Below are 72,089 nucleotides of genomic sequence, written 5' to 3'. Positions count from 1 at the left end.
GCGTTTCGTTGATATGCATGTTTAATGGTAATTTTAAGGCTGAATGTGCAGTTCGTCCGCCTTCTAATAAAGTTGCTGCTATTCCAGATGAAGCCAACGCTAGGGCTACCTCATTTCGGATCTTTGCTAATAGCAATGAAATTAGGAACGTTTTCACAGTACCCCCAGGGGAATCAAGAAAGTAAATCCCCCCAGACCCACTGTTTACAGCTTGTGTTAAACGATCGTACGCAATCCTTTGTTCTTCGTTCAATTGCGGAAAAGTTGTGCGAACTGCTTCGGTCATAGCTTGAGTATCGTACTGGAGTTCTCTTTGCAACTCATGGTTTAATGCATCTTGCATAGCACGATTGGGTGCTGTCAGGCCCAAACACGACAATACTTTATTTGCCATCAACAAACACATATCTTCTATTATGATCAATGTGTCATTGTAAATCTCTGCCGTAATTTCCAATGTAGGATTCAAAGTTTCACAACGCACGCGATGCAACACATCCTCAGACATGTCATCCCAATATTTCATCCACAAATCATTCGGATTTGAGGGGAAACATGTCGATATTATAATCGCAAACAGTGTGCAAATTTGATGCGGCGATGAAGATATCATCCCAATGCGAATCGTTTTCAAGCAACCGTAATAATTGACACGCCTCACGGTAAGTCGCACACAGATGTCCATCAACTGTTCGCAATTGTTGAAAAGATGTCGGACCAGGAATATTCACCAATAACAATCTAAGATAATAACATTCATCGTTATTAGGATGTACTGTATATATACGGCCTATAGCATCTGTGGCAAATACATTTTCATATCCTTCAAGTGGTGTTCCTTGTTTACGACGCTGAAAAGACTTTGATGATGCGTTCCATGTGTAGTAGCGCGGCATATCAGCATACAGCAAAGTGCGAACGAATTGATCGGTAGCACAAATTGAGAAGAAACCTGTCAGTGTGGTCACAGGTGGACGTGCCGCTCTATCCACAGCGTTGTTTGGGTGCAAATACACTCGTTGTCCATTTTCTAAATGAACTGCCAAATGTAATACAGTGGGATGTCTTTCATGAATTGCAAACGAAAATATGCGCCAAATAGCCTCATTGCTGCTTACATAGCGACCCATCTGATAGTGAGACACTTCATCATTTGTGTTTGTTACTGCGAACATGGCCATGTCGCTACCTTTGTTAACATATTTACATATGTACTTTATGGATTTCACAGAGTTAAAAAATTCCACGTTGATGTGAGCTTCAAAACTTTTGGACAATATGGGCGAGAACGGCACAATCCAACGATTGTCTACATGAAAATCTTGTCCTTTTAACTTGACATCTACAGATCGTCCACCGTCCTCAACTGATCGCCGACGATACAATGGGTAACCATCGATTCCCGAGATGGTTTCAGCAAGTAAGTTCCTCGGGTACCGTTTGGAGCACTTGCCGTCGATCATACAAGGTGAGCTGTTGTTGAAAACTCCGCAAGGTCAATGTATCATGTGTTTAGTTACTATCGTATGCAATTTTGGGTCAACCGTTTCATCAGGAATTTCGGCTGAAATAATGGAATCAATTTCTTCTGGCCTTATTTTGTCAACCAACCAGACTAATATATGAGCATGTGGCAAACCACGCTTTTGCCACTCAACAGAGTACATCCAACAACGTACTTAGCCATACACACGATGCTTTGTAATGAAATTCATTAAAGATTTTAATTTTTGCTTGTAAACTCTGGCTGTGATGTCATGCCTATCAGGTGGTGTTTGGTTGTGTAGCAGTTCTTTTTTTATTTCAATCCATTGTGGGTTACAGATGAATGTAATAAATAGGTCTGGACGGCCATACTTTCAAACATAAGACATCGCATCTTAAGCGTACTCGTGCATGTGGCGCGGGCTTCCGTTGTAAGTGGCCGGTAAAATTGTTATTCTTCCTACATTATTTACATTGCCGTCAGCATTGATTGCATCGCGAAGATGAATGTACTCTTCAGATCGAAGCTGCTGTTGGTTAAGACGGATGTATGTCAATCTTTCAGTCTCAATTTTGACGTACATGTCCACTGCATACTGATGAAAGAGCCGTTGACACATCAAAATGTGATTTACTTCACCTTCACGGATCATGAGTCTGTATGCATAATAATTCATGGCACCGACTTTTTTGTGTGTATAAAAAAATACATTTATATATTGAACATATAAAATATTTTATTTTGTATAATCTAATTACCTGTTGTTGGATTAACCATTTTGATATTAAAATGGTACCCATCTTCTTCCTGCCAGAAAATTAATGGGTATTATAAAGCATCATAAGCTCTATGCGTTTCATATGCACGTTTCAATTCATTGTTCCGGCGATGAAATACAATATCTCTCCAACAAAGACAATAGCCACTTCATCTATTGTCGGTGAATTAAACCTCCTTGCATGCTCTCCAGCAGGTGTTTTGTCGGCTCTTATTACAATATTATGGCTGTCTGATGGCATCCGATCCAGTGCCATTTTGAACATCTTCACTAATTCATTATTCTCGTGAAGAAATGTTTGCAGTTGTTGGACAATGATTCGCTTGACGGTTGGATTATGACCACAACGTGTATCAACTTCCACATCTTGATTGCCCATAAAATAAATTTGCAAAAATTTATGATCTGCATCTGGCACTGGCAGCATTGCCCCCAGTAGGTGATGAATTTGTCCTTGTATCTGTAATTGTTTAAGAACTGGTTAAATTAATTGTGATACAAATACAAATTAGAATTTCACTAAAACAATTATGGTATACTATGGCTGTCTGATGGCATCCGATCCAGTGCCATTTTGAACATCTTCACTAATTCATTATTCTCGTGAAGAAATGTTTGCAGTTGTTGGACAATGATTCGCTTGACGGTTGGATTATGACCACAACGTGTATCAACTTCCACATCTTGATTGCCCATAAAATAAATTTGCAAAAATTTATGATCTGCATCTGGCACTGGCAGCATTGCCCCCAGTAGGTGATGAATTTGTCCTTGTATCTGTAATTGTTTAAGAACTGGTTAAATTAATTGTGATACAAATACAAATTAGAATTTCACTAAAACAATTATGGTATACTACCTTGAAAGTAGGCATGAACCCGTCTTGTACTATATGCGTTGCACCAAACGATGTCATTTGGAATCAATTAGGATGTTAGCCAAGAAGTGCTTAGACTCACTTTCCATCCCATTAACTAATGAGTGTAACGGTTAAGGTGGTGGAACCAATTGAGGCAATTGTACATTGCCACCAGCACAACATAATCCTGCAGGTTCACTACTGTACTTTAATGCTTTACAATGTTGACAAATGATTGACATTTCTCCAATCGTCACAGATTTGTCGGCACTATAATCAAATTCCGGATCGTAGGAAAATGCTCCTCGTTCGAGGCTTAGAGGAGCATTGCGTCTGCGGAATCCATTAAATTCGTTATCCCGTGCTCGCTGCTGTTGTGATCGCTCCATTCTCCCCCTATCCACTTGATAGTTATTTACTCTTGAACGTAATTCTCCCATACTTGTACGACTGTTATCATTATCAGCATCTCGCTGGTCATTAGTGCGGTTGGAGCGTAAAGTAGCTCGTTGCACGTTTACACGACTTCAACGACCTATGTCAGGTCGTTTTCTTTTCCTCGGCATTGTAAGCAGCGAGAAGAAAATCACTTTTAGCAGTATTTCAATATTTCTCCAATTAAATGTTTCTTTTTTTTTAACATGAGATGACAAAACCAAAAATGTTAAAGTAGAAGCGCAGCAAAAAGTCTCTAAATGTATGTACAAAACAATGTAACGTTCGGATACACGTGCTTTTTACATGAGATGACAAAACAATGGAACGTTCGGATACACTTATTACTTTCTTATTTCTCCAATTAAATGTTTCTTTTTTAACATGAGATGACAAAACCAAGGATGTTAAAGTAGGAGCGCAGCAAAAAGTCTCTAAATTTATGTAAGCAAAACAATGTAACGTTCGGATACACGTGCTTTTTACATGAGATGACAAAACAATGGAACGTTTGGATACACTTATTACAGGGCATCTCGACAGGATAGAATTTATAGAATACTAACTGTTATTGCCATTGCCAAATCTGTATGTGGGCATTTGCTATCATGATATAATCATTTGCGCAAAAGCGCAGGGTAGCTAGGTTCGAGATGATGTAGCGTATGCTATGAGCTCTTGAAAAATTTATTTTATCAATTGCGAAATGCCGTCGGGTAGGTAGCTGATGTAGGGCACGTTTTGAGCTCTTGAACTCCTTAAATCTTTTATGTGGAACATAAAAAAAGGATAAATATCCTTTTGTTTACAAATGTATTTTTGGAAAAAATAAGATAATAACAAAGGATAAAGATCCTTTTTTTACAAATGAATTTCTGGGAAAAATAAGAATTTATATTTTTGGACTACTATATAATAATTGTGGCATAACTTTTATATACCAATTAAAATAATAAATTTAAAATGAGAAATGATATTTTGATTTATGCTTGCATAAATTTATTAAATTTAAGACTTCCCAACCCAATTTGCACAATATTTCTATAAATTAACAATATTATATGTACTAAATATTAAATGTTATTTTGAAAATGTACTTTATTTTTATAATATAACACAACCGTCTTAACTCGCTCTTCTAATTTTCATATTACCAAAATTAAAATGCCGTCGGCATATGTGGTAATGGTATTTGTTGCCTCTTCGAAATTTTCTTATAAATGAAAACTGCGCTGTTAAACTGCTGAAGAGACAGCTTCTAGCTTACCATATATGTCAAACTATGTAGTATTCTATATCTAGTAAGCAATGAGCAATGTGGAGTCTGCACAGGCAGAGATGCCCCGTTATTATAAGTATTTTTGAGAGTTGGTAACACTGTAAGGTTGGCACCATCAAACATGTCAACACATTAACTATCTATATAAATAAAAATGAATCGCCAAAATGTATGTACGCTCATAACTCAATAACGCCTGGACCAATTTGGCGTTGGTCGTTGATCGTTGAAGTTCAAAGATGGTTTTTACTTCTTTTTCCCATACAAACGTTACATACATACATATGTATGTACATATGTATATAAAAACAAGTAAGGAAGCGCTAAGTTCGGGCGTCACCGAACATTTTATACTCTCGCATTATAGAGTGATAATCGAGATTTCATTATACGTCATTTACATATTTTTCAAATACCGTATTTTTGTAAAGTTTTATTTTGCTATCATCATTGGTTCCTAATGTACTATATATTACACAGAGAAGGCATCAGATGGAATTCAAAATAGCGTTATATTGGAAGAAGGCGTGGTTGTGAACCGATTTCACCTATATTTCGTACATGTCATCAGGGTGTTAAGACAATATTATATACCGAATTTCATTGAAATCGGTCTAGTAGTTCCTGAGATATGGTTTTTGGTCCATAAGTGGGCGAGGCCACGCCCATTTTCAATTTTTAAAAAAGCCTGGGTGCAGCTTTCTTCTGCCACTTCTCCCGTAAAATTTAGTGTTCCTGACGTTTTTTGTTAGTCGGTTAACGCACTTTTAGTGATTTTGAACATAACCTTTGTATGGGAGGTGGGCGTGGTTATTATCCGATTTCTTCCATTTTTGAACTGTATATGGAAATGCCTGAAGGAAACGACTCTATAGAGTTTGGTTGACATAGCTGTAGTAGTTTCCGAGATACGTACAAAAAACTTAGTAGGGGGCGGGGCCACGCCCACTTTTCCAAAAAAATTACGTCCAAATATGCCCCTCCCTAATGCGATCCCTTGTGCAAAATTTCACTTTATTATCTTTATTTATGGCTTAGTTAAGACACTTTATAGGTTTTCGGTTTCCGCCATTTTGTGGGCGTGGCAGTGGGCCGATTTTGCCCATCTTCGAACTTAACCTTCTTATGGAGCCAGGGAATACGTTTACCAAGTTTCATCATGATATCTCAATTTTTACTCAAGTTACAGCTTGCACGGGCGGACGGACAGACGGACGGACGGACAGACGGACGGACAGACGGACGGATGGACAGACAGACATCCGGATTTCGACTCTGCTCGTCACCATGATCACTTTGGTATATATAACCCTATATCTGACTCTTTTAGTTTTAGGACTTACAAACAACAGTTATGTGAACAAAACTATAATACTCTCCTTAGCAACATTGTTGCGAGAGTATAATGAATGTTTGTCTGTTAGTAACACTAAGAGAACGGTTGATGAAATTTTTAAAGGTTATTTGTTGTGGATCGGGAAAGGTTTAGAAACAAATACTTTATACTTTTCATGAGGAGAAGTCGGAAAATTGGACAATTCCAAAAATAGACATTTCTCATACACATTTTTTTCAATTTTTGTTTGTTTTGTTTTTTAATATTTTGATTTGTAAATTATTTGAATCGTTCAATTGTGGTCGCTTGCTTTTTTATTCCGGCGATCGTAATGATATCACAGCACGACTTTTTAAACAATAGCTGCGATGTTTGACGGTCTTTATCTTGAAGCAACCTATGGTATATATTGTGCTGTTAGATGCTGAATGTATTCTGTTGCGTGTTGCCGCACGCACACATTCTTCTTTGAATGCGGATGGTGATTACAACAGATCAAATTGATGAAATCATTTCAGCGGAACTTCCTGATTCAGAGATAGATCCAAAATTATTTTCAACAAGTGGTGAAAACCAATATGGTTCATGGACTTTGGGAACCTTACAATCCCACTTTAGTTTGTATGTCTGACAATAAATCCACGAAACACTACTCATGTGCTTTTCTTTCGGAAACGGAAATGGGAAATGATGGATACTCACTGTATCGGCGTCGCTCACCAAACGATAATGGCAGAACATTTAGCATTTAGAGTCGTGAATATCGACGTTAACAACACATCGAAGTTGAAAACATATGGATCGTACCATATTCGCCACTTTTGTCTAATTCACATTCAAAACTCATGTCAATGTTGAATATTGTAGATTGGTGAAAACGATCAAATACGTTTGCAAGCACGTCACCAAAGAAACAACATAGCGGTTATTAGCATTGAACAATATGAGATCAGCAGTATCAAATGGGTTGATATGTGAACCGCAATAAAGCGCTTTGTAGGATGTTTACTTTTGCAATTCATGAAAGTTTTCCGACTGTTGTGCGTCTCGCCGTTCAACTTCATTTAAGTCATTGCGTATTGTGAATGGTACAGTGTGGGCAACTTTTTGAGAAACATGCCAGCAGTTGCGTCTTCTGGAACATGCTAATCACTGGAAACAGACGAAGGACAATGCAATAATTACTTCGCATGCCACTGAAGTTCGCATAGTTTTCGCGAAAATCATTTCGACATATCAGCCTTCAAATTCGCGTTAATTATGGGATACGAAAAAATGACATTGACGATAACATTTTACATTGTATTCGCTAAGAATTGGAAATGGGCAAATTTCGGTTGATACTTCCAGTGGTTTGATATCGATTTCACATCCCTTTTGTCAATTCACTTCAACGGAAAATGAACTCATCACGAATGTTTATCCGCACATTGGCAAAATTATCGTAACTGCAATTGCTTGAGTGCACGCGCAAGTTTAGTTGCCAAAAATACCGATGTTAATGACTTAAACTGGAAGATTCAAAGTCAAATTTCGGGAGGTTTGCGCTCATATAAATCGTTCGATCGTCTTGACAAGAAAGACGAAACCGTAAATTATCCAGTGGAATTTCCAAATTTTTTGGAGAGCCTTGGTGGCATACCATCATTGCATCGTTTGCGTCTCAAAGTTGGATCTGTCGTTATTATGTTTCACAATCTTCATGCGCCGAAACTGTGTAATGGAACCCGACTGATAATGACGCAGGAATACAAAGGACAGCCATTTCATTTCAAACGTATTCAATTTACAGGGAAAATTGGCCAGATATATGTGGTGTGTTGACGAGTTGGAAACCCATCTTCTTTGTATGTTTACGCACCAGAACAGAAATCAAAAAAAAAACATGTTTATTAAGCTGCGCTACACTAAAAAAATGTAGAAAAAACGAAAATAAATCATTTTCGACACAATATAATTTCATTTTTTTTCATTTCAAAGCTTATAAATTCACGCAGGACAACGACTGCGGGGTCAGCTAGTATTTATAATTTTGAAATTTGAAATTGAAATTTAAAGACACGATGTTATGAGCAAAGTTGATATTATGTTGTCGATTCAAAAGTCTTGTTTTAATGCGTTCTTCAATTCGAGTGGAACTGAGAGTACAAATACCGTCAAATGTTTGACAGCAAGTAAGTGGTCAACTTTTATATGGGAAATTAATAATGGAATTGTCGTTTAACTCTATCTTACTCGTAATTTTTCCTTATTTGCTCACCGTTTAGACCTACCCTGGACTACGACAAACATTTTAAAACCAAAGTCAACTCAATCGGCCCAGCCGTTCTCGAGTTTTAATCAGACTAACGAACAACAATTCATTTTTATTTATATAGAAGATATAGATAAAGTACATTTTCAAAATAACATTTAATATTTAGTATAATATTGTTAATTTATAGAAATATTATGCAAATTGGGTTGGGAAGTCTTAAATTTAATAAACTTATACAAGCATAAAGCAAAATATCATTTCTCATTTTAAATTTATTATTTTAATTGGTATATAAAAGTTATGCCACAATTATTATATAGTAGTCCAAAAATATAAATTCTTATTTTTCCCAGAAATACATTTGTAAAAAAAGGATTTTTATCCTTTGTTATTATCTTATTTTTTCCAAAAATACATTTGTAAACAAAAGGATATTTATCCTTTTTTTATGTTCCACACAAAATATTTAAGGAGTTCAAGAGCTCAAAACGTGCCCTACATCAGCTACCTACCCGACGGCATTTCGCAAATGATAAAATTATTTTTTCAAGGGCTCAAAGCATACGCTACATCATCTCGAACCTATCTACCCTACGCTTTTGCGGAAATGATTATATCATGATAGCAAATGCCCACATACAGATTTGGCAATGGCAATAACAGTTAGTATTCTATAAATTCTATCCTGTCGAGATGCCCTGTAATAAGTGTATCCAAACGTTCCATTGTTTTGTCATCTCATGTAAAAAGTGTTGAACATAACCACTGTAAATCTATAATGTAAGAAGGAATAGGCAAAAGTCTCCAATGATGAAAACTGGAGAGAATAAACATATATGTGTATATATGCATATGTGTGTGTAATTGCTTGGTATGCCGCGATCGGCATCTGTCGTAAGTTTTAAGTCTTTCGTAGGAGGCAAGCGTGTGCAGACGTGAACAGTGAATAAATAAATGTCTATTTGAATCTAAATCTGATGTTCCAAGTATTTTATTTACATAGTTGTCTGTGGGTTTGCTGAAGTTACATGGTCTATTTTTGTATATAAAACAACAGGTTATGGGCCCAGACACATATGGCGGTTATTTAATTTGTTCTTTGGTAATATTAATAAAATAAGTGCAAGTGTGGACTAGTGAAGTGGCTGTGCAAAGAGTTGCAGTAAATAGATAAATATTGTGATTTATAATTTGCATTCTTGCAGACACACATAAAAACATAAACGTTTGAATTTCACAATATTGCGCATTGCGTATTGCATTTTACACACAGCTGGCATTTCTTGGAACGTAGCTTGAACTGTACTTGGTTTGCTTGTTTGTGTGTATACACAGTGATATACATCCAGACGTTTTGTGGTTTTGCTACGCCGTTATTCTTTGCTGATCGAAATGGAAAACCCAAAACGAAACATAAAACCATTCGACGGAGATAAGTATTCAACTTGGAAATTTCGTGTTAAGTCTTTGTTAGAAGAAAGTGAATTATTAGAGGTAGTTGAGAAGGTGCAGAAAAAATAACTGTTCAGTGGCAAAAGAAGGAGCGCAGTGCGAAAAATATAATTATAGAATATCGTAATGATTCTTTTCTAATTTTTGCAAACTCCGAAAATAGCGCTAAACAAATATTTGCAAATTTAGATGCTATATATGAGCGCAGAAGCTTAGCTTCACAATTATCAATCAGGAAGCAACTGCTGGCATTGAGGTTAAAAGGCGACACAAATTTATTAAATCATTTTAATGTATTTGACGAGCTAGTGACAAACTTAATTGCGGCAGGTGCTAAAATGGATGAGATGGACCAGGTATCCCATTTACTTTTAACTCTTCCATCCAGTATTGATGGAGTAATAACAGCGATCGAAACCTTATCAGAGAGTAATTTAACGTTAGCATTCGTTAAAACCCGTCTCCTCGATCACGAAATTAAATTAAAAACAGTCAGTAAGGACACGAGTGGTAAGGTATTGCAGGCTGTTAGTTTAAAAGAAAATAATGAGATTAAAATAAAGCCAAAAATTTAAAAATAAGAAACAGCCGTTTAAAAAGAATTTTAAGCAAGATTCTAAATGTTTTCATTATGGCAAGGCAGGCCACTATAAAAAGGATTGTTTTATTTTTAAGAAAAGTTTAGATAATCAAAATAAAGAAAAGCAGAAACAGGCTCAGTTAGCAAATACTCAACCAAATCAAGGATTTACTTTATGATGAGGAGTATGAGTAGTTTGCCAGAAGAGAGCGACATTTTGTTTATAATTGATTCAGGCGCTTCTGATCACCTCATCAAAGATGCTGCATTGTTTGCTGATTACCATGACTTGACAGCACCTGTGGAGATTGCTACGGCGAAAAATGGTATATGCATTAAAGCTACAGCGAAAGGCATGGTTCATCTGAAATGCTGTGGTAATGAAATTGCTTTGAAAGATGTGCTATACAGCAAGGAGGTGCCGCACAATCTCTTATCAGTGAAGAAAATGCAAAAAGCTGTATATGATATATATGTGAGTATAACGTTTCGGTTATTAAATTTCAATTAAATCATAAAATATATCTATCAACAATTAAAAACAAGGCTGAGTATTGTTTATGGCATAGAAAGTTGGGGCATATTAGTCTTGGCAAATTTATGGAAGTTAAACGTAATGATTTATTTAGTTATAATCATTTAATAAAGAAAATAGAGTTAAATACTGAACTATGTGAGGCTTGTATTAATAGAAAGCAATCGAGACTTAAGTTTGAAAATATTAAAGATAAAGAAAATATAAAACGACCTTTATTTGTAGTGCATTCGGTTGTTTGTGGTCCGATAACACCTTCTTCAATTGATAATAAGAATTATTATGTAATTTTTCTAGATCAGTATACACATTATTGTGTGACTTATTTATTAACATACAAGTCCGATGTATTTTCTATGTTTAAAGACTTTGTTGCAAAAGGTGAAGCTCACTTTAATGTGAAAGTAGTAAACCTATATATTGACAATGGTGGGGAATATCTTTCTAATGAAATGCGAGAGTTCTGTATAGAAAAAGGCATTAGTTATCATTTAACGATTCCCCACACTCCACAATTAAATGGTGTAGCTGAGCGAATGATCAGAACGATAACTGAAAAGGCTCGGGCAATGATTAATGGAGCTAATATGAGTAAACAATTTTGGGGTGAAGCTGTTTTAACAGCGACATTCTTCATAAATAGAAGTCCAAGTAGATCATTGCATAGCGTAACGAAAACACCATATGAGATGTGGCATGACAAAAAGCCAATTTTGAAATAACTTAAGATATTTGGTTCAACAGTATATGTTCACAATAAAGTGAGAAAGCGAAAATTTGATGAGAAGTCAATTAAGTGTATACTTGTTGGATATGAACTAAATGGTCTCAAATTGTGGAATGTGGAATAAAGAAAGTTTATGACAGCTAGAGATGTTGTGGTGGATGAAACGAATGTTTTAAATTCTAGGACTGCAGATAGCTGTCCTGAACAGCTTGAGGACTCTGTCATGGAACTTGAAAGTAATGATCAAGTTGAAGGCTCTGTGTTGGAAAATGCGGATAAAGAGCAAACAGTTGAAACTTTGTGTGAGAATACAAAGAATGAGGAGTCAGTTATTCCATTGGGAATGGAAGGAAATATTGATGAATCTGATATTTTAAATACAGATGAGCAGCCTAGTGAAAATTCCATAAATCTAGACAATGCCGATGCAGTTATAAATACTGGAGATAACTCGCAACATTCTGACGTAATCAGAAGAAGTGAAAGATTAAAAGATAAACCTAAATTGTCATATAGATTATTAGAAAAATGCCTAATGAATGCTCACACATGTTTCAATAGTATTAAAACTAGTTATGAAAAAGTAAAACATCGAAGTGATCGAGTTTATTGGGAAAAAGCAATTCAAGATGAATTGCAATCACATTCTGAAAATAATACTTGGTCATTAGTAACAAAACTCGATAACAAAAATATTGTTGATTGCAAGTAGGTGTTTACAATAAAACAAGATGAATGTGGTAATTTAGTTAGGTACAAAGCTAGACTTGTAGCACGAGGCTTTACCCAAGAATACTTAACAGATTATGATGAAACATTTGCACCTGTTGCACGAATATCTAGTTTTCGCTTAATGCTAGCGCTTTCAAACCAATATGGTTTAAAAATGCATCATATGGATGTAAAATCAGCATTTTTAAATGGAATTTTAAAAGAAGAAATTTATATGAGAGTTCCTGAAGGGTTAGTACATAATGATAATACAGTCTGTAAATTAAATAAAGCTATTTATGGTCTTAAACAAGCAGCTAGGTGCTGGTTTCAAATGTTTGAGGATTCTTTAAAAGAAGTAGGGTTTGTAAATACAGGAGTCGATCGTTGTATTTACATAAAAGACAAAAAAGATATTTCTAAAAATATCTATGTATTATTATATGTTGATGATGTTATAATAGTTACTGAAAATATTGTCACAATGTCTACATTTAAATCATATTTAATGAGTAAATTCAAAATGATTGACTTGTTAGATATTCGATATTGTATAGGAATAAAAATAGAGAGAACAGAAGATCAAATGTATATGAGTCAATCAGCTTATATAAATAATGTGTTAAGTAAATTTAATATGCAAGATTGTAAACCTGTCAGTACAAGATTGTAAACCTGTCAGTACACCACTTCCCAGCAAAATAAACTATGAAAATTTAGCATCAGATGAATTGATGGATGCACCATGTCGAAACGTGATTGGTTGCTTAATGTACATAATGTTATGTACACGTCCAGACTTAAGTGCATCAATAAGCATACTGAGTCGCTATACAAACAATAATAATAAGGAACTATGGCAATGCCTAAAAAGAGTTCTGAGGTACCTAAAGTGTACGGTTGATTTAAAATTAACCTTTAAGAGAAATCTTAATTACGAAAATATTATTATTGGATATGCAGATTCTGATTGGGCAGGAAGTGAAACAGATAAAAAAAGTACAACTGGCTTTCTATTTAAAATGTTTGAGAGTTGTTTGATTAGTTGGTGTACAATGAAACAAAGATCAGTAGCAGCTTCTTCGACAGAAGCAGAATATATGGCATTATTTGAAAGTGTGAGAGAGGCATTATGGTTGAAGTCGTTAATCTCTGAAATTAAACTTAAATTGGATAAGCCAATAAATATCTATGAAGACAACCAAGGATGCATAAGCATAGCCAATAATCCAACTTGCCATAAACGAACAAAGCATATAGATATAAAATACCACTTTACTAGAGAACAAATCAAATGTAATCTTATATCTCTTGAGTATATCCCTACAGAAATGCAGTTGGCTGATGTCCTGACAAAACCATTAGCTACAGCCAGATTCATTCAACTACGGCAGCAACTGGGACTTAATGAATAAACTTAATTTTCACAACATGGATATTCTGAACAATTCATAAATTTTTCAATATAAAATATATTAAAATGAATTTAGCTTTGGATCTTTAAAAACTTTCATGAATTTAATTTTTTTGAAGATATAATATGTTAAAATTAATTTAACTTAAGATTTTTGAACTTTATAAAATATGTTAAACTTAGTATATGAATTTATATTATTATGTATAATTATTAGTATTACTAATTTTGAATGGTCTGATTAGGTTTTACTGGGTTTTCCTAATCCTTGCAGCAAATGCTGGACCATGAATAATTGTATCTCCCCAGAAAGCACATGCTCGTCGTATAAGAAATTTTGTAACTCTTGAATAACATTTAAAATTTTTTTCATTGAAACTTTTGAGGAGGTGTGTTGAACATAAGCACTGTAAATCTATAATGTAAGAAGGAATAGGCAAAAGTCTCCTATGATGAAAACTGGAGAGAATAAACATATATGTGTATATATGCATATGTGTGTGTAATTGCTTGGTATGCCGCGATCGGCATCTGTCGTAAGTTTTAAGTCTTTCGTAGGAGGCAAGCGTGTGCAGACGTGAACAGTGAATAAATAAATGTCTATTTGAATCTAAATCTGATGTTCCAAGTATTTTATTTACATAGTTGTCTGTGGGTTTACTGAAGTTACATGGTCTATTTTTGTATATAAAACAACAAAAAGCACGTGTATCCGAACGTTACATTGTTTTGTCCATAAATTTAGAGACTTTTTGCTGCGCTCCTACTTTAACATCCTTGGTTTTGTCATCTCATGTAAAAAGCACGTGTATCCGAACGTTACATTGTTTTGTACATACATTTAGAGACTTTTTGCTGCGCTCCTACTTTAACATCCTTGGTTTTGTCATCTCATGTTAAAAAAAGGAAACATTTAATTGGAGAAATATTGAATTACTGCTAAAAGTGATTTTCTTCTCGCTGCTTACAATGCCGAGGAAAAGAAAACGACCTGATATAGGTCGTTGAAGTCGTGTAAATGTGCAACGAGCTACTTTACGCTCCAACCGCACTAATGACCAGCGAGATGCTGATAATGATAACAGTCGTACAAGTATGGGAGAATTACGTTCAAGAGTAAATAACTATCAAGTGGATAGGGGGAGAATGGAGCGATCACAACAGCAGCGAGCACGGGATAACGAATTTAATCGATTCCGCAGACGCAATGCTCCTGAAAACCTCGAACGAGGAGCATTTTCCTACGATCCGGAATTTGATTATAGTGCCGACAAATCTGTGACGATTGGAGAAATGTCAATCATTTGTCAACATTGTAAAACATTAAAGTACAGTAGTGAACCTGCAGGATTATGTTGTGCTGGTGGCAATGTACAATTGCCTCAATTGGTTCCACCACCTGAACCGTTACACTCATTAGTTAATGGAATGGAAAGTGAGTCTAAACACTTCTTGGCTAACATCCAAAATTATAATAATTGCTTCCAAATGACATCGTTTGGGGCAACGCATATAGTACAAGACGGGTTCATGCCTACTTTCAAGGTAGTATACCATAATTATTTTAGTGAAATTCTAATTTGTATTTGTATCACAATTAATTTAACCAGTTCTTAAACAATTACAGATACAAAGACAAATTCATCACCAACTGGGGGCAATGCTGCCAGTGCCAAATGCAGATCATAAATTTTTGCAAATTTATTTTATGGACAATCAAGATGTGGAAGTTGATACACGTTGTGGTCATAATCCAACCGTCAAGCGAATCATTGTCCAACAACTGCAAACATTTCTTCACGAGAATAATGAATTAGTGAAGATGTTCAAAATGGCACTGGATCGGATGCCATCAGACAGCCATAATATTGTAATAAGTGCCGACAAAACACCTGCTGGAGAGCATGCAAGGAGGTTTAATTCACCGACAATAGATGAAGTGGCTATTGTCGTTGTTGGAGAAGATATTGTACTTCATCGCCGGAACAATGAATTGAAACGTGTATATGAAACGCATAGAGCTTATGATGCTTTACAATACCCATTAATTTTCTGGGCAGGAGAAGATGGGTACCATTTTAATATCAAAATGGTTAATCCAACAACAGGTAATTAGATTATGCAAAATAAAATATTTTATATGTTCAATATATAAATGTATTTTTTTATCATATGTACTTCCAGGTGCTGATACACACAAAAAAGTCAGTGCCATGAATTATTATGCATACAGACTCATGATCCGTGAAGGTGAAGTAAATCACATTTTGATGTGTCAACGGCTCTTTCATCAGTATGCAGTGGACATGTACGTCAAAATTGAGACTGAAAGATTGACATACATCCGTCTTAACCAACAGCAGCTTCGATCTGAAGAGTACATTCATCTTCGCGATGCAATCAATGCTGACGGCAATGTAAATAATGTAGGAAGAATAACAATTTTACCGGCCACTTACAACGGAAGCCCGGGCCACATGCACGAGTACGCTCAAGATGCGATGTCTTATGTTTGAAAGTATGGCCGTCCAGACCTATTTATTACATTCATCTGTAACCCACAATGGATTGAAATAAAAAAAGAACTGCTACACAACCAAACACCACCTGATAGGCATGACATCACAGCCAGAGTTTACAAGCAAAAATTAAAATCTTTAATGAATTTCATTACAAAGCATCGTGTGTATGGCCAAGTACGTTGTTGGATGTACTCTGTTGAGTGGCAAAAGCGTGGTTCGCCACATGCTCATATATTAGTCTGGTTGGTTGACAAAATAAGGCCAGAAGAAATTGATTCCATTATTTCAGCCGAAATTCCTGATGAAACGGTTGACCCAAAATTGCATACAATAGTAACTAAACACATGATACATTGACCTTGCGGAGTTTTCAACAACAGCTCACCTTGTATGATCGACGGCAAGTGCTCCAAACGGTACCCGAGGAACTTACTTGCTGAAACCATCTCGGGAATCGATGGTTACCCATTGTATCGTCGGCGATCAGTTGAGGACGGTGGACGATCTGTAGATGTCAAGATAAAAGGACAAGATTTTCATGTAGACAATCGTTGGATTGTGCCGTTTTCGCCCATATTGTCCAAAAGTTTTAAAGCTCACATCAACGTGGAATTTTGTAACTCTGTGAAATCCATAAAGTACATATGTAAATATGTTAACAAAGGTAGCGACATGGCCATGTCGCAGTAACAAACACAAATGATGAAGTGTCTCACTATCAGATGGGTCGCTATGTAAGCAGCAATGAGGCTATTTGGCGCATATTTTCGTTTGCAATTCATGAAAGACATCCCACTGTATTGCATTTGGCAGTTCATTTAGAAAATGGACAACGAGTGTATTTCCACCCAAACAACGCTGTGGATAGAGCGGCACGTCCACCTGTGACCACACTGACAGGTTTCTTCTCAATTTGTGCTACTGATCAATTCGCTCGCACTTTGCTGTATGCTGATATGCCGCGCTACTACACATGGAACGCATCATCAAAGTCTTTTCAGCGTCGTAAACAAGGAACACCACTTGAAGGATATGAAAATGTATTTGCCACAGATGCTATAGGGCGTATATATACAGTATATCCTAATAACGATGAATGTTATTATCTTAGATTGTTATTGGTGAATGTTCCTGGTCCGAAATCTTTTCAACAATTGCGAACAGTTGATGGACATCTGTGTGCGACTTACCGTGAGGCGTGTCAATTATTACGGTTGCTTGAAAACGATTCGCATTGGGATGATATCTTCATCGCCGCATCAAATTCGCACACTGTTTGCGATTATAATATCGACATGTTTCCCCTCAAATCCGAATGATTTGTGGATGAAATATTGGGATGACATGTCTGAGGATGTGTTGCATCGCGTGCGTTGTGAAACTTTGAATCCTACATTGGAAATTACGGCAGAGATTTACAATGACACATTGATCATAATAGAAGATATGTGTTTGTTGATGGCAAATAAAGTATTGTTGTGTTTGGGCCTGACAGCACCCAATCGTGCTATGCAAGATGCATTAAACCATGAGTTGCAAAGACAACTCCAGTACGATACTCAAGCTATGACCGAAGCAGTTCGCACAACTGTTCCGCAATTAAACGAAGAACAAAGGATTGCGTACGATCGTTTAACACAAGCTGTAAACAGTGGGTCTGCGGGGATTTACTTTCTTGATTCTCCTGGGGGTACTGGGAAAACGTTCCTAATTTCATTGCTATTAGCAAAGATCCGTTCGCAAAATGAGGTAGCCCTAGCGTTGGCTTCATCTGGAATAGCAGCAACTTTATTAGAAGGCGAACGAACTGCACATTCAGCCTTAAAATTACCATTAAACATGCATATCAACGAAACGCCAGTTTATAACATTGCCAAAAATAGCGCTATGGCGAAGACTCTCCAAGTATGCAAATTGATAATTTGGGACGAATGCACAATGGCCCACAAGAGGTCGCTGGAGGCACTAGATAGGACGTTAAAAGGTTTACGTGATAACCAAAACATTTTTGTGGAGCTATGATACTGTTGTCAGGTGATTTTCGTCAGACTCTTCCAGTAATTCCTCGATCGACTGTTGCTGACGAAATAAACGCATGTCTAAAATCATCAAATTTGTGGCGGCACGTAAAGACACTACAATTAACTACTTACATGCGAGTGTTTTTGCAACAAGATCAAACTGCGACTGTGTTTTCGAAGCAGTTGCTGGATATTGGCAATGGTAAGGTCACAGTTGACAGCTCGACCGGATTAATGACTTTTCCCACAGATTTCTGTCACTTCACATAATCGAAAAAGGAGCTTATTCGGCGTGTTTTTCCGGACATTAAACAACAATATTATAACCACGATTGGCTAAGTGAACGAGCAATATTGGCAGCAAAAAACAAAGATGTCGATGATCTCAATGCTACCATTCAGAATTTCCTTCCAGGAGAGCTGTTTACGTACAAATCAGTTGACGCGGCCACAAACCAGGATGACGTAGTCTACTATCCTACAGAATTTTTAAATTCATTAGACTTGCCTGGACTACCACCATATAATTTGAAATTAAAAGTAGGGTCAGTTGTCATCATGCTGCGTAATATTAATCAACCTCGACTTTGCAATGGAACGAGATTGGTTGTGAAGAAACTCATGAATAACATCATCGAAGCTAAAATAATGAAAGGAAAATACAAAGGAGAGGATGTCTTAATCCCACGAATACCTATGATTCCAACGGATTTGCCATTTGATTTTAAGAGGTTGCAATTTCCCGTGCGTCTGGCGTTTGCGATGACCATAAATAAATCGCAAGGCCAATCGTTGCAAGTTTGCGGAATAAACTTAGAGTTTCCCTGTTTCGAACATGGACAATTATACGTTGCGTGTTCGCGTGTCGGAAAACCAACATCCTTATTTATTTGCGCACCGCAAAAAAAACTAAAAATATTTTCTACCAGAAAGCACTATATTAATTAACTGTATATGACCATAACTGTGTTGTATTTAATTTAAGCAAAGATTTCTTTATCATGTTCACAGTCCAAAAACGCGCACATCCAAGAAAATTTTAAATTTTTGTATATAAAGTGTATAAATATAAATAAATGACTTAATATGTATATAATATGTGCATTTGGATCCTTAATGTCAACGTGTATTAGTAACTCATTATTTCCATCTACTTATGAACCACTTGGCTCGCCAGGACATGATAATATGGTGGAAGTACTAGGCGACTCGGACAAATCTGATTCGATCAGAACATTATCAATGTTGAGCTGCTGGCTGTCTTCAATAACATCAATATCCACCAGAACATTCTTGATGTTGTGCTTTTGGCTGTCTTCAATAACTTGAATGTCCTGTATGTCTTCGGCCGATAAATTTAATTCACAGAATGTCTCCTCAGATGATGAAGATGGCATTGTAGAAACGTGTTTTGGTTTAGAAAGCAGCTTTTGCTTTAATATATTTTTTTGTGCTTTTGCCCTGTTCACGCGTATTATTCGTTCTACATTCTTACCACACCTGGTACAAAATCTGAAGGTAACAGCGATTATGTTGTATCATTCGTCGCATCTTAATAATAATTTAATACAATCTGGACAATTATTATTTTTTTCCTACCGTTCCACTTTTTACAAAACGGACAATGCGTTTTAAGGAGTTGAGGGATATATAGCTTCACTATAACTATATTATAGTTGTTTGAATTCTTTATTTTCTCGATGACAGATGTAGTTCTTCTTCTTTTCCTAACCATGGCCATCGTCAAAAAAAAAAACGACAGATGTAGTTTGATAGTTATAGTGTAAATATTTGTCAGTATTCACTCAAAAAAAATTGTCTATGGTAAAATGTCACTTGAAATGTTAACATCTCTTTGCTGTGCATCTATACTATAATTCTTTAATATTCCTAAAAATCTAAAAGCAGCAAATTTCAATAAAATTAAAAAAGTATTGTGTCGTGTGTTTGTGACTTACTAAATATGCCTCCAATAATTAGGCGGTGCGAAGTTCGCCGGGTCAGCTAGTTATAAATAAAATAAGAGGGTTAAATGCGTTAAATCATAGAAAATTTAAAACATTTCTTGAGGAGGTTGAAGCTGACTACGGTGATTTACTGTTATTCACAGAAGTAAGGTGGCTTAGCTGAGGAAGAAGTCTAGAAAGGTGTTTCGAACTTCGATGCGAAATTTTTGAGTTCTTAAAACTGGATCAGTCTCCAGATTCTAAAGGATTATCGGGTCATTTAAGCGAGAGCGATTTTTTAATCAGACTAGCATTCCTTACTGACTTTTGTAATATGATTAATGAACTTAATCTTGCACTGCAGGGCGAAAATAAACATATATTTGAATAATTTCCAATTACTAAGAATTTCAAAAGAAAATTACAAATTTTAAATGAAAAATTAAGAAATAAAAATATAAGCTCACTGCCGAAAACTGGATCACTTAATTTATGTATTTCAGATTCTTTATTTCAAAAATTCTTTACAACAAGTGAGGAAATATTTCACAACATAAACAAGATATTTGAAGATTTTAATAAAATATTACCGGCTATAGACCTTCACAATAACACTTATGTTTCTGATGTACAAAATCAAAGCCCTGCAATTAGAAAAGAAATACAACAAATGATAGAAGATGTCTCATTACCTTTGGCGACGGGAAAGGAGTTTTGGAAGCAAATATGTAAAAAAAATACCCGAATTGCACAACCGAAATATATAAGCTCTATTCAATGTTTGGCACCACCTATATGTGCGAAAACGCTTTTTCTATATTAAAAATCATTAAAAGCAAACATAGGAATCGTTTAACAGACACGAATTTATAAGACCTCATGAGAATTAAACTTAACAAAACTGATATAAATATAGATGACATTTTAAGAACTGTTTAATAGTTAAACTTAAGGTGCAAACAGTAAACGCAAAGTTAACCTATAATTTCAAATAATATTAATAATATTTTTTTTAATTAAATATTCATATATTTAACCCTGCAGTGGTTGCGCGGGCACAATTCCGATTTCTTTGGCGCCGAGATTTGAAGGTACCGTTGGAAAGAGAAAGTCCTCCTGATTAAAAATTACATAGGGTTATATATACCGCTTAGTTTACGAGATATTCGACCTTAAAGTTCAAAAATTCGCAAAATTCGAACATTTCAAGAAGCTATTTTACCACGTTAAACCCACTTTGTTCACATTATTCTCTTCAAATTAATTAAATTACACTATAATCTTTTAAATAAATCCACATTTTACACTTTTAGCAGGTTTTTTATTAAAAAAATCTTTTTTTTTTTAAATTACATTTTACACTCGTTTGAACCTCATTTGTTTACCAAAAATTACGAAGAAATGGAGCGCTGCTGATGACAAGGCAATTCGCTGAAATTCCTCTTTTTCGCAAAAATTCCTCTATTCATGCATATGGATATTTTCTTTTTTAAATTTATTAAGCAAATAAGTAATATTATATACATGTATTAGTAATATTATATAATAATATTATATATACATACTAGCTGACCCGGCGAACTTCGCCCGCCCAATTTTATTTGAAACAGTTAAAACGCTTTTTGAACTCTGTTCAAGGCCATTTATTTGTATGGAATGTTAATATATTCAGGGAATAACGTCTCTGATCAATTTAAATATTTTTGGCGAAGTTCGTTCTTTGTTTTGTTGTGTAGCGTGTAAACAAATAAAGAAGATGGCTCTCCAACACGCTAACATGCCACATACATACCTATGTATGTACATATGAAACTGTAAAATTTTGAACTTGAACGATAAATCGGCTTGAATCATTCGAATACTCAGAATGAGCATTTCCTCACTTTTAGATTTGTTGTGTTGTAGTAACCTATTCACTACAGTGAAATTATTATTTATGAATAAAGACGGAAACCTTAGTATATATCTGGTATAAAAATCCACGGGATTGAGATTTAAACTTGAGGTCAACATTTTTAATATTATTGATGAAAATTTCGGTAGAGTTGATAATAAGCACACATTTTCATAAAATAGTTCATTTTTGATTTTATATTCAAGTTTTTAACAAATAAGTTAATTACAAAATTGTTAGTTGATAACATGTAACATTTAATTTTATAATCTTAGGATAGATAATTCTTAATTTTTAATAGTAGTATTTATTTTTTTGAATTATAAACATTTTAGTTTAACTTAGCACTAATTGGTGCACAATATTTTTGGTTAACCTGTCTCGAGCTAACACAAATAGATTTGATGGTTTTCCCACACGTGAGCATGCAACATATAATTGCCCATGGGAAAAACATGGATTATCCAAATCTAACCCACAAATGGACATTGTTTGGCCTTGAGACTTATTAATGGACATGGCAAAAGCTAAACGAATAGGAAACTGTAGTCTGCTGAATGGTATCGTAGATTCTGACGGTATCATTTCCAGTCAAAATGGTTGCTTCAAGAATATTCCCTGTTAACTTTTTGATGACCAAACGTGTAGCGTTGCATAACCGAGGGGGATTCAAATTACGCGGAAGAATAATAATTGAACCAATCTTCAACCAAAGAATATGTGGTGGCATAAGCACTGAAAATGGGAGGCTTAAGCAATGCTTAAATAACAGCTGATTTTTGTTTTGAATTTGCTTTGAATTTTCAGCGACATCTTTCGTAGCGTAGGGCAAGTGTCCGTTCGTTTCCACTCAATAACAGCTTATACTTTTCCTTCAGTTCCCATAGGTGCTCCGACTCGCTAGTGATGAAATTTGGGGTTCTTTTGTTGTTTTCATCAATTTTTGATATAATTTTCCTGGCAAATTTATGTATTGTCTGTTATAATTTAAATATTTCAAACATATTTTTATGAATGACATTTGTAAAACATATGTTGCCCATAACGTTGCCATATATCATAATAAAATTTTATAGAAATTAAGCATTGACTGTGAAACGCAAACGACTACTCAGTTTGCAACAATACTTAGCTAAGACTTTATTTAGGCACAACTTAAGTATGGACTGCGAAACCGGGCATTAGCCATACAAAATTCTATACCTAAATGCGACTAAATGAAATTTTTTTTTGCATTTAGGAAATATATGCTGAAATCAACTCTGCGATTTCCTAATTCCTCTGAAATCTCCCAAATTTGAGGAAGATTTACTGGAAAAGAGTGGCAGCATTGCTTATTTGTCTGACCATACATATGTACATAACTTTATTTATTTCACGGATTGTATGTGATTTTTTCTTAAATTTAGAATATTGGAAGTCATAGATTCGTATAACTTTACTACAAATAATATAAACTTCCAAAAACGCATTTTCATTTAATGTTTTTAGCAAGTGGCAGCTTTTGTTATGACAGCCTAAATCCAAGAATGATAGAGAAAGAGATTACGCAATGCACATGTTTGCTTTCAGTCAGCTGTTCTTGCTGACGTCACGGTTGACTTATTATTCGCCCGCGCTATTGAAAGTGAATTCGAATTGTGTTTTCAAGTGTTATATTATTTGTGAAATTCTGTATTTTTTAAATGCGCTGTGCAGTGTTCGGTTGTAATAATAACAATGGTAAAAATACTGCTACGAAGTGGAGATTTTTTCATTTCCCTAAGGATAAAGCCGCATTAAAACAATGGATTCAAATAATGTACTGGAACAGATGATGGAGCTGGTTTCATCAATGAGAGTTATTGGTAAAAATAATTTGCTTCCATTCCAAAAAGGTAATACTCAAGCTACATATATATTTAGATAAGTTGATTTTCTACAGTTTTTGATTTTACTTATGATTTACAGGTATACTCCAAAGCAATAATGCTTTGAAATTGCTGCTGGATGACTTAAGACAGCAGCACAAAATTGATTACGTTTTGACCTGTCGATTGAACCAGGACGTTTTGGAATTTTTTTTTGGCGTAATCAGGTCAAAAGGCGGTCTTCACGATCACCCTGACAGGCAGGAGTTCAAATACAGGCTTCGTTCCTATATACTTGGTCACAACGAAGGAGCGATCACAGAAGAAGGCAATGTTGAAGTCGACAACACACCAGATTTGGAAGGAAATTACTTATCTCTAACCGGTAATTATCAAAATATTACACGTACAGAGTATTATAAACCTAAAACTACAGAAAACATTATTATATAAAATTGTATTGATGTTAACAAATGCAAATATGTGCTTACATACAATCTAAGTTTTTGCATTACTAACCACTGTTTTTTATCCTAATTATACTAATAATAATAACTAACAATTTATTCCATTTATTGATACGCATGTACATATGTATGTTTATCATATTTTTGTAGGTAATATTTTTCAACGTGTGTCAGTTGATCTGAATTCCACTGACCCAATCGAAAAAAATGATGACTTGGAGATTCTCAACAACGACGGACTTGAGAATTTTGCAGGGTACATCTGCCACAAACTCGGTAAAGACAACCCCGAAATTTGTGCCAATTCCGAAAATTGTTCGTCCCATACTTGGGTGGATCACCTTTCTGAAGGAGGACTCTCAAAACCAACAGATATGTTGATGGAGCATTTGAGAGCCTTGCAAGCAATATTTGACGACGTCAATGGTAATGATTTGCTTATATGTACAAATTATGTCCAGAAACACATAGATTTAAGTGATTTTGTAAATTGTAGCTCGAAAATAAAAGAATTATTTTTCAGAGCTAGAATGTATTTTAGGATTCGTTCCTTAAATAAAAACATAATTGAACATATGTTTAGTAAAAAAAGAAAATTAAATAAAACAATAAATTGATACTTGGTTACAAAATATTCAATCTTTTTATTTACATAAATGTATATGGTTGAAACAAACACAGCAAAGATTGTCTCTTTTTAAATAATTCAATGAAAATTCAATTAAATGAATATGTAGGTAAATGTTCACTATAAAATATTCACTTATATTGATATCTTTTCTTAATATTCACTTATATTGATGTTAAATTTGATGATATTCATGATTTTGTATGCCTGCAATACAAAATTGCTTCTTATTGCAAAGAAAAACAACCAACTGAAAATCAGCTGATTGTAAGTTGGTCAACCGTGACGTAGATGCGCAGAACGAACAAAATTTGAACTCGTCATTGCGCAATCTTTCTATCATTCTTGACGCAGAAAGGAGTACTACGCGAAAGTACTTCAGTCACCCCGGGTATTCGCTCGGCCAGGGTTATTTTTTTAGAGCGGGGCCGAAGGCCGCCAACGCAGAGAGGAGTACTACGCGATATTACTTCAGTCACCCCGGGTATTCGCTCGGCCAGGGTTATTTTTTTAGAGAGCGGCCGATGGCCGTCAACGTAGAGAGGAGTACTACGCGAAAGTACTTCAGTCACCTCGGGTATTCGCTCGACCAGGGTTATTTTTTTACGTGTGATGAGTGTGCTAAGGGATTTTTAAATTAATAAATTTAGGTAAAATATAGCAAAATAAAAGTGAAATGTGAGCTTTTTTCAAAGCTTGGAGTGTGTATTTAAATATACAAAGTAAAAAATTTGAAAAAATTTTGTGAAACATAGAGAAATACCATGTTTTCTTAGTGCAAATTATTGAACTTTTAATAGTGAATATTTTGAAAAATATTAGTAATTTTTACATTATTTTTGGGATATTCCTCCCCTGGAGAAGCTCCTCTATCCGTACATACCCCATTTATACGGAAATTCGGTTTTTTACCCCTCCGCCAAAGTAATCGCATTCGTGCCGTTGTGCGGATTACATATAAATAAACTTTTTATGATAAACAAATTGAAGTTTTTATTTTTTTTTTTATAAGTTCAGTGAAATGACATACATTTACGTTTTTTTCGTAGTTATAATGAAAAATACCTGAAGTAAACAATAAACAAAGAAGTAAGCAAATATGTGGATTAGTGTGTTTTATTTTTAAGCTTGAAAATGACATATGTACATACTTATATAATCCACGCGACCTATCACGTCACTTTATGGTGCGCTAGCACTGCGAGGTGAATCGAATTAGCTTTGTGCATTTTTCCAATATTATTCAAAATACGTTTAACATTTTTCAGACTTCTATCCCTTACAAGGGAATGATTTTTCAAATTTTCGAAAAGCAGTTCTGATATTTTTTATTTTGTAATATCTAATACTTCTCAGTTATTTTTAAAGTGTTCTGTGAAATTTTCAAAAAAATATATATTATTTGCGCGCAAAATTTTTTGGGTGTACAATTTGACAGCGGCAATGAGTATTTTTGCCACATTCACAAGCAAGAATATTTTTGTATGCGTGCACTCGGCACTTTCCGACCACTGCTTTAGATATAGCTGCATCAACTTTTTCATACGCTTTCAATGCTTTCAAAAAGCACAAATCTTGGTTTGGTGCTTTAGTCACCACCGAGCATTGAAGCCATGGTTCAACATACAATGTTACAATAAACAAACAAACATCTTGCAGAGCCTTTTTATCATTAGCGTTCATGCGAAATTGAGACTGCAGTAAACATATTTTCAATGAATATATTGGTCTTGACATCCATCTTGCCTGGTGCATAGCTCCAGTAGATCTGATTTTTATTTTACGTTCTTTATCTCCTCCCAAAAATACTACACATAGCTCTACCAATTCCCGATAGTCATCTCTTACAAAAGATTTGTCTAGTTCTGCCTTATAATACATCAACAAGGATGTAATATCAGTCTCAGCAGTATAATTCTGTATGAAATCAAGGCAGAGTTCAATATTATAAGAATCGATGTTTTTCCAATTGTCTCTAAACTTTTTGAAGTAGGGAATGTCAGGACTATTTGTTACTTGCTTCAGTTTGATTTCAAAGACAGATTTTAGGACCAGCTCATAAATATGATGGCGACAAGCAAATAGCAGCAACTCTCTCTCTAAAATCTGCTCTAGAAGAACACAAGCTCCACTGAAACGGCCGGTATTAGAAGCAGTTGTATCGCAGCACATTATCTGTACTTTTTCATTAAGATTCCAATCGGAAAGGGCGATTGAAACGGCATTGGCTTGATCCTTACCAGAAGAACTGTCTAGTTTTGGTACTGCGAGAAGCTGTTCTCTATTGTCAAATGAAGCAATAATTGGTAAACGTTCTTCTTTTGAAATTCGCACGTCCAACCCAGGTAAAAGTTTCCCATCCCAATGAACTGTTACTACATCAGGTATATTGTTCTGAAAGTCAGCTTTTATTGCTTCTGCTCTGGATTTTCTAGTCTGAATACGAATTCGCTGAATTGAGGACTTGTTGATGGTGAAATCATCGCTACTTAGACCAAGTGCCTCTACGACTGCATGAAGAATGTAAACAGAGTCTCTTATGCTGAGTTGACATCGATCCAATGTCGCAACAAGTTTAGGTGTTACAATATTTTTTCGTCCTCTTTTTTTAGTGCATGGAGCTTCTTCTTGTACTGCGTTTTGTGTATCCAAAATCTCTTCTTCCCCTGAATCATCTGAGTTTATTACATTAATGGCTGTTGAAGCTGATGGGACTGCCAATAACTCCCTATGTCTGACATTTCTTTCCTCTTCTCCTATCTGTCTTTGCTTAGCTCTTTCTTCTTTATCCGCTAACTTTCTGTCCACACCACCAAGACATCCTGGTCGACCTGGCTCCCGTTGTTTCATCAGAAATAGTTTGTCTTCCTCTATTCTTATCATATCAAAAGCATTAGCATGTGCGATTTCAAATAAGCTATCAAGATTATTCTTAAAATCATTTTTACGATTTTTAAACGTAACTTGAGTTTTTTTGATATTTTTTTGCAGTTCTCTGCATGAATGATATAGGTCTATTAGTTTCTTTACGCAGTTGGGAAATGCTTTTGTGGGAATTCTTGCCTTTTCCCAATATATGATACACTCCCTAATCACTAAATTTGCACTTTCACTGACAGTCAATTTTAGTTCTCGAATATTATAAAACAATACAGCGAGATCTTGTCGATTTGATGGTAATTTTGCACCACTAATTTGATGGCTAGGCAAACCGATAAGGAAAATATTTTGTTTATCATTTCGTAATTCAACCGACATCTTTATGCATTAAACAATTGCACTCCAATGACCTGAAACATAAATACGAAATGGCAATTGCAACCCGTCGCTACAGGTTGCAGCGCTCAGTTTTATCGTTGATAAAACGAGCTGATATTTTTTTTTAAATAGTATTATGCTAAAACAAAACTTTTAAGAAGGTATGCATAAAAAATTAAACACTTCGAAATTTAAGGGACACCCTAATATACACCCTACCTTAAAATTATTTAACATTCCTAGAAAACCAAAAACAGAAACACTAGCTTTGAACTAAAATGTAGATAACATAGTTTTGTTATCTTATGCTATGATAATAGTAGACGTTTTGTACTCAAATTTATAATGACTGACGGCAACTTATACGCAATTCCACCTTACTGCAGGCCTACGCCACCTTATTGCTGGATTCCAAAACGAATGCAGGAACAGGTAAGGTCCACTTATTTCCCTCAAAAGCCAACCAACAACAAATTCAAAGTTATGGAATGATAATGACCCATTCTAAAATTTATACAATAGAATGTAATTGTTAGTTTTAAAATATATAAAATCTTAACCTCTAAATATATAAATCTAACCTGTACAATAAAATGTAGTATCCAGTCGGATAAAAACCATGTCAGTACATGTACTAAATAAAATAGTAACGGATCCCAATTGAATAGTATAGCCGCAGACCAAGATGCCAAAGCTCCCAACACTATACCATAGCTACGCGTAGTTTCGCCCATCGTATGAGCCGTTCTTGAAAACTGCTTATATCACAAATACCACTATTTTGCATTGCAGGTTGATTACTTATTTGCAATGACAATTCTATTTATTATACCACATCGTATTGCGCAGATAAAAGGTTAGTAATATTTCATAAATTTTTTGGCATCATATATGGTATATGATCTGAACTATACCAAAGTTATTTAACAAATAAATACATTTTCGACCCATCAATGAACGTTGCTCTATAATCACAATAGCAGGCAACCTTTGCCAATATTGTAAAAGAAATCGGCATTGTGGACTACAATGGCTGAATCTTTAAAAATTTTTTAATATTACTTGCGGAAATTTTTAATTTTCATTTAGGTTTCATGCTTAAAGGGAAAGTCAATTAACAACCCTGACAGAATCTCTAGCTTATCATATCACAGCATAGGGCTTATTCGAGCTTGGCAGTACGGCGCAATATTGCGCAAACATCATATTCGATGTAAAAATGTCGCAACTCATGCAAAAGTCAGACGATCGAGCGAGTAAAAATTTGACACTTGATGCGCGCAAAATGTCATCATTCTGCATCAAAAATTTTTGTACTGCGCGCCAATATAAAAGACAAGGAAATATTCTGAATATCAATTCAAAATTGAAGAAAGCATACACATATTTACATATGTATCAGAGAACTGCAAAACTCACTTTTTCCTTGAATCAGCTCATACGCAAAAGTTTCTATTCAAGTCCAATCACTGAGCGAAACACAGCGTTGAGTAAAAATCAGCTCATGTTGCCGAATCGCTCATTCGCGTACAATGTGAGCCTTCGGTCCGAAATGCTTTGCTCACGTTTGCTCACTTCACGAAATATTTAGCTCATGCTCGCTCACTTTACGAAATGTTTAGCTCACTTTTGCTCAGTGATTGGAATTGAATAGAAACTTTTGCGTATGAGCTGATTTAAGGAAAAAGTGAGTTTTGCAGTTCTCTCGTATGTATGTATATAGTTTTTGTACGCTTTGTTCGCGATCAGCTTATGTGTCACATGCATTGCACTAAGAATTTGGCACACAACTTATATTTTAGTATGTATTTGTCATCCCGTCGATATGGAGCAAGAAGATATTTTAGAAAAAATACGTACAAACGCCTACACATTGTCAGCTCGACATAAGGGAAGGAGCCATGTTTGGAATATATTATCTGAAATTATTAAAGAGGATGGCACTATTTGGAATGGATTTACATATATACTGCCAATCCTGTAACAATATTTTAAAATATTTGCCAATCGCTTAAGGAGACGGCGCTTTTATTCAAGCACAGTGAGTTTATTCATATGCGTTGAGTTTGCTCATACCCATTGAGTTTGCTCATAGGCGTTGAGTTTGCTCTCTTGTGTTTTTGTTTTCATTCAACACGATCATTGTTGAGCCGAATGAGCGAACTCTTGAGTAGAGCTGTTTCAACACGAGCGTGAATAAACTCAGCAAGCAAACGAATTTACCGCAATTGAGCTGAATTTAGCTCAGTGGCGAAAATATTCACGAATGCCATTTTGAGCGCTTGAGCCGAATGTGCTGATAGTTCGGGTATTGATCGTGCATGAACATTTTTGCGCTCAACGGAAGCCGTTCTCTGATATGTATATAGTAATAAAAGAAGGGGGTAAGTAAAAGTGGTATTTGTTGAATTTAATAATATATAGTATATTAATTATTATATTCGCTTGAATATCGAAAAATACATTATCGTGATTTATATTTTCAGTGAAAAGTTAAATTCACCGGTTACAAAACTACTAGTAAGGTCCCGACTTGACCTGGAGCCCGAGTTTGCTGGCGGGAAAAGGAAAAAGTCCGTCCTATGGGGTAAGGTGCTCGAAAATATGCGTATTATAAATCCGGAAATGTCGCAAACAAAAGAATTTATACAGAGGAAATTTTTAAATTTGTTTGCGACGTATAAGAGAATTAAAAAACGCAACGACGCTACAGGTCGAGGTGCCACGACGTGGGAATATTTTAAGGATTTTGACAACATTTTTGAAATAGGCACTTCATTGAGCCTTACATAAGCAACCTCCAGAGCTCACTGCAATATTTAGTTGAAAGTGGAGTGAGTGAGGAGGAAAGGTGCGGGGAAGAAAGCGATGCAGAAGGTGTCAGTCGAAAAAAACGACCAAAAACTATTGCATATGAAACATTGGATTTTTTTTAAACAAGAAGCGCGGAAGAGCATATTCGGCACGAAGAAACTATGAAGATCGAAAGGAAAAATTGCTGGTTGACAAGAAAGGATTAAAGCAATGTTGGGGTTGCGGCAAGTTTTGGAGGGATTGTGCCAAAAATATAAAGTGTTCATTTTATAATAAACTTTATGTTTATATTAATTTAATATATGTGACCTGGTCTACGGAAAGGGGGCTTAGGTGTCAAAAAATCAAAGGAGAACAATAATTAATTATTATTATAAGAATGAGTTCCTATTTTCAATAAAATAAATATTTATTAATTAGTTAATGTTTTATTAAAAAAGAAACAGAAAATGGTTAAGTATACTAGGGTAGGTGATTTTAATTAAATTAACTGATATAACAAGATTTCAATCAATTAATCATTTATTTGACATGTACATATATGTATACATTATTGAAATAATACTTCTATGAAATAAATAGCATTTTAAAGTTATTTCGTCTGATAATTCCTTCATTGGTGTCATTTATATTTTCAGGTAGTTCAATCATATCGTGATCATTTGAATTTTCTAAATTTTCAGGCATACTCGTATAATTGTCTTCAGAATGAACCGGATCGCTTCGCAGTATAAAATTATGTAAAATTGCGCAAGCTAATATCACAGTTGATATGTCTTCTATATTGCGCATATCAATTTGATTCAATATTTTGAACTTAGCTCTGAAAATCCCAATTGTTTTTCCTCTCTGGAAAGATGTCCGTTATCTCTTAAAGGAGCAATTAAGTATCTTGAGACAGGATATGCTGAATCGGCTAGAATAATTGCATCTTTCGCAAGTTTTATTTGTCCAGATGTGATCCCTTTGTAAAGTGGACTATTTTTCCATACATTGGCATCATGACAGCTACCTGGGTAGCCGATGAACACATCTAAAAAACAGAACTTACTGTCGCATATGGCCTAAATAATTGAATATGCAACCAACTCTTTTTTTACACGGTAGATACGTTCCTCAAAAATCCGTGTAAAAAAAGAGGCGTTTCCTATGGTAAAAGGGGGGATACGTTCAATGTCATCTGAAAACCGTGTAAGATGAAATAAAGAACTATATTTACGTCGAAAAACCATGTAAAAAAATGTTGAAAACTATAAAATTTCAGATATGCATAAAAATTGTATGTTCATATGGCATTTTATTGAGCATTAAAACGTAAAATATATAATTCATATAGGTGAAAAATTGGTAGAGCAAGCAAAAAAACAAAAGAAATCTGTTAACCCAGAAATAAGAACAGAAAAATTAGAATAGAAATAAAGAAAAAATAATTACATAGCTATAATTAATCGTCGCTACTTGATAACAAGCGCAATTTTTTGCGACGAACTGGACTAAAGTCGGTATCATCACTGGAGATATCCATCAAATTATCGGATTACTTTCCGAAAGGTTTTGCGCCGTCGACTTCTTTATTAAAAAATCTTTTATAGAAAGTTGAACTTTTGGTTTTTTAAGTTCTTTATTCAAATATTTATACCAAGCAATACAATTATTAATATCTCGTTCGAATTTCAGTGCACGTTTCATATTAGAATCATTTTTTAAGAAATTATTCACCATACTTTTACCAAATGTTAGACCGTCATTAATTAAACTAGCAGTTAGTTGACATATTTCGGTCTCCTAATCATTATCGCTATTATTGTTCTCTGTTTTGCCGTCATCTGTTATTAATTCAATCAGAAATCATCATCTAGAGGTTTATCTATCATTAATTCGTCGACTTCTTCAATTTGCAGGTCTTCAAATCCTTCTCCTCCGATTTCGTGTGCCAAGGCTATAATTTTAGAAGTCTCCACCGACGCTTGCGGCACTGAGGTATCACTCTTTACGCATTCTGGCCAAAGTGCTTTGCAGCAGGAATTTAGTGTTGATACTCTTAACTTTTCTTTGGCCATTGAAGCATATGTAATGCAATCCAAAATAGAATATTTTTTCCATGCATCAACGATAGTAAGGTTGTCCTTCTCTACTGCATCTAAAATATGTTGGAATGCTCGTTGAATATAATAAAGCTTAAACGTAGTACTTATACCGTGATCTAAGGGTTGAATCAAGGAAGTGGTATTAGGTGACAAAAATATTACTTGAACATTTGGATGCTCTAAAACGAGATGACTTGGCGCATTATCTATGAGCAAAAGCACTTTAAAATCAAGACATTGCTGTTCCATATATATTTTACCTTCAGGAACAAAGCATTCTTCAAACCATTCCGTAAATAGACATGCTGCCTTGAATGTTTTTTCCTCTCAAAGCACGTGGCCTTAATGATCGGTTTATTAAAAGAGGCTTTAAAATTTTATTACCAGAAGCGTTGCTACACAATAAAAATGTTACCCGATCTTTAGCAACTTTAAAACCACTAGCAATTTTTTCGGATTTTGCTATAAAAGTTCTGGAAGGCATTTTTTCCAGAACAAACCCGTTTCATCGGCATTGAAAATTTGGTCGGGGACATAGCCCCCATCTTCAATTATTTTGGCTAGTTCTGCTGGGAAGGTTTTAGCTGCCTTCTCATCTGCTGATGCGATTTCTCCTTTAATTTTTAAATTATGAAATGAGTTTCTTTTAAGAAATCCTGTTAGCCGTCCATAACTACCAGAAAATTCCTTTCTCTTGTCTTGACGACTTGTTGATGGCTCCGATATCTGCAGTTGCTTATAAATTCGTAGTGACTTCTGCTTTATAATATTTCCATCTACAGGTATTCTCTTTTGCAACAAATCCTCAATCCAAAACACTACACATTTTTCCATTTTTACTAACACTTCATCTCTAATGTATGACGATGTTTTGGAACTATGTTTTGATGAACTGATGACAGATTTCCTTATTTCATTCTCATTTTTCTTAATGGTCCTGATAGTAGCTTCGTTTAAGCCAAAAGTCTTGCCCACAGATGTTGAACCTTCATCTCTTGCCAGACAGTCCAGGATTTTTAATTTTATTTCCAAAGAAATGGCTTGCCTTTTACGAATCTTTGAAAATTTGGACATTTTGCTAACTATAGTGAGGACAAAAATTTTATTTTTAAAGCTTAACTAAAAATTTAAAGAAAAAATATATTTTTTCACTTATTAAGGTTAGAAACGTTCAAATCTAATTGATAGCATGAACAATTGATAAAATATTGCGAGCTAATAAACTTTAAAAACTTCAATTAAGCAATATTTTATGTAAATATCATGGGGACAAAATGTGTAGGTAAAAATTATCGAATAAAGTGATTTTCCAGTTACTACTATGTTGTTCATTTCAGCAATGGTGCCAAGTATGGTAAAAACAATGTTGAAATCTTTATTTTATATAGAATGAAGCGAACAACAAGTTCGAATGGAGAGCTGAAGAGTATTACCAACCTATTCATTACGTAGTGTTGTGTAATGTTCCTATTGTATCCCGAATAGGAATTTTCGAACATGTAGTGTTGCATAATGCTATTTTTATATGAAGGAATAAGCAAACAAACATACACGTAATTACAAGACAGTGATTTTAAAACCGTACATAATTAAACATTTTTTACAAAAATTTATTTTTTTGCAACCGTGTAACTTCAAATCCGTGTAAAAAAAACCGTGTAAAAAAAGAGTTGGGTGTATAGTATAACACTTAACTTAAAACAGATCTATTAGCCAAGTACATACCTGCATAATAGCTGAAAAATTTCCTTTACGGTCATAATAACCAATTGCATCTGTTTGAGGAGTGTTAATTTTGAAATGCGTTCCATCTAAGCATCCTCCGACTTGGTTGAAAGTTTTCCATTATTTTTTTCTGCTGTAAAACTGACGGCCAACATATTTCGTTTTTAAGTTTGCAGATTGTCTTGATTGTTTTGAGGAAAAGTTTGTGGGCAGTTCCTTGCCCAACATTAAATCTATCGGCAAGCTCACGATATGTGACTCTACTATTGCTTAGCTTCCGAAGAGTCATGTGCAAGGAATGTTCCAAGGAATATTTCCCGTGTGGTGTTGACCAAAATGGTTCTAACGCATTTTTCAAGTCCTAAGACAAAATAATTTATTTATTAGGTACTTCCACAAAGTAAACAACAATACTAACTGCAAATGTTTCACGAGTCATGCGAAAATGCGTGAAATATGTATCATCATGGTACAATGGAATTGTTTTCCAAACCTTTGTCATATTCGTCACTGTTCTCTTTTTTGAAATTTCAGCGAGGAACCACTTTCTCTTTCTTAAAAAATTTTGTGTCCTATTTTTTCCATACTTAATCAGCAAGTTATTATCACTGCTTTCAAAAGTATCTATCGCTATATTTATTACAAAATTCATGGTTAAACTTTCACATTCGGTCACAAATCGCGCAAAATATTGCAATTATTTTGCTTAAGTATCAGCTGAGCATCTGCAACAGTGTTGCAAATTGAGTATCAGGGCTGCAACATTGTCGCAGTTATGGAGTGCCTCGAATAAGCCCACACTGTCTATTATTAAGCTGTTAATGGTTCACACTTTTTATAAATTTAAAATGCAATATTTCTTTTAAATTACTTTAAAAAATTAAAAATGGAAAATAATTTTAAACCCAAAAAGCCTTACTGTGTATATGCTTTAGTGCTCAGCTCTGAATATATTTTTTTGGATTGTAGCGTTGCTATAGAAAATAACCGATTACAAATTTCGTACAGATATTAAAAAATTTTACCAAACAAGAACCTTGTTTTGATCGTTTAGTTTCTATGGCTATAATACGGTGCTCCGATATTAACGGTTCTGACGAATGAGCCGCTCCTTGGGGAGAAACGGACGTGTGCACAATTTTCGATTGATATCTCAAAAAACGAGAGATATAATAATGGACAGACAACATACGTAGCTAAATCGACTCAACTCGTCACGCTGACCATTCAAATACCTACTTACTTTATAGGATTTCCGACGATTCCTTACAAACTTCATGCTAAACATAATATACCCTGTTTATGAATGAAATAAAAATAAAACTTAAAAGCGTTTTCCCCACAACTCACGTTTTTAAAGTCGATGGTTCTTATAACTTCAAAACTACTGAAACTTTAACACTTTGAACACTATTTCTGTACATAATATTCAGTTATGAGGTAATGGAGAGTTATTTTCAAGCCTTTTAAAAAAATTTATTTTACAATATAAAATTAGCCGATGTTTCGCAAAAACTCGCATTTTTCATAAATTTTTCTAAAAAATAATGTATTAAAATTTTGTAAAAACTTTCTCGGTGTTACCTGTGAAAAACTACTTCCGATTTCGGGAGATTTGGAGATCTCAGAGTGGGACATTCCGAAATCAACTCGTACTTCGATTACATACTTGGAATTATTAAGGTAGCAGCAGATATATAGATATTAGCCAGTGTAATAAATTTGTGGCTGGCTCTAGGAGCTTTGTAGATATACGGCGGTCTTTTTGATCCGTACTTGGGGCATCATAACGGGCAAGCGTCTCCAGCAATCCAAGTGGGATTTTTTGTCATCTCACGAATAGCAGTCTATTTACCTAACCTAATATTAAAGCCGAGTCAAATCGCTTTATTTCATGTTGGCTTTGCGATCGGATTGCCATCTTAAATGTGCTGTACTGACAAGTGAATCCTTAGATTCTGTTCACAACGACAAAGAACTGCGGTGGTCTTGCTTGAAATGTATATGAACTTGATTCTTGTAGGTTGACTTGCAGACACGCAAAGGCTTCTATGAAATCGGCCGACGTCCTCGGCTCACCGAAAATTTTAGTCATTAACGTAATTGATTTACGAAAACGAGGTTAACTCAAGTTTTGTAGCGAATTTCAAATATTCAAATGTGATCAACCGAAGAGATTCGGAGGAGGTGTTCTGTTTTTATTACGTTCTTCTATTTCAGAAGAAGTCGTCGTTCCTGTGGAGGATTCATTTGAATTTAAGTGCATTTGGATTTGTGTTAATAGTTGCTTTATTTATTTAACGTTGTCATATATACCTCCCCAAAATGACTTTTCTGTATATATGCAAAATATTTCTTTTATAAATTAAGTTATTTGAAATGCACATAATTCTTATTCCACAACAGTTCAAAGGGAATTTTATTTCAAATATGTCTTGTGGGAAGCTATTACATCTGTTAGTCCTTATTTCGGTGTAACCTTCTTGTTCTGTGAGAGGATATATATTTTATTATATGGTAAACTATAGTTTTAGAACGACTACTTAGTAATTGGGAGTTTTATTAGACCCATAGTATAATTTTAGTATTCATGTTAATACCATGCTATTGAAAGCTAAAGGTATGCTTAGTTTTGTTAAACGACAATTCAAAGAATTAGAGATCCGTATGTAACTGAAACTCGTTTACTAAACCGTTATTGGAATATGGCTCTGTGGTGTGAAATCATGGTATCGGAGTTTGAAAAGTGTTTCTATGGTCAAAAGATTTTTTTCTTTTTCCCTTAGGCTATTTCCAATGGGATTCTAAATTAACTCGACACCAGTCGTTAAGAACTTGAAAATCTACCTACACTATCCAGTCGTAGGGCAATAATGAATGGCAGAAAATTCTTAATAAAACTCTTGAATGGATCACTTCGCAGTTATATCCCTTTCGCCGTGTATGCCATGATTTTAATTCTAAGTCCAGCACATATGATTTATCTGATACACTACTGAATAATGTAAAAACGATATTATATCATCTTAACAAATAAAATCTTTAACATTTATTATAGCGTTATTTTAAAACATAGCTGTTGGAATTTTTCTTTCTGTACCTGGGCAGTTTTAAATCTCACCTCGCACATAGGAGCATTTACCCTCAAAGACCGGACAAAATTGAAAATTACAAACTTCAGCGATGGTACTCAAAATTGATTTTTTTTGGTACTTACATAAATAACCGTTCTACAATGAACCGATCAAATGAATGACCTTCAGGTCGCTATAATGCCACACAAGTAGTCGGAACCTAGACTTCGTTCAGAACGCACGTGCTTATTGGCGAAACTCTCCATTGTTCTCGAAATTGCAAGTGGTTTTTTTTATTGCGTGAACGGAATTCTTGAAAATATTTTTTATGGATTCAGGACAACATAGTATGTATTTAATATGAATGATATAAAAATTAATTTAGTTAATCTATTATTATGTTTTTTTCGGAAAAACATTGAATCATTAAAAAAACTAAATTTTTTTTTAATGTTTTAGAAATTAGTGTTTTTGTTATAGTGTCGGGCGAGGTCGAGCTATGAATTATTTTTCCTAGTAAACTACAGGATTTCTCTTAACATATAAGCTTAAACATTTTCTCCATCTCAACAAAATTTGGAACGTGACATTTTCCTGTGTCACTCTGTGAAAATGAGCGAAATCGGACTACATTCACTCCTACTGGGAACACAATTTAAAACTCCATTTGATTTTTTCACTTTTCAGTACACAAATAAAATTTTGCGGTAATATTGGGGCTATACCAGTGTGACGCATGAAAAATTAGGCGATTTTCGTGAATTTTTGCAAGAGAAACTACGCTTTTGAATATCTCCAACTTCTTTGAACGTAATAAGGTATACTTAAAAATTTTTTTTACAAAAATGTTGAAAAATAACGGAGTTATGGGCTGTCTTCGGAGGTGCCAAAAAAAAGTGCCCCAATCGCTGGCATGATTCCGGCCGAATGAGTTGCTGAAACAAAAACATTTGAATAGTTTATTAATGATATTTCATATACAATGACCCACGATCTTTAAAAAATATCAATAATTAACAAAATGGCGCAATTTTGAAAAAAAATATTCGTTTTTGTTTTTTTTTTTTGTTTAAATGGTCGGTTTTTAATGCCAAATTGACAATTTTCAACCAATCAAAAAAATCTTGGGTCATTATATAGTAAATGTATTCAAAAATCCTTAGTTGTAATTTGAAGTCGATCGGTCAGTTTTTCGATGAGTTATGACGCCAGCAATTTTGAAAAATGTCGTTTCGAGAAAAACGCGTTTAAATTTTCACTTACATATACATATGTATGTAAATGTTTGCACCTCCGAGCGGTCGCTCTTTAGAACGCTGCCATCCAAAAACTATTCAAGATATGACCTTCCCGATTTCACAGGGTATTTATGGAATTATAAGCTATCGAAAAAGCAAATAAAAAACGCACAGGATATTGTAATCGTTTGAATGCAAATGGCATATTCGTTGGAATCATAGGGATACGCGGTATTAAACAAACTTCTCCTTTTGATTTACTAGTTAAGATCGTAGCTTCAATCAAATTTGGCAATAAATTTTTCACTGCCAATCTGGTGACATTACACAGTTTTGTTCGATTAATATTTCGCAATAATATAATCAAAGAACCCACTTTCAGATTCAAGCAATGCGGTGGCATACCAGCCGGTTCTAATGAATTCAAAAATTGAGTTGGATAATTCATTGCCTCATCTTGATTCATAGCACTGTCAATTGATTTATATGTCGTGACTACGCCTGGGAGTTTTGCTTGAATTTGAAAATTAATGCATTGATATGAATGTTCTTCGGTGCTAAAATGGCGCGTTCTGTCAACCAATCATGGTTTCTGTAATTCTGAAGAATATTTGGAAAAACACATTCAATCAATTCATTTATCGATTTCGTAATTGTACAAAAATTGTTCGGTACAGTGATCAATCTGTTGGTTCTGTCGATTTGTATTTTGCCATCACCAATTTGTAACAATTGTTCTGAAAACTCATGGGCAGCTGGATCATTTTGTAGGTGAATACGCATATTAATGTTCAGTGTCAATTTTTGTACATATCTCCAGAACTGATGACTTCAAACAGGCATTTATTTCATCAGCAGGAGTTGACCGAGGAATGACAGGCAATGTTTGTCGAAAATCCCTGGCTGTAATATCAAAGCATCACCAAAAAGCTGTTGGTTACCACGTAAATCTTGCATTGTTCGATTAAATGCTTTTAGTAATTTTTTATTCGCCATTGTACACTCATCCCATAAAATAATTGACGTTAATCGCAGAACTTTTGCCATAGCTGAATTTCTTGAAATATTGCAAGTTGGAGTTTCAATCACCTGTATATTCAATGGCAATTTTAATGCAGAGTGTGCTGTCCGACCACCTTCTAATAATGTAGCAGCAATTCCCGAGATGCAAGTGCCAGTGTAATTTTCAGTTCCGATCGAATAGTCGCTAAAATCAGTTATATAACAACGTTTTGCCTGTACCAGCAGGTGCATCCAAGAAATATAACCCACCTGCATTATTGGAAATGGCTTGCATGATTGTGTCATAGACATGTTTTTGATGAATATTCATTTTGGTTATATTCGATTGTACAAATAAACGCAAATCATTAGAATTGAATTCCTGCTCACGTTGCAACTCACGATCAAACAGATCATGCATGTCACGATTTGGTGCGGTCATACCCAATTGTACTAATGTTTTATTTGCAATCCGTAGACACATATTTTCAATTATTATCAAAGCTTCGTTGTACATTTCCAAAGTTATCAACAAATCAGGATTTCTTGCATGATGACGCATACGAATTAAAATATCTTCTGCAATATTATGTTTATATTTGTTCCATAATTCAAGTGGATTTGATGGCATACATGTTGATAATATAACGGCAAACAGAATTCGTATTTGTTGAGGATGAGCCCAAATAGATGCATCATGAATTGTTGAATCGCAATGAGCGTCATCCTCCAACAAATGCAAAAGTTGGCATGCTTCACGTTATGTTTCACACAAATGACCGTTGACTGTTCTCAATTCTTGAAATGATTTTGGGCCATTCACGTTAACTAATAACAATCTCAAATAAAAACACTCAACATTGTTTGGATGTACTGTATATATTCTACCAATTGCATCTGTTTGGAAAATGCCAGGATGCCCATGAACTGCTGTTCCTTGTTTACGTCTTTGAAATTTTTTCGAAGACACATTCCATGTGTAATACTGAGGCACTTCAGAATATAACAAAGTTATCGCAAATGTATCAGTTTCGCATAATTTGAAAAAAGCTGTTAACGTAGTTGCTGGTGGTTGCGCTGCTCTTTCCAATAAATTTGTTACATTAAAATAAACACGTTGGCCATTCTCAAGATGTACAGCCAAGTGAACAACCGCAGGATGTCTTTCGTGCAATGGAAACGACATAATCCTCCAGACAGCTTCATTGCTACTAATATAGCGACCCATTTGATACTGAGTAATTTCATCATTTCTATTCTCACCAGCAACACCGAAAATAGCCATATCGCTCCCTTTATTTACATACTTGCAAATATATTTAATGGATTTGACAGAATTACAATATTCCACATTTATATGAGCGTTGAATATTTTCGATAATAATGGACAATACGGAACCACCCAACGATTATCAACTTCAACTTCCTGGTTATGCATTCTAATGGTTGCCGTTTTGCCATTATCATTAGGTGATCTACGTCGATACAACGGATATACGTCACTGCCGGTTATTGTGTCTGAAGTAAATTGCCTTGGGTATCGTTTCGAACACTTTTCATCAATCATACATGGTGAATTCATATTTAGTTCACCGCACGGTCCATGTATCATGTTTTTAACGACAACTTGAAATAACTCAGGATCAGCAGTGTGATTAGGAATTTCAGCTGATATAAAGTTATCGATTTGATCCGGAGTTACTTTATGTACCAGCCAAATTAGTATATGTGCGTGCGCCAATCCCCTTTTCTGCCATTCAATGGAGTACATATGGCAACGCACCTCCCCAGATACATATAATTTCTCAATTAAATCCATAATTGCTTTACATTTTTGCCGAAAAACACGCGCAGTAATGTCATGACGATCGGTTGTCGACTGTCCTGCAAATAAATTGTTTTTGATGTCATCCCACTGCGGATTACATGTCAAATGTAATGAACGAATCCGGTCGACAAGTATTTTCTTACATAACACATTGCGTCTTGTGCATATTCGTTCATATTCCGTGGGCTACCAATATACGAAGATGGCAATATAGTTAAACGTCCGATAAATCATTAATATTAGCATCATTCGCTATCGCATCTTTGGCAAATGAATATATTGTTCAGATCTTAGTTTTGCTTGGTTTGAAACGAATAAAAATTAAGACGTTCTGTTTCTATTTTGACATGCATATCAACGAAGTACTGATGATATAGTTTACGACATCTCAAGATATAATTTTGTTCTTGTGGACGAGCAATCGATCGATAAGAATAAAAATTCATGGCACTAACTTTTTTCTGTACATGTAGACCTTCAAATAAGTGGAAAATGTGACTTAAAAAATTTCTACAAATGATGAAATGTCAACACACTGAAAATATTATTTACCTGTTCGTGGATCAATCATTGGTATATTTATATTATAGCCATCGTCACCTTTCCAATGCAATATTGGGTATTGTAATGCGTCGTAACTACGATGAAGTTCCGAAACACGTTGCAGTTTGTCATTTTTACGATGAAGTATAATATCACGCGATTGAAACTGTTCACCATGAATTACAATTGCAACCTCATCAATTGTCGGTGCATTGAATCGCCTTTCATGCTCTCCAAAAGGTGTTCTATCAGCCCTTATTACGATTTTGTGATGATCAGAGGGCATACGATCGAGAGCAATTTTGAACAATTGAACTAATGCGTTATGCTGATGGAAAAACCTTTGTAGCTCACAAATAATTTCTCGTCTTGTATTCAAAGCAATTGCAGAACGTTTATCCAATTCACGATTTTCATCACCAATAAAATAAATTTGCAAAAATTGATAATCAGCGTCGGGATATGGCAATAACGAACCAGCTTGATGATAAATTTGGCTCTGAATCTGCAACATGTGTGCAATTTTAGGTATATGTTGCATAATAATTTTTAAAACTATAGAATACTTTTATGATTCAGATTGATTGGGACAATCCTGTTTAAGTATTTACCTTAAACGTCGGCATAAAATTATCTCTAATAATGTTAGTAGCACCAAAATAAGTCATTTGGAATGCCGAATTTGATTGTTGAATATGACTCAAAAAGTGCTTCGAATTTTCAGAAGTCCCAAAAATTAAAGAAGACAATGGTTCGGGTGGAGTTTCTAATGGTGGCAATCTCACTTTGCCATTAGCACAATTTAGCCGCATCACAATGTGGACATATTGCGTCCATTATTCCAATATATCCGTACATACTGTAATTAATCTGACTGTTGTAATTAAAAGCAGCACGCATAATTTCAGGTACAACAGATCTATTTCGTGCATTACGTTCACGCTGCGATGCATTAGCTTGTGCTCGTTCATCTGGAGTCTGTGATCGCCTTTGTAATGCCGTAACATTTGCATGACGCGTTCGCCGACATATATTTCCTCGTGTGGGTCGTGGCATTTTTCTTTCAATAAAAAAAGAATAAATTAAATAAAAAAAATGCCTACATTAATAGTGGTACACCCTATGTTTTTTCAAATAAGGAAACACATACATTCGTGTAATTCACTTCAACAGTTCAAAACTTACCGTTTTTTGCTCGGAAATTCGCTTTGCGCTATATTTATCTTTTTCACAAATTCACCCAAACTTCAATAATTATTAAAAAAAAATATAATAACTAATAATTTTGCACCGTGGTAATTTCGGACACTACTGAACGTATGGGGTCAAAGAAAACGCTCCAGCGATGTTTACACTCCAATGTCATATATTCTCCTAATTTGAATTTTCTTAATGCTAAGAGTCAAAGCTCTATATACCTACAAAAAACAAAATATTCATGTATTTCTCTACGCAAAATAAATGCACCGTAATATAGTTCGATGTCTTTTCAAAGCCTACTTTGTTTGTCGATCCGCCTGCTACATACATACCGACATGTTGATATAAATATAATGCAATTAAGTTTGTAGGTGGGAATAATAAGTATGCTAGTTAAGACGAAAGTTCATAAATTTGGAGAGCGAAAGAGCGCAGCTAAGTAGGTAACAAATCGTTTAGTAAATGATTAAACTATTATTGATGTATGTATGTTAATATGAAAACGTATAATCCGCTGGCTAAGTGGGATGAATCTGACCAAATAAATGGGTTTTTGGTGTGTTTTTAAAAATAATTTCACCACACATTGAGCGCTTTTCAGCTTTCCAAGTAGGTACGAGATAAATAAAAAAATGTAACATATGTGTGGTAAATTTTTGAAACATTTTGGCCAATACCTCGAGACCCTAGTCACGGAGCGGCATCAAAAATACTCTATACTATAGAAATCATCAACAGCTCTCATTTGCTACCCATATTGTACCAACACATCCTAGGGTTACTCGGGTCCACCTTTTGGTATCCGATTCTTAAAATTTCAAAACACAAACCATCTACTGAATAGTCCAAACAAAGCCTAAAAATTTGGTTTGGATAGGTGAGCCCGTTCTTGAGTTATAAAGTCACAACGAAAAATGGCATTCATTTTTATATATATAGATATAAAATGTTCGGTTGCACCCGAACTTAGTACTTTCTTATTTGTTTTATTTTAATATATTGCATTATTATATTTAATAATGCATTTTTATTCATAAAATCATTTTAAATAATTTTGTCCGATTTTTGAGACCAAATGCTCCTATGTGCGTCGGTTGGGCGGGGGGAAGGTAATCGTTGGGTTATTATTATTAATTACAATAATAAAATAGCCTGTGGCCTGTGAACAATTAAACAAAATTTCATTCCCCAGCAATTGCTTGAAAGATGTAGTCTAACTATCTAGTTCAGTGTAGTTCGAAAAAGTTCGAAACGGGACCAGCGTTTACGTCCACACAATACTATTTTAAATTTGAACCAATTTTTTCTCTTTATAATAATAGATAATTCAAGCATTCATGAGTATTTTATGTTGAAACTAACTTTATAACAAATAAAGACTCCGAAAGCTTTTCATATTTTTAGGACCAATGTATGTACCGAAACCGACACTATCCAAGCATACTTTTGCCTCAATACTTACCAAAATATACGTCATAGTGTGGAATGTCTTAATGGTATATGTAAAGTGGGCAGCTTTTACCGACAAAAATGTAGCTAATGTTGTAAAAAGAGAACCAAGAGGGGAAATCTTTAGTATATCTTCCTCCGAATTCGGGAATAAAATGGGCATGAGCGGTTAGAGAATGTTCTTCATATAGCCACAGGAGACTTGTAGTTTTTGAGATATTCCAATTTAAAGTCTAAAACTTCACAAATTAAAATACATAATTTCTGAATGCATTGTAAATTTCACGCTTGCTTTATTATTCAGATCACATCACTAAATAGTTTTTAAACATTTATACACAACACCTCGCTTTTGGGTCCTGCAATTGCATAAAATGCCCCTTTACACTCAAACTTATTGTTATTATTACTTCCTCAATTTGGTATTAGAAGTTTCGTTAAATGGTCCTTGATTTGCATCATCCTTTTGAAGCATTTAACAATATTCACGGGGATTAACTCTGGAAGGCATTGCTCAAGAGAAAATGCTCGCTTTAGCGAAAATGAAATTCTGCAAGGCGATAAGCTAATTGGAAATTGCGTTAACCGCATGCGTTTTTTATCTTTGAAATGCACTCAGCACTCGTATATTGCGTAAGCTTGTACATTTAACGACTTTTTGATGCATCATTTGTGTTCGTAGCTCTTATTTGTAATTTATATTTATAAAAAGTATTTCATTTATTAGGAAAAGTTGAAAATCTAATGTATGAAAAAGAACATAAAACGAGGAAAAGGAAATATAAATTAACTGTTAAAAAAATTTAACACAAAAAAATTAAATTTGCAACGAAAAGGAAATGTCAGAAAGAGAACGACGCGACAAATAAACATATTGAATTTTAATCATATTTTTGGTTTTTACTGAAGTAGAGCGATTTTTCTGAAAAATGCTCCACTTTTGTTGCGAAATATCTCAAAATTTTTGTTTTAAATCTACTTTCACCATATGTTTTTTGTAATAAAGAACAATAAACAATTGAATGATTATGTACGATATATACGCTCGACATGGCACCACTGTTTGAAATTCATTTGGGCACTATTGATATACTTGTAAGCAGTGATCGGTTTCGAAATATCGATACTCTCGATATTCGAGATTGAACGAGAATTGAACGAGAATTGATAAAAATGTTACAATACGTTAGAGAATAATAACCCTGACAGACGAGCAAAATTAATGCGTATTAAGCAATGCTAATGCGCATTGAAATTTTATGGTGACAGACGGCTTGTGCATTTAGACAGCTGATTGTGAAATTTGGTTATTTATTTAAAAAGAAAACGAAATAAAAATTAATAAGATAAATTATTAATAGAAATTTTGGTATTTTTGGAAAATCAATATAATTTTAAGGAAAAAATTCGTATATTATTAACTACGTTAAAAGATAATATAGTGAAATTAAAAGCAATAATTGATTGTAATGCGAAAAAATTGCGCGAAAAAGTTAAGAATATTGGAAAAACGGATAGCATACTGTGCGTTGTTTATTTTCTGCCTTCTAAATATTAAAACTTGTTTTTGTTAATATACTTGCACATAATTTAATTAGCAATATAAAACTGCTTACCACTCAAGCTGCAAACGCAACGGAGACGGCAGACTTCAAGCAACATCTGTCAAAAAAAACAAAAATTCGGCCAATTTTTGAGCAGTGTTGCCTACTTCAATTAGGTAAATTCAGCTAAATGCACGGAATTCTTATGCATTACTACTTTGCATTAACATGGGTCAAATGCGCAAGTAACTGTAAATTAAGCCCGCTAATGCAAAATAGCGCTGTCGCCTGTCGGGGCTATAAAATTAACGAATGAAATTCGATATTCGTACTTAATATAAATATTAAAAAAAAACCCTTGTCGGTCTGAAACAGGGATGTACCTGGTTTCTTATCAGGTACAACTCTTTTCTAGCAGGGTGTTCATAGTTCTTTTGTGTTGACCTTCATTCTGCACTCGCCGCCTTCGGCCGCGCTTAAAAAAAAAACCCCTAGTCGGTCCAACACCGGGGGGTTCATAGTTCTTTTGTGTCGAACTTTTTCCTGTTCTTGTGGTCTTTTAAGGGACAAGTTGTAATGAATGATACAGTTTTTTTATTATATATTTTTGATTTTTGTCGATTATCGTTCTCAATCGAATATCGAGAGTATCGATAATTCGAAAACAATCAGTGCATGAATCAATAGTACCCATTTGAATGTACAGTAGCTCCATAATATCATGCATAAACTTGCCGTAATTGTTTTATTGTAAGGATTTTAAAGCTTTTGTCAATTAATAAATACATAAAAATCAACTGCGCCGGTGTTAAAAAAGCATGAATAGAAATGTGTCAATTAATGATTAAAAGTATATGGGCCATTCCATCAATTGTCGACATGGTTTTGCACCCATGGTTCTCCGATTTTGACCAAACCTTAGAATATCATAATTTAGACCAGAAGAAGAATATCTGTTAACTTTTTAGTGGTCAAAGTTGCTCCACTGTTTTTTGGCGCGCAATTCAAAATCCGCTCAAACACAAAAATTACCATTTGTTTTATTTTTTAACGACCTGAAAACTGGGTAAAAAAAATTTTGAAGTTATCCAATTTTATGTAAAAAAATCTCAGCTTTCTGATAAAGATATTTTCAAAACCCAAAAAAAAATCAAAAACAAAAAAAAACATATTTTTGTGCTTTTCTAACAACTTTTTTTTTCAAAATTCACTTTTTCATTCGATTCCTCGTTCAATTTTGCATAAGAATCAGTGTTCAAAAATATGGGACTTTGATCCCATGAACTGCAAAAAAAAGCAAAGTTGTCGCTATACGGTGCAGTCTTTTCGCTTAGAAGGTTGTGTGAGGGAGGCAAATATGTAAATTGTATTCTTAGAATTTAATTAATGAAGAAATCAGAATTCTCGTTCATAAAAATATGATGTTAGTTTATATTGATATCACTTTATGTCTTCATTCATTCTTTGTACTTGGTACGATTCGTTATTTCAATGAACGGTGTTAAATTATATCGCTACTCTAAAATCTGTTTGGTGCAATGAGATACGTGCAGATGACGTTCAGAGCGAAATGGACAGTCTTGTATATGCTCGCTGTCACTTTAATACGTGCATTGTGCAAGTGTTGAAGATTTTTTATTGATGGCTGTTTAATATGCAACACATGAATGTACATAACAAAAAGAAAATTTGTTCTAATAGATGTATTCCAAGTCTTAACATAAAAAATAACAATGAAAGGCTTTCCAATCAGAAACAGACAGGTAAAATTAAAAATTTTTGTGTTAGGTCGGAATTTGAATTGCGCGCCAAAAAACAGTGGAGCAACTTTGACCACTAAAAAGTTAACAGATATTCTTCCTCTGGTCTATATTATGATATTCTAAAGTTTGGTCAAAATCGGAGAACCACGGGTACAAAACCATGTCGCCAATTGATGCAATGGCCCATATATTTAACATGATAAAAAGTTCAAGTGAATGATGTCGAGTATATGTTTAACACCGCGAAATATGGCGTTTTTTCATGAAAAACAAAAAAATTTTGTTTTTAACCGCATGCGTCTTATTTATTGTTGAGGTAGAGTTAAAGCAGAAAAACCGCTCTGCTGAACAATTACCATATTTTTCAAACGGTGTAATAACGCGGATTTATTTCAATGAAATTGAAGTCTGATAGTTATTTATTTTAATATCCAATTCGTCATCTATCTTCATTTATAATATTCTACATTATTAGTAATCTATTTTTATACACTTTACATTTCAAACTGTCACAACTAATTTAAAGAAATACGCAAATTGAATAATGTACGTCCTTTTATTTTTTACATTTCTTTGTTGTTGTTTGTCTGATCTGATAGTTATTTATTTTAATATCCAATTCGTCATCTATCTTCATTTATAATATTCTACATTATTAGTAATCTATTTTTATACACTTTACATTTCAAACTGTCACAACTAATTTAAAGAAATACGCAAATTGAATAATGTACGTCCTTTTATTTTGTACATTTCTTTGTTGTTGATTTTGTTTTCATTTTCCATCGTTTCGGCCAGTAATGCCTAGTACATTAGAAATGTACCAACGCAAAAACCGTACAGTTCGTTTACAATGCGAATGTGTTACAGCCGTCCATAAATAAAAGCGCAATTGCCGTTACTGTCAAAAAATCCTCATGTCAAAGCTTTTGTACGGCGCATCTAAATAAACGGAGCGGAAACGCTGAGGGTTGAAAATTTTGATTTTAACAAAGCATTATTAAATAATTTTTGACGTCCGATGCGTATAATTCCCTAATGAATGAAAGTATTATTAAGAAATTAATTCTTTTACGTGATAATTTGGAATAAGGTTGCCGTTTTACTTAGAGATGCCGCGTCGGTGTTAACGAGTTAACGTGCCGCTCAATACTTTTATCTAGGTATGCCAATTATAGAGTACCGATTGCCTGTAGTAACACAATTCACTTTCGGTACGCATATCCATTCGCAAAACCTTATAGCGTAACACCGCAGATGACTCCATGTTAGAAAGTGTATCAGAATTAAATCGCTTTAAACGTTGTCACATCGGCACTGATCACGAGCAATACACCTTTGCATTATTTGAATTACAATTGACATAAATTTGACGATGGTAAGCATAATATCTTGGAAGTTTTACTATATATTAGAATTAGATCTGTACAAATCCTTTTATGGAGATATTAACGTAATTCTAGATAAAAATTATATGAGTACATCAATTTTATAATATGTTTTTCTTCCATGAATTCACTCATTTTATCTCATCGTCATTTAATACGCTTTGGAAAACATGTACATGACTTAGAATGTATATAGATATACACTGACTAACCTCTTTTGATGTTGGTCGCCTTGTCGTGGCGAAGGGTTTAAGTAAGAGTAAAGTGTGCATCCCAAAGGTAACGCACTCTACTCTTACAAACTAAGAGCGACACCTCATAATTCCCACAATAGCGATATGAATGAATAAACCCTAGTTTTTACGCCCACCTCCCAATGTGAAAGTATGAGGATAGCCGCACCAGCACCACTCTAAGCCAAGGTGATGAGGTACCCGTACCGATGGCTGAATGGTTAGCGGGCGGTAATGAATAGCTGATCGCGAACGGTCCTCTCCGATGCCCGGGCGAGGTCGGAGGTATTAAATGCTTTCTCTACGCATACCGGCTCTGCCGACGAGTGACCAACCCTTTCCGGCTTACTCGTGGGACCAAATATGAACGAAACTAACAATACAACAACTACAACCAAATTGACGACAACAGCGAAGACTAAGGGAAACAACATGACCTATAGGAATACGATAACGGAATCCGAAGAGGACGAAAACAACAAATCTAAGGGAGGAAGCGTCCACCTCCAAAGCTGCCATGAGCACTAACCAAAGTTCACTGGCGGCTAAAGCGCAAAAAATCCCAAAATCACCTGAGGAAAAACCGGTACCAGAGAGCAGTCTTCATACTGTGAAAGATAGCTAAAGACTAGGCAGCCGGCACCCCAGTTGATGAGGCGGAAACAAAGCGACTCAAATCCATTTAGAGGAATATGAAAGCTTCCTGAAAAGGAAGCAATCAGAACCTCTAGAAGTGAGCAAGCACCCGACCAATTCACAAAAAAGGAATCGCTCCATTACAGAACTACCAGAAACTCTGCCCAAAAAACCTAGGCGGAGTGAAAGTGAACAAAACAGTACAACAACGGCAAGGTATTTCTGCGATGTAGCCAGGGATAGCCTACAAGTGGCCATCATAGACGGAAATTCCTCCTCCCCGAGCACAATTCAGGAAAGATAGGTGGAGATCGACGGCAAATTGTCGAGTATGGTGCTCAGCTTTGTACTCGACAATCCTGCGAGTTTTCACCCGGAGTTTGACTCCTCTGAGACCCTCAGGGGCTACAGAGTCATCAACAACGCGGACCAGGCCTCGCTAGATTTCCTGACGGGTAGTGTTGCTAAAATTAGCAACGCCTTTGTAGGCCTCCAATTAAGGCTTATACCCGCCAGGGATAGGTACTCGCATTTAACTACCCCTCTAGAGGAGCCAGGCGAAAAACTCCTGATGTGCATTAAGTTGCAGAACAAATCTATACCTGGTATAGATGAGTTGCAGCTAATCAAGGAGGAAAAACCGAATAAAGCAAGCAAGACAATACTAGTGGCCATTTGTGATGAGTCCATTGAGGATCTGAAGAAGACTGACTACAAAATCAGCTTCGGAATCCGCAAGGCCAGACTAAAAATCTTCCAAGGCGACAAAGCGGCTGACGAAGACGACACGGAAGAGGTCGACGACGTCAGCCAGTTGCTAAGGAATGTGGGCATCGAAGAAACCCGAGATGCCCAATAACTTAAGATGCGTGTAGATAAACCTGCAGCACTCGAAGAGTGCTACAGCGAATCTGACAACCCTCATGAACGAGGGGGCATAGACATCAGCCTAGTACAGGAGCCCTGGGTCAATGAAGATACCATTAAAGGGCTAAACAGCAGCAACTATAACCGTTTTTACACACGGAACAAAGGTAAACCTCGGGCATGCATTCTAATCAATAGAAGTATATATGCATTTCTTTGTCCTAATTACAGCACAGCAGATATCACAGTGGTGGAACAGAAGGAAAAGCCCTTCTTCTTGGTCTCGGCCTACTTGGCCCATAACGAAGACATACCACCGGCCCCGCTAACCAGCCTAGTAGAGAAGAACAGGAAGGATGATGTCCTAATAGGGTGCGATGCAAACGCAAGACACACCGTATGGGGTAGCTCCAGTATAAACACAAGAGGTGAGTCACTCTTGCAGTATATTTTGAATAGTAATCTAAGTATTTGCAACAAGGGCGATAAGCCAACTTTTATTTTCCCAATCTCGGATAGGTTTCCGGGGTGGGAGGAAGTGCTTGACCTCACGCTATCAACAGACACAGACAGTCTCGTTGTGGATAACTGGAGGGTATCCGATGAGCCTTCCATGTCGGATCACTCCTGGATACTCTTCAGCATACGCGAGAAGTACAGTGCGCCTCTCACATACCGGAACCCAAGAAGAACGGCATGGGGAAAATTTACCAATATGGCAACAAAATGCCTTGAAAAGGGAGGCAATAAGAGTATAAGTAATCCTCAGGAACTAGATTCAGAAGTATAGAAGTTGGAAAAAATCTTAACCACAACTTTCAATAAATCCACATCGCTAACAGTTCTGAAAAAGAGAAAGTCTCTTCCTTGGTGGAACAGTGAACTCAAGACTTTGAGAACACACCTAAGGAAAGCTTTCATAGAGAGTTTTAGAACCAAAATCTGGCAGCCATATAAAGATATTATGAAAGAATACAAAAAAGCAGTCAGGCAAGCTAAAAACGACTCATGGTGATCTTTTGGCACATCCATAGAAAGTTGCAGAGAAGTTGCTAGGCTGAGTAAAATGCTGTCCAAAGATCATATTAATACTTCCTACATTAGGGCGGAGGGAAGTGATTGGACCTCCTCGGCAAAAGAGTCTCTGGAAGTACTAATCACAACGCACTTCCCCGGGAGTCAGCAAACAGCTTTAACGAGGGTTCAACCAGAACCACCGATAAACGCAGCTGATTACCGAGGCCCAATAGTAGACAAAAGTAAAATCAAATATGCCATAAATAGCTTTGCACCATTTAAAATGGCAGGTCATGACGGGATTATGCCCATAATGTTGCAAAAACTGGTATAACCAATGGTTCAAAGGCTTGAAGATATATAAATACAAAGCTAGCATTCAACTACTTTTATCCCAAGAAGTTGGAAAAGAATTAAAGTTGTGTTGCTTCCAAAACCAGGCAGAAGAACACACGATAATGCCAAGAATTTTAGACCTATAAGCCACACCTCCTTTATGCTGAAAGTACTAGAAAGGCTAATAGACTTACATGTTAGAACAATAATGGCGGATAAGTTATCGAAGTCCCAACATGCGTACATAAAGGGCCGATCAACCGAAATTGCCCTTCACGAGATGATAAGTGTAATTGAAAAATCACTGCACTACAAACAATACACCGTGCCTGGTTTTTTAAACATAGAGGGCGCCTTCAATAATATAAAAGTAAATGCTATAATTAATTCTCTGACAAATGGTGGCATAGATTACACTGTGTGCAGATGGATACTATCGATGCATGAGAATAGGAAGATTATAGCATTAAACGGCACTGCAACACAAACAAGTTATGTGACTAGGACGCCTCAAGGAGGGGTCCTCTCCCCGCTTCTATGGGTTGTAGCGCTCAACGAAATAATACTCTAACTAAACGGTGGGGGAGTGAAAGCAGTAGCATATGCAGGCGATATAGTGATGTTGGCACTACGAAGGTTAAACCTATGGGCTAAGAACAATGGACTAGGAGTTAGACCGAACAAACCAGAATTGATACTATTCACAAGCAGAACCAAAATCCCTCACGTTTCAACTTCCGGTACTAAGCGGAACAACACTCACTCTATCCCCCACAGCTAAATACTTGGGGGTGGAGATTGACACCAAACTGTCCTGGAAAATAAATATAGAAAAAAGAATAAATAAAGCATATATGGCCTACTATACGTGCAAGAGAATCGTCAGCAAGAATTAGGGCCTCAAATCTAGTATAATCATGTGGATGTATACGGCTGTAATAAGTCCTATACTTACATATGGAGCTCTGGTATGGTGGACAGCGCTAAACAAACAATATAGTCTTAGAAAATTAAATGGAATACAACGAGCAGCATGTGCAGGTGTTACTGTTGCAATCAGGTCATGTCCGACTGACGCGCTCAATGTGGTCCTCCATCAACTACCCATGGACATCTTTATTCACAAAACATCAGCAATTGCGGCTATAAGAATAAAATAATTGAGTGGTTGGAATCAGCAGAACTACGGACATAGTACAATCCTAAACAAGCTCACCATTAATAAACCAGACTACATTCTCTCAAAGCTGGATTTCAATAGACTTTTCCAGGTGAGGATACCATCTAGACAAGAATGGAGAAGAGGTTCAATAGGGGAGGAGTATACCATCTCTGTCTATACCGACGGGTCCAAAATCGACTGCGGAGTAGGCACGGGGGTATTCTCCGCTGATCTAGGCATATCTCTCTCTATACGTCTACCAAAACCCGGCTAGCATCTTCCAAGCGGAAGTACTGGGCATAGAAAAAGCCTGCGAAGTTCTATTGGAAAACTACGAGAATATACTTAAAGCAACTATATTTACGGATTAACAGGCGGCGCTCCTCGCCCATGACAAATTCCAGTACAGTCCACAACTGTAAGAAAGCACTAAGCTCAATAAAAGACAAGCTCCAACAAGACTTGATATGGGTTCCCGGTCCCAGGAACATTTTCGGTAACGAAAAAGCAGACGTGCTGGCAAAGGCAAGAGCTTTCCTTAACGAATCCGAGGCGGAGCTAATAGCAAGCCCGCTAGGATCGATCAAAAGAGAGATCAATAGACAATTTCAACAAGTTGCCAATAACAGATGGAAAAACATTACAAAATGCGTCATAACTAAACAATTATGGCCAACATATGACAGGAAAAGAACCAACGACCTACTAAATAGGTCAAGAAAAAGTATTTACAGAGTAACAGCTACCACCACAGGGCACTGGCCATTTGGGGAACATGCGTCTAAAATGGGTATGCCCTACAACAACATCTGCCGAGGCTGCGGAAAGCAGTGAACAAGGCAACAATTTTCAGCTTTCTCTGTGAATGCCCAGCCCTAGCACAGATTCGACACAAAACACTTGGAATCCACCAAGCACCAAACCTTGAATGGTTTTCTACTAAAAGCATTCCAGACATAAGTTGCTTCATCGAAATTTCAAAATGGTTTAAGAGAGAAGGTGAAACGTGATCTCAGTTGCAGAAGGTTCTACGAATAGTGTATCAAAATGACACATCAAGTGCTAATTGAGCCCGGTAGACAACAGGGCTGCACTCCTACCTACCTACCTACACTGACGAACGATTATCGAAGTGACGATCACTTGTTTGCCGTTATGCTCATACTGTTACAACACATAATGTTAACACATAAATTAATTTTGTTTAAAGGTCTTTTTTTCTGCTAAATTTTAAGAAATTTCAGAGTAAAAGATTATTAAAACACAAACAGGATGAAAAGTGTTTCCTATTGACGAAGTATACACTGTACAAAATGATTCGAAAATATGTAGAACAGAATATTTAATTTTTATTACAAATTACTTGATCTTAAAACTGAAATAAATTGCTTCTTCTGTATATTTTTTCTTAAGAGTATTTTAATGGCATTAAATGAAACTTTTCAAAATCCTATATTTATATCAGCTGCGTGTGAAATTTCAAATTTAAATTATAAGTATTTATTAAAAAAAATGGTAAAGAAATATATATTTTATTTCAACGGTGGATTTAATTATGATGAACTAATGACACAACTAGTCTACATATGCATATAAAGCACACTCTCTGAATTACAAGATAAGTTGAAGAAATATACACTCTACCTTAAAATTATTTAATATTCCTAGAAAACCAAAAACAAAAGCACTAGCTTTGAACTAAAATGTAGATAACATTGTTTTCTAAGCTTATGCTATGATAATAGTAAACGTTTTGTACTCAAATTTATTTTGACTGACGGCAACTCATACGCAATTCCACCCCACTGCAGCTTATATGTTCGCCTACGCCACCTTATTGCTGGATTCCAAAGCGCATGCAGGAACAGGTAAGGCCCACTTATTTCCCTCAAAAGCCAACCAACAACAAATTCAAACTTATGGAACGATAATGACCCATTCTAAAATTTATACAATAAAATGTAATTGTTAGTTTTAAAATATATAAAATCTTAACCTCTAAATATATGAATCTAACCTGTACAATAGTAAGTAATATCCAGTCGGATAAAAACCATGTCAGTACATGTACTAAATAAAATACTAACGGATCCCAATTGAATAGTATCGCCGCAGACCAAGATGCTAAAGCTCCCAACACCATACACTCAGAGAGCGGTTCAAGAAGTATTGTTGTCGGAACCATAGCTACGCGTAGTTTTGCCCATCGTATGAGCCGTTCTTGAAAACTGCTTATATCACAAATACCACTATTTTGCATTGCAGGTTGATTACTTATTCGCATTTTCCAACCTTTGTCTCTTATTGCTTTAGCAATAAAGAAATCCTCAGCCAAATAACAGCCAAATGCTCTTAAACCACCAAGTTCATCAATTACAGATTTGCGTAACAAGCATGACATTCCAGTGTGACAATTGATGCCCAATAAATCAGCGGATAGATATATGCGCGACTGAACCGTACCAAAAAAAACCTGTAAAGGAAAATCCTTTATTATTTTGAATGTTTGACAATTCTATTTATTATACCACATCATATTGCGCAGATAAAAGGTTAGTAACATTTCATAAATTTTTTGGCATCATATACGGCATATGATATGAACTTTACCAAAGTTATTAACCAAATAAATACATTTTTGACTCATCAATGAACGTTGCTCTATAATCACGATAGCAGGCAACCTTTGCCAATATTGTAAAAGAACTCGGCATTGTGGACTACAATGGCTGAATCTTTAGAAATTTTTTAATATTACTTGCGGAAATTTTAAATTTTCGTTTAGGTTTCAAGCTTAAAGGGAAAGTCAATTAACAACCCTGACAACAGAATCGCTAGCTTATCGTATTAAAGCATACTGTCTATTAATAAGTTATTAATGGTTCACACTTTTCATAAATTTGGAATACAATATTAAAAGAAATATTATCAGGGGTGTTGTGGAATCTGATAGTTGTCGGAATCAGAATTTAAACCGGTCAAATATAGCAGTAGGTGTCATGAATTCAGATATTATTGGTTTGATATTCGAAACAGAATTTGTATTGGTTTTCGGTGTCACGGAAACCAATTTTATCGGTTTTGCTGTCAGAAACAAATCATGAAGATAGTCGCACTCAGATTTGAAATGTATGTTAAGAAATCAAATTATTTTATTGTAACGAATTGATTTATCTTTATTTCTATAGGAGAAAACATAAGAATAAAACACGAAATGTCTTAATTATTGAGTTTGGGGGAAAAAATGTGGATACTTAAGAAGGGAGCCTGCTCTAGAGGCTTAAAACAAATCGATTTTTTTAGTTTTTTTTGGGAGCAAAAGAAATAATTGATTAAAGCGAAATTTTTTAGCGTTTATTGTTATATATTTAAACATCATCCGCAAAATTTTTTTATACGAAACCTTTAAAGGCTTGCCTTTGGGAAGCAATGGCAATTGATGCTTTTCGCATATGCATATATATGCCGAGTAAGATGCAGGTCGCGATTTCTATCGGAAACAAAAAATTTAAAGAGATTCACAGTTTTTAATAACTTATGTTGAAGTTAAACTAATAAAACTAAAAAAAATGAAAAATTCTAAAATTTGAAAAAAGGCGGTTTTTGACTAAAAAAAATTTTACTTTAACATATGTTCAAACTTAACTTTTCTTAGTTCTTTTAGAAGATAATATAATGTAAAAGATTTTCCCCAATACCGTACGACGTTTAGTTTTTTTCTGTCCTGCCCGCCAATTAAGAAAAATCGTAGAACTGAAAAACCGAGAAATCGCGTGCCAAAGTTTTCGCTTTCTGGCCAAGCGCTATTTCCTTTCTAGCTTCGATCAAATTTCGAATTCCCATCTATAACTTTGGGGAAATATTCTATCATATATTTCAATAATTTTTAAAGAGATTTAAGCAAAAAAAAATTCAATTTTTTGAAGCTTTTAAAGCAGGTTTCCCCTTAAAGAAGATTTACAAAACGTAATAAACATAATTTAACATCCAAATGCGTCTTTATTCATTCGATAAATGTTATCCCTTAAAATCTTTCTTTAATTCGGAACTCATTAAAAACTTTAATAGGATTGCTTCCAAATGTATTTATCTGCAGGTTTTGTCACATTAGCAAACAGCTGATTCGAATATTGGTTTTGCGTGTGTTCGAAAAGACGAAAATCCAATCAGATTCTGTGACACCATTGAATATCAGAATTGGTTTGCAATTCTGACAGCTAAACAATTCTGTCTTGGATTCCACAACAGCCCTATATATTTTAATTACTTTAAAAAATTAAAAATGGAAAATAGTTTTAAACCCAAAAAGCCTTTACTGTGTATATGCTATAGTGGTCAGCCCTGAATAATTTTTTTTCAGATTGTACCGTTGCAGAAAATATTAGGAATTTTTCCTTCATTATTATTGTTAATTTATACAAATAATTATTTTTAACTTTTTAGTTTGATATGTTTTTGAGAAACCCCAAATTTTTAAAAATATGAGCTATGACATTTGGTATTGGTTAAGTAAATCGATAATTAGGCAGCATATAATATCTACTCGTAGCGAATAAGTTCTATTGACGACTTTACGAATTATTACTTCTTAATCGAACCATTTCTTCTAAAGCTTCACTGTTACATGGGGTTCAAATATTAGGTACGTAGAATATTTATTTGTGTATTTTAAATTTTTCTTCTTCTTCTTAACTGGCGTAGACACCGCTTACGCGATCATAGCCGAGTTAAAAACAGGGCGCCAGTCGTTTCTTCTTTTCGCTACGTGGCGCCAATTGGATATTCCAAGCGAAGCCAGGTCCTTCTCCACTTGGTCCTTCCAACGGAGTGGAGGTCTTCCTCTTTTTCTGCTTCCCCCGGCAGGTACTGCGTCCAATACTTTCAGAGCTGGAGTGTTTTCGTCCATCCGGACAACATGACCTAGCCAGCGTAGCCGCTGTCTTTTAATTCGCTGAACTATGTCCATGTCGTCGTATATCTCGTACAGCTCATCGTTCCATCGAATGCGACATTCGCCGTGGCCAATGCGCAAAGGACCATAAATCTTTCGCAGAACCTTTCTCTCGCAAACTCGTAACGTCGACTAATCGGTTGCTGTCATCGTTCAAGCCTCTGCACCATATAACAGGACGGGAATTATGAGCGACTTATAGAGGACTTTACTTTTCAATTGCCTACTCAGTAACTTTACTCAGTCCGAAGTAGCACCTAGTGGCAAGAGCAATCCTGATATCAATATTCTCGGCATACGCCAGCAGCTGTACAATCTTATAGAAGACGGTACCTTCTCTATTTAGCTCTGCAGCTCGAACTATTTTCTCCAGAAAAAGGTTGAAGAAATAGCACGATAGGGAGTCGCCTTGTCTGAAACCTCGTTTGGTATCGAACGGCTCGGAGAGGTCCTTCCCGATCCTGACGGAGCTTTTCGTGTTGGTCAACGTCAGTTTACTTAGCCGTATTAGTTTTGCGGGGATACCAAATTCAGACATCGCGGCATAAAGGCAGCTCCTTTTCGTGCTGTCGAAAGCAGCTTTGAAATCAACGAAGAAGTGGAGTGTGTCGATTCTCCATTCATAGGTCTTTTCCAAGATTTGGCGCATGGTGAATATCTGGTCGGTTGTTGATTTGCCAGGTCTAAAGCCACACTGATAAGGTCCAATCAGTTTGTTGACGGTGGGCTTTAATCTTTCACACAATACGCTCGAAAGAACCTTATATGCGAAGTTGAGGAGGCTTATCCCAAGGTAGTTGGCGCAGATTGAGGGATCTCCTTTTTTATGGATTGGGCAGAGCACACTTAAATTCCATTCGTTAGGCATGCTTTCGTCCGACCATATTTTAAGAAGAAGCTGATGCATGCTCCTTATCAATTCTTCGCCACCGTGTTTGAATAACCCGGCCGGTAATCCATCGGCCCCTGCCGCTTTGTTGTTCTTCAGGCGGGTAAATGCTATTCGAACTTCTTCATGGTCGGGCAATGGGACGTCTGCTTCACCGTCATCAAATGGGGAATCCGGTTCGCCTTCTCCTGGCGTTGTGCGCTCACTGCCATTCAGCAGGCTGGAGAAATGTTCTCTCCATAATTTAAGTATTCTCTGCGCATCAGTGACTAGATCACCTTTGGGGGTTCTACCAGAGTATGCTCCGGTTTTGAAGCCTTCTGTAAGCCGCCGCATTTTTTCGTAGAATTTTCGAGCATTACCCCTGTCGGCCAGCTTATCAAGCTCTTCGTACTTACGCTTTTCGGCCTCTTTCCTTTTCTGTCTGCAAATGCGTTTCGCTTCCCACTTCAACTCTCGGTATCTATCCCATCCCGCACGTGTTGTGGTCGCTCGTAACGTTGCGAGGTAGGCAGCCTGTTTTCTCTACGCTGCGACACGGCACTCCTCGTCGTACCAGCTGTTCTTTTGCTCTTTCCGAAAACCAATGGTTTCGGTTGCAGCTGTACGTAAGGAATTTGAAATGCCGTCCCTCAGTTCCCTTATACAGAGTTGTTGACGAGTGCGCTCGGAGAGAAGTAGTGCAAGCCGAGTAGAAAATCGTTCGGCTGTCTGTTGTGATTGCAGCTTCTCGACGTCGTCCTTGTGTTTGTTGACGTGCGTTTTTTGTTGCACAGAGGCGGGTGCGAATCTTATCTGCAACAAGATAGTGGTCCGAGTCGATGTTAGGACCTCGGAGCGTACGCACGTCTCGAACACTGAAGACGTGTCTTCCGTCTATCACAGATCGATCTGGTTGGTGGCTGTTCGATCCGGAGACAGCCAGGTAGCTTGATGTATCTTCTTGTGCTGGAATCTAGTACTACAGATAACCATACTTCGGGCCCCGGCGAAGTCGATCAGCCTCAACCCATTTGGGGATGTTTCGTCGTGGAGGCTGAATTTACCGACTGTAGTGCCAAATACTTTTTACGTGGCGGGTCCCAAACCCAGCGCACAACCCTATGTAGGGGATGTTTCGCCTTCTCAGTTTAGCTCGCCTTCGAACGGATGTTCTTAGGCTACCCAGAGGATACTTGGTCAAAGACCGGAACATGTGAGCTGCTTGAGCCATGTGTAAAAAAACGTTTCTGGCCACTTCCAAGTGAATTTACGAATTCTTATTTTATATTGAAAGAATCTATTTTTTCTTTTATGAGATTTACCAATGTTGTGAAATATAAACGAATATAACTCAAATCGTATTCTCCGCCATTAGGTTCGGTGACTATTTTTGAAAAGCTCACATCGACTTGACAGCCAAAGTTAAAAAAACAGGGGTTTTCTATTGCAGTTGCTTTTCGAAGGCGTTTTGAAAACTAGTATCTGTTTTTTTTTCTACAAAAATTCAATTCTTCTTCTTCTTAATTGGCGTAGACACCGCTTACGCGATTATAGCCGAGTTAACAACAGCGCGCCAGTCGTTTCTTCTTTTCGCTACGTGGCGCCAATTGGATATTCCAAGCGAAGCCAGGTCCTTCTCCACTTGGTCCTTCCAACGGAGTGGAGGTCTTCCTCTTCCTCTGCTTCCGCCGGCGGGTACTGCGTCGAATACTTTCAGAGCTGGAGTGTTTTCGTCCATCCGGACAACATGACCTAGCCAGCGTAGCCGCTGTCTTTTAATTCGCTGAACTATTTCGATGTCGTCGTATATCTCGTACAGCTCATCGTTCCATCGAATGCGGTATTCGCCGTGGCCGACGCGCAACGGACCGTAAATCTTTCGCAGAACTTTTCTCTCGAAAACTCGCAACGTCGACTCATCCGTTGTTGACATCGTCCAAGACTCTGCACCATATAGCAGGACTGGAATGATGAGTGACTTATAGAGTTTGGTTTTTGTTTGTCGAGAGATGACTTTGCTTCTCAATTGCCTACTCAGTCCGAAGTAGCACCTGTTGGCAAGAATTGATTATAAATATTAATTTTTTTATTACCTAAAAGTTACATGTTTCGCATTATTTGATATTATTTCTTCTGGTGCGCGGTTATATGTATATATTTTAAAAAGTGTTTCTACGGTCAAAAGAAAATTTTCTTAGGTTATTTCCGATGGGATTCTAAATTAAATCGACACTAGTTGTTTAGAACTTTAAAATCTACCTACACTCTCCAGGGACAGGTTTATCCCTTTTGTCGCGTATGTCATAATTTTAATTATCAGTCCAGTCTCTTAACAAATAAAACCTTTAACATTTATTATAGCGTTATTTTAAAACTTAGCTGTTGGAATTTTTCTTTCAAGAGCTGGGCAGTTTTAGATCTCACGTCGGCTGGACGAGAGGAAGGTAATCGTTGGGTTATTATTAATTACAACAATAATACATATAGCCGGTGGCATGCGAATAAAATCAAAACTTAAAAAATTAAACAAAATTTCATTCCTCAGCAATTGCGTTTACGTCCACACAATACCATTTTAAATTTGAACCAACTCTTTCTCTTTATAATACATAATTCAAGCATGCATGAATATTTTATGTCGAAACTAGAGGAGCCGTCCATGCATTACTGTGGCTGATACATAATTAGATGGTACTACTAAGACCATTTTTACTCATACCCTACCTTTCAAAGATACGTATAACAAGTAAGGAAGGGCTAAGTTCGGGTGTCACCGAACATTTTATACTCTCGCACGATAAAGTGATAATCGAGATTTCATTATCAGTCATTTACATATTTTTCAAATACCGTATTTGTGTAAAGTTTTATTCCGTTATCATCATTGGTTCCTAATGTATATATTATACAGAGAAGGCATCAGATGGAATTCAAAATAGCGTTATATTGGAAGAAGGCGTGGTTGTGAACCGATTTCACCCATATTTCGTACATGTCATCAGGGTGTTAAGACAATATTGCATACCGAATTTCATTGAAATCGGTTGAGTGGTTCCCGAGATATGGTTTTTGGTCCATAAGTGGGCGATGCCACGCCCATTTTCAAGTTTTAAAAAAAGAATGGGTGCAGCTTCCTTATGCCACTTCTTCCGCAAAATTTCGAGTTTCTGACGTTTTTTGTTAGTCGGTTAACGCACTTTTAGTGATTTTCAACATAACCTTTGTATGGGAGGTGGGCGTGGTTATTATCCGATTTCTTCCATTTTTGTACTGTATATGGAAATACCTGAAGGAAACGACCCTAAAGAGTTTGGTTGACATAGCTATAGTAGTTACTGAGGTATATACAAAAAACTTAATAGGGGGCGGGGCCACGCCCACTTTTCCAAAAAAAATACGTCCAGATATGCCCCTCCCTAATGCGATCCTTTGTGCCAAATTTCACTTTAATATCTTTATTTATGGCTTAGTTATGAAACTTTATAGGTTTTCGGTTTCCGCCATTTTGTGGGCGTGGCAGTGGGCCGATTTTGCCCATCTTCGAACTTAACCTTCTTATGGAGCCAAGAAATACGTGTACCAAGTTTCATCATGATATCTCAATTTTTACTCAAGTTACAGCTTGCACGGACGGACGGACAGACGGATGGACAGACAGACATCCGGATTTCAACTCTACTCGTCACCCTGATCACTTTGGTATATATAACCCTATATCTGACTCTTTTAGTTTTAGGACTTACAAACAACCGTTATGTGAACAAAACTATAATACTCTCCTTAGCAACTTTGTTGCGAGAGTATAAAAATTTGGCAACTGAGGAAGTATTAGTTAATGAGATATAGCATTTTGGGTAAAGCAACAAGTGTTAATTTACAAAAACTGGATTTGAAAGTACTGTTAAAAAATTGTTTTGAATTCGGGCTCTGGGATATCAACCGTAGAAAAGAGATTTGCTTAGTTGGAAAGAGGCAAAAGCTCAGTGCAAAGAGTGTGCCGCGCAAGTTCATAATCCAACAAAACAAAACGAATATCTCATTCTGAGGAGTGCTCTCATCGTAATAAAAACGAATTTCTACGTCGGTGTATGACAATAGAAATATGACCTCATCTTTTCACATCGAAGTCTAATTGACAGTCAGCCTAGTGGACGGCACATTATGAACCAGTCTTCAAGCGTGGAAAGACGAAAAAGTCGACTGGCAAGGTTATGGCATCGGTCTTTTGGGATGCAGGTGGTATAATATTCATCGACTGATTATTAAGCCAGTTATGATCGATTGCACTGCGTATTTGGTTGTAGTTCTATTCCACCATTCCCAATATTGCAATATGCAAGTGTATTTTTTTTTTTGAAGAAGGATTAGTCATCGCGACTACTTTACTAGATTGTAGGCGATGGGCGCAAGCGCATTTATACAAACCAAACGTGACATCTAACATAAAAAATAGTGGAATAAATGCAGTGTTGATAAAGAAGTTTATTATGATTTGAGATATACAGGAATATTTTAGAAGCAATGCATAGAACAGTGCAATATTTAAACATAAACTATGAAGTATGTATATGCGTACAATTTCAAACTGATCCTTCCTCAAAAACAATACAATTGCTAAATATTGGGAAAGGTAGAATAGAAATGCAACCAAATACGCAGTGCAATGGATCATATCTGGCTCAGTAATCAGTCGATGAATATTATACCAAGTGCATCCCAACAACTGGTTTGACGCTTGAGAACCGGTTTATCATGTTCAGGCCACTAGGCTGACTGTCGATTTTACTCCGGTGTGAAATGGTGGAGCCAAGTTTATATTGTCACACACCGACGCAAAAATTCGGCTTTATTACGATTAAAGAGAACTCAAACACTCTTCAGAATCAGCAATTCGTTGTCAAAGTCATTGTGTGGGATCTTTTAATGGTATAAAGTGGGCAACTTTTAACCACAAAAATGCAAACGGGCGAAGAGGAGAAATCTTTAGTATAACTTCCCCCGAATTCGGGGATAAAATGGGGATGAGCGGTTAGAGCATGTTCTCCATATATCCACAGGAGACTTTTTGTTTTTGAGATATTCGAATTTAAAGTAAAAAAAAAATTAACGAATTCAAATAAATAATTTTTGAATGTATTATGAATTATACACTTATAGTTTTTAGCATTATATCTACTAACACATCAGTAATTGTTTTTTTATGATTTATTCAATCATAAATAGTGAACAAATAGTTTTAAATCGTAATTTAAGTTTTCTTGAATCTGACTTAAGTATGTACATATGTACACAATAACAAAAAGGTTTTGTGCAAACAAATACATTCGTAATCGTGTGTCGGTGTAAACTATTTATGCACTATTTATGATTAATAAGACGTATAAAAACTACTCAATGATGTGTTAGTAGATAAAATATTAACTAATATAATATGATATTGATAATACATAGAAATATTACATATAATTTATAAATTATCACTGGTCGAGACCAACGGTCTGATACACTTAGTCGAGACCAATGGTGCTTGGTTAGGCCAAGTGGTGTTTACATACATTTGTATGGAAATACGTGTTGTATTTACGCTCATATATGTTTAATCAGCGTTTGAAAAACTACGCTACTCTCGTAGCATTTCATTTTACTCTTGCTACCACTCTCACTTTGTCGGGAGCCACATCGTAGCCTTAGTATAACAATGTAAAGTATGTGCTCTACTCTGCTCCGAGTTTTGTTAGGTAAAAAACTATAGCTGGAGCGGGAGCAAAAAACTAAATTCTGCGCTGTGCTCTGGAGTAGCGGTAGCAAAAAATTGGGAGCGGTAGCACAGCAGAGCAAATGAAAATTTTCATGTGCTACAGCTCCCGAATGTGGTTGTTGTTTTTTTTTTTCTTTTTTGCTATTTTCTGGCATTTACAAGTATGGTACAAGTTGGTATATAAAAGAAAGTCGTTTATAACTCAAGAACGGCTGAACCGATTTGGCTTAAAATTGGTGGGGATGTAGTTTAGAAGCAGAGTAAGGACATAGGATACATTTTATCTCTTTATACGAAATTTCAATACAGCTCATAAATACAAAAATTATATTTCAAATCATAAGCATTTGTTCAAAATTTATGTAAGAATCATTTGAAAATTTTAGTAATTCAAAAATAGAAAGAAATAAGCAAAAATTTTCATTTCCAAACATGCTTAGTATATGGGTTATACTGATTTTGCTTCTTAACCAGGTAGTTTTTTTTTTAAGACGAGCCCGTCCGATATACATATTTAATATCACAACAAAAAATGGCATTGGAATTTTCATCGTCAAAGCACTGCGGATACTTTGCTCGATTATTGGCCAAGGACGTAAATGCATTCATTACAAACCAAACGCGATATCTAACATAAAGATATAACGGAATAATTGGAGTGTTGATAAAAAGGTTTATTATAATTTTAGATATACAGAAATCTTTTCCATTCTTTGCAATATACATTGAAGTATGTATATGCGTACAATTTCAAACTGATTCTTCCTAAAAAATTATAAAATTACTAAATATTGGGAATGGTAGAATAGAACTGCAAATACGCAGTGCAATGGATTAAAACTGGTACTGGTAATCAGTAGATGAATATTAACCACGTGTATTACAAAAGATAAACGCGAGGTATCTAAACCTGATTTTTCCACGAAATTCGCATTTTTTGTATAACTGACAAAAGCTACAGCGTCTAAAGTCAAAGCGATGCCATAAAATACCTCTGATCTGTAGGAATTTAAAGATAAAAAACCAAGATTGTAGTGTATTTTCTATGGAAAATTTTTACATGCCTCGGTCCAGTTCTTTATGTTAATATGTAGGGCTAAAATTTTCAGAGATTTTTTTTTTGTGGGGTATTTCCAAGGAAATTTCGTGACGGGTCCGAACAAAATTAATAATTCAAAAAAATAAAAACACTCTAATGTATATAAAAAGGGGGAAAGTATATGTAGTTAAAACTAATTTCGAAAATTCATAGTAATTGAGTATTGTAATACATTTGGAATAGATGATGTTTTTGGTAATATAAAATTGGTAAATATTTTACACAATAAAAAAAATTTATAATTTATTCAATTATTATCTAATTCACTTTATTAATATATTTCTCAAAATATTTGATTTTAGATTTATAAAGGCACTTGACGCAACAAGTGCCAAAATGATTTGCATAACATTGTTTTGTTTGAATTATTCAATTAATTCAAATATTATGCCAGAAAATAGCAAAAAGAAAAAAAAACAACAAACACATGCGGGAGCTGTAGCACATGAAAATTTTCATTTGCTCTGCTGTGCTACCGCTCCCAATTTTTTGCTACCGCTACGCCAGAGCATAGCGCAGAACTTAATTTTTGCTCCCGCTTCAACTATAGTTTTTTACCTAATAAAACTCGGAGCAGAGTAGAGCACATACTTTACATTGTTATGCTAAGGCTACGCTGTGGCTCCCGACAAAGTGAGAGCGGTAGCGATAGCATAGCAAAAATTTTAGAAATTTTGCTGCTACGGAGTAGTAAATGAGGACCCTGTGTACAATATAGATACATTTTTGAAATTTCTTACCTCTCGATTTGGTTGAAATCAAATTGACTGCCTTGTTCACCCCTGGCGTGGCATTAGCGTTCACAAAAAATGTAATATTTTGAGAAAAATTACATTTTTTTTTTAATTTAAAACGCTCTAGCGGATAAAGAATTTGTCCTAGATAAACATGTGTACAAACCAATTTGGACATGTAACGAACATGAAAACAGATAAATCAACCGTGCGAAGTGATAGAAACATACCAAAGTTCATATGTATATTTTCATACAAAATATATGGGGTCTAGCCAAGCACCATTGGTGCACTAAGGTGTAATATTATAATATCCTTTTTTCGTCCTTTTCGATACGATATCCTTGAATTTTTTTTCTGAATTCTATGGACAATAAAATTCTAGGAAGCTACCTGGAAGCGCAAGTCGTTTGCTGAACTTTAAATATATTTAAATAACATTTAAAAACAAAATATGCCTGGCCAGACCCGAGGGTCTCGATGAGGGTTATATACGTATATATGGATTATTCTTAACCTGGAGAACATCCTCTATCCGCCTATGCCCAGTTTATTGGGGGATTCTATAAAGCGCAGCTGCGATGATTTCACATTATATTATTGAGATTTTTTTTTTAACATAAATTTGAAAGTTGTATATTGTTTATTGAAGTTACAGACACTGTCGCACACATACTATACACCAGTGTAAAAAATAATTTTATAGAAAATATGCTTCTCTTGTTCTATCTATTTCATTATACATTTGCTTATATAATAAGACCTTAGCTGAACATAAACCTCACAAAATAATACCTTCTCAAATGTGGCAGCAAATCCTTCGCGATCACATGTAAACGGCATTTGATGCACAAGTGCATATTTCTCTGTCATGTTGTTTACCATATCTAAAAGAGTATCGTTCTTCACTGTAACAAAATGTAGACAAAACGAAATGATGTACAAGGTTTAATTTATTATGCCACAAATAATTTACTTTTAATACCACTGTCCGATATCATGATCAGTTCATGTTTGGCGGCCGAATAACCAGGCTGCATATTATTAATTTTTGGATTAACACCAACCTTTGAACCACCCATGTATAAAGTAGCGTCCACTTGTGGATACTTAGTCATTAAGCTTTCAACAGTACTTATAGCTGGGTCCACACTATCTTCAATACAAAATAATAACTCATACTAAAACAAAAACAAATTGACAGATATTATTATAGATATAATTATAATTAAACATACCACTGGGTAATCCATTGTAAAAAATGATTCAAGGTTGTGTTCCAAGTTCGGATCGATGCCCATTAGTGGTTTCAATATAGAAACTGCAGGCAAAGGGCTTTCATTGTGACATTTAGATGACTTCTTGTGGAGTTTAAATTTTCTGCAAAATTTTATGTAATTTGCATGTAGTTCTCTATATATAGTATGATTTAAACTTTTTAGTATTTACTTATCAGTGTATACAAGGGAAAATTAAGTTTTTTCCGTTCATATTACATGACTAACGTGATATGAAACGCATTGATTCGAGAGACCGACGCCAAAGTGCAAATTATTTTATAAGATTCGATAACGGTACCACTATTGGAAGAAATGAGTTTCGAGATTTTTTTTTGTATTTCATGGGTATTTTTCGGTTTCCATTACTCAGAAAAGTATAGATAATTAACATTAGTTTTAGAGGCTGGGTATATAGGACATTTTAGGTCTTAATATATGTATTCATATATTTTAATCACAAAAGGTTATATAATTAGCTTTTAAAAATATTTTAATATTTAAAAATGACCCACAAATGAAGTTTACTTCTTTTTGGTGTTTATTATATATTTATTAAACAAATAATTTTTTTAAATTAAATTGAAAATTTAAGTTTAAATAACATTTGCGCAAAATTCTAACTGAAATATGTACATATACTTACGTTGACAACTAATGCTGCTAAGTATAACAACCCGCTCTTTCCTAGAAAAACTTATATTAAATCTCCTTCAATAAAGGTTAGAAACATACGTAAAATTTACTCAAAAATCTGATTTCACAATTAAGGCTACGGAATTCTTAGTGGTCGTTCGCTGTTTTGATATCTTTTGTTCAGTAACTCATGAACTTGCAGTGCTGCCAAATAAGCAACGAGATCATGAGCTCTCTCAACAAGCAATGAAAGGAGTTTCGGATCATTTTATCCATGGTTATAGGTAATAGCCACTGATATAGTTATACATTGTCTCTCTGAAATTATAATAATAGGTTGTCAAAAAAGTCTTACAGTATTTTCGCTAGTTGGCGCTGAAAGCGCGTAGTTCTAGTTTTATTCGTCGCATCGGGTCATGCTACACTTTTTTGGAAAGCTCATTTCACGCGCTAACACGTTTTTGACTGATTGTCGTTTCTTTTAAGTCGTTCGTGAGTTATAGCGTCGCAAACATGGAGCAAAATAAAGAGAAAATACGGCATATTTTACCGTACTACTACGATAAAGGCAAAAATGCATCTCAAGCCGTTAATAAAATCTGTGCAGTTTATGGACCCGATACAGTTTCCATTTCCACCGCACAACGATGGTTTCAACGTTTTCGTTCTGGTGTAGTAGAGGTGGTCGAAGATGCGTCACGCTCCGGAAGGCCTGTCGTCGAAAATTGCGATAAAATCGCTGAATTGGACGAAAGAGAGCGGCATAGTAGCAGCCGTAGCATCGGTCAAGAGCTGGGCATGAGTCATCAAAAATTAATTTCAATTTAAATAAAAAAAAATCGATAAAAAATACCGCTAGACTTTTTTGACAGCCCATTATATCGCTTATCGATGATGTCAGCAGGTTTATCAATTTTAACGATGGCAACATTGTAAGAAATAGTTTAACGTCATAAGCGAACAAAGTTTTTACTTAACAATTTTTTATAATTATGGGAATAAATGGCTTATTCTATCAGATGCTTTGGAAAAGTTAGTTTAAATAACCCCGATTTGTAATTGTTCGTGGAAATATCGGTAACATATATTCAACCGTTGCAAGGCATAAGTGATATCATAACTCACGTTGAGATCTGTTAAAAAGTTTATTCATACTACTAGGTTTCGCCTTAAGTTTAGATTTACAAAAAGCGTGATGTCTTACGATTTTTTCGCTTAACCGTTTAAAAAGTATTAATGACTTAAGTTTGATGACAATTGTGACTATACAAAATACCTGGGAAATGATGAAATTTTTCTTGCAAGTCTACTCACGTAGAACGAGAATCCAATTTTGGATTTTGCCAAACACTCCCAAAAGCCATTTCGTGGTGAAATTGTTCCAATTGTTCATCATTGAACTGGTCTAGATATACTCATCGCTTCTGTTATTCCCAAGGAAATTATCAATTAATTATTGCTATAAAACTCTTCCATGTACGTTTCTTAACACAGCTACTTTGCTCATCCTGAGGCTATGTATCTGATGAGACTCTCGAAACGGCTATACTTTGCGATCATAGGGATTGGAAGCCCGATTATCCCATTCACAAAGATAGCAAGGATATTTTGGGTCGCCATCTTCCAGCTATGTAAAATTGTTTAAAATTTTAACGTCAGCAATGACTTTCCATGCATGCGTGACATAGTAACCGAACAATTTTTTCCTTCATTTCATATGTTTCTTTCTTGTTAACCATTCACTCGATTGGAACTTAGGGTAACAGATTTTCATTGTGGAATAACACAGCTTTTAAGCCTAAGCCTAACATTACAAACTTTTTTTAGAAAGTACATACTTTTACACGATCCATTAATAAAAATTCGCCATTCATCTGCATTATAATTACGATTTAAAGCCGAAAATAATTTGGGTACATTTACGCAATGATCTCCGTCATTGCCATCAGTATTAAAACTTTCTCCGAATAACAAAGTGTTGCCGCGTTTTCTACCCAATGTTATTTGAAAATATTTTTCCACCAAATTCCACTGTTTTTGTTGTGAACCGAAGATTCTCGTTTCGATAAATGTACATCAAGCACGATATCTGCGTAATCAGAATTTCCGATTATTTTGATTTACAAGGAAGGAATTCTTTCTCCATTAAATATGTTTCACCATCATCTGTGGGCTCACTTTTATTTTATTTATTTATTTATTAGAAGAAATATACAAAGTAGTATTAAATTAATAATTTAAAAAAAAAGAGAGGACGAGCTATTAAAGCCATCGACTATGAACAAATAAATATCTTAGGTTACCGGCTAAATATAAAGTTATATTTTATATTGTAGGTAACAGTCAGTAATAAAGTTATAAATGCTTATAATATTTGCAAACGAAGGAAGTTTTAACAATTCTTGATAGTTTGGAAAAAAAA

The 72,089-nt window shown here is 35.4% G+C and overlaps 3 protein-coding genes and 1 long non-coding RNA gene across 5 annotated transcripts; all 4 read right to left on the bottom strand.

Annotated features, from left to right (window-relative positions):
- Positions 1-28,655: 28,655 nt before the first annotated feature.
- On the bottom strand, positions 28,656-29,457 carry LOC120779892 (ceramide glucosyltransferase-B-like). Its single transcript, XM_040112240.1, has 2 exons — positions 29,017-29,457; positions 28,656-28,939 (listed from the first exon to the last, which is right to left on the bottom strand). The coding sequence occupies exons 1-2, from the start codon at positions 29,167-29,169 to the stop codon at positions 28,796-28,798; spliced, it is 297 nt and encodes a 98-aa protein (XP_039968174.1). The 5' UTR covers positions 29,170-29,457; the 3' UTR covers positions 28,656-28,795.
- A 2,336-nt stretch (positions 29,458-31,793) lies between these two features.
- On the bottom strand, positions 31,794-38,432 carry LOC120779897. Its single transcript, XR_005705754.1, has 3 exons — positions 35,480-38,432; positions 35,062-35,422; positions 31,794-32,282 (listed from the first exon to the last, which is right to left on the bottom strand). It is a non-coding gene; the product is annotated as an uncharacterized LOC120779897 (long non-coding RNA).
- A 1,524-nt stretch (positions 38,433-39,956) lies between these two features.
- LOC120779533 lies at positions 39,957-44,284 on the bottom strand. Its single transcript, XM_040111879.1, has 5 exons — positions 44,279-44,284; positions 42,756-43,251; positions 42,586-42,678; positions 40,646-40,954; positions 39,957-39,973 (listed from the first exon to the last, which is right to left on the bottom strand). The coding sequence occupies exons 1-5, from the start codon at positions 44,282-44,284 to the stop codon at positions 39,957-39,959; spliced, it is 921 nt and encodes a 306-aa protein (XP_039967813.1).
- An 11,583-nt stretch (positions 44,285-55,867) lies between these two features.
- On the bottom strand, positions 55,868-69,915 carry LOC120779561 (ceramide glucosyltransferase). Of its 2 annotated transcripts, none has more exons than XM_040111902.1 (6): positions 69,678-69,915; positions 68,993-69,134; positions 68,731-68,935; positions 68,550-68,662; positions 56,359-56,814; positions 55,868-56,281 (listed from the first exon to the last, which is right to left on the bottom strand). In XM_040111902.1, the coding sequence occupies exons 2-6, from the start codon at positions 69,053-69,055 to the stop codon at positions 56,075-56,077; spliced, it is 1,044 nt and encodes a 347-aa protein (XP_039967836.1). In that variant the 5' UTR covers positions 69,056-69,134; positions 69,678-69,915; the 3' UTR covers positions 55,868-56,074. The 2 variants fall into 2 exon arrangements, with proteins under 2 accessions (XP_039967836.1, XP_039967838.1); XM_040111904.1 differs by having other exon boundaries at positions 68,731-68,910; positions 69,678-69,912.
- Between the last annotated feature and the right edge of the window lie 2,174 nt (positions 69,916-72,089).

This window comes from Bactrocera tryoni, unplaced genomic scaffold, assembly GCF_016617805.1.
Source record: "Bactrocera tryoni isolate S06 unplaced genomic scaffold, CSIRO_BtryS06_freeze2 scaffold_11, whole genome shotgun sequence".
Lineage (NCBI taxonomy): Eukaryota > Metazoa > Arthropoda > Insecta > Diptera > Tephritidae > Bactrocera > Bactrocera tryoni.
Note: the sequence above shows the minus strand (reverse complement) of the source record. Positions and strands in the feature narration are given on the sequence as shown.

What these genes read in the sequence shown, in the direction of transcription:
- LOC120779892 (XM_040112240.1), bottom strand. Translation starts at nt 29,169, where the DNA reads ATGGGCGAAACTACGCGTAGCTATGGTATAGTGTTGGGAGCTTTGGCA. An exon ending in TACTACATTTTATTGTACAG is followed by an intron (nt 28,940 to 29,016) that starts GTTAGATTTATA and finishes TATAAATTTTAG; the next exon opens with AATGGGTCATTATCATTCCA.
- LOC120779533 (XM_040111879.1), bottom strand. An exon ending in AATGATTGATCCACGAACAG is followed by an intron (nt 42,679 to 42,755) that starts GTAAATAATATT and finishes ACTTATTTGAAG; the next exon opens with GTCTACATGTACAGAAAAAA. An exon ending in AAATTATATCTTGAGATGTC is followed by an intron (nt 40,955 to 42,585) that starts GTAAACTATATC and finishes ATAATATTGCAG; the next exon opens with AAGATATTTTAATTCGTATG.
- LOC120779561 (XM_040111902.1), bottom strand. Translation starts at nt 69,055, where the DNA reads ATGGGCATCGATCCGAACTTGGAACACAACCTTGAATCATTTTTTACA. An exon ending in TTACAATGGATTACCCAGTG is followed by an intron (nt 68,936 to 68,992) that starts GTATGTTTAATT and finishes TTTTTGTTTTAG; the next exon opens with TATGAGTTATTATTTTGTAT. An exon ending in ATCGGACAGTGGTATTAAAA is followed by an intron (nt 68,663 to 68,730) that starts GTAAATTATTTG and finishes ATTTTGTTACAG; the next exon opens with TGAAGAACGATACTCTTTTA.